Raw genomic sequence first — 72,089 nt, 5'->3', positions numbered from 1 at the left:
GTGCAGCTCAGTGAGGTGTGCTCAGACTTCTGGATAGAAGAAACCACTTTCTGAAGGTCTTTCAAAGTTTTTCTTTGGATATTGGTTGTTTTTTCCTTGTACTTGACCCTTTTCAAATTTCCTTTTTTGTTTGTTAACCCACTTAAAGGCTAATCTACAATCAGGTCTGCAGTGGAACAGAAAAAAACCAGCCCTTGCATTTTTGTAGTGGTTGGTTTATTTCTTAGTTGCTATTTAAAGAAATCACAAGAAGCTTCCTTAAGAGAGTTCAGGCTGTGCTGAAGAATAAAGGTGGTCATAAAAAATACTGACTGTTTTTGCTATTTCGATGTGTATTTGCATGTTTCAATAAATCTCTGCATGTGTTTTCTATTTTCGCAGCAAAATATAAAGAAATGAAGGATGGCTCAAGACTTTTGCCCAGTATTAAATATAAATAAATCACTTGGAGTCAACTTTTTACCTGACACTTGTTAATCCTCACATTTCTTTAAGTAATCCAGTTATAGAAGGGTTTCGATGTGAATATTATGCATATTTAAAATTATTAATCTACTCAGTGGACATTAAAGAAATAGGCTGGGATGAATAGTGATTGTTTTTCTTCTGTTTGGGATAACAATCATATCCCCAGTTTTCTGTGTTATTTGCATGCCTGCAGAGCACTGAGCCAAGAAAAGAAAATAGTGGAAAGATGCTATCTGCACAATGTGGTCACATTCAGAAATAAACAGTATTTAAGAGCAACTGATAAAACGTATTTGTGACAATAACAGGATTTAGTGTAAAACCCTTACATTAAGCCAGTTTAGCTCAGGTCTGTCTCACAGATTGAACCCCGATAACAACATCTGATAAGCTGTGGTGCCAAGGAAATGTAGTGTGTTGTGTAAAAATGCAGACCACATGCTTGCGGTGGCCACAAAGCGGATAGGGACCTTCTTTGCTATAAACTGCACGGTTAATGGTGCCAGCGTATAGCTCGTGCGGTATCCGGGTTGCACCAAATCTCCGTTCCCAGGGGTAAACGTAATCACGTGGGCAATCATTAAAATTCAGGCTCTGTTGTGATCAAAACTGCAGCGTACACACAAAAAGCTCTCCCTGCACTTATAAAGCATATTTAGACCATTAGACTCGCCACAACTGACAATTAGGCTGTTGGCTGGCTCTACCACATAGATTTTCCCTGAGCCTTTGCTCGAATTTTAAACGCAATCTTTGCACGGAGCAAGGAAGGAGCTACCTTATCAAACACTGTTAAAAAAAAATGTTGATTTGTTGAGGGAAAATAGGCCTCTTCACACACTAAATGTTCTTTATTTTCTTTGTGGGCTGAGATTTGAATGTGCTTGTGAAGTACATCTTATCTGAGCCAGATGTTTCCAGGTTGAGGCCACTTTAGCGCATGTGAGTTAAGGGGTGTTAAATGTAGGAAATTACATCAGCTGTCTTGAGTTTCACAGACAGACTACTGTCACATGTATCCTCATTTTCCGCCTGTAAACAGGAAATGATAGGAGAGGAACGCTTAAAGTTGATCCACGAGCTGCCGAAAAGCACACGAAAGCGTGTTGTTTTTATGTATCAGTGTGCGTGTTTTTAATCAATCTACCAATACTACGTTTTTAAAAATGAAGATCTTAAGAATACCCCTGCAAAAATGTTTTTGAGTATTAACACACTGCATTTTTGACTCTAGTGTTTGTTTTACCTTGCTTTGAAATAGTACAAAGCCTCTTGCCAGAGCTCTCCTCTTCAGGAAGCTGTGGTCTACCTGCTGTCCGGCAGCCACCTGCTCTTTCGTGCAGAGCAGCAAAAAACATCTGCAGCTCGGAGAGAGTTGGCTGCCTCCTGTAAGCCCAGTGAGTAGACACCATATCATCGAGGGGAGAAGAAGAAAAAGTACGGGGGAATAAAGATCAGCTCACAGATGTTGAATTGCAGATGAATGCTAATAATCCTAGAGCACGAACAAATTAAAGAAAAAGATCAGGGATCCAGATGTGTAGAGGAAGTGACTCCCTAGAGTGAAAATCCTGGCAGCAGAGCAGCGTCTCCTCCAGACGGGACAGAAAGGAATAACTCATCCTGGCATAAGGGCTGCAGACTCCTGCTTGTGTTGTGTTTGGGCCAAAGGGTCGCTGTGGATGTTCGCTGACTAGCCTCAGATGAACCTAGCCGTGCTCTCCATCCTTCCACTATCACCTCATTTAATAAGAGTAAGAACAAATGAAAGGAAATGATCCGCATCACAACTTCCAATTTTGTGTTTTTTTTTTCTTTTCCAAATTGAAAATCAGAATAGTAAAACTGCAGAAATAGATTAAACAGTGTATTTATACTATCTAACACAAATATTAGCATTTATAACTAAAAAGCTAATTACCCAGCATATTGAAAATATGATACTTCAAATTAATTATTAAGCGTTAAAATGTTATACCCAAAAAACTCTTTTCATATCTAGCACATTAACTGTGTCTTATTTCCTTGATGTATCCAAGAGCCTAGAGGGTATCAGGCTATTTTTATTAGCTTTGGAGAGGTTTACTCTCCTGCAGCCCTAGTCAGCATTACCTTAGATACTTCTGCATTTGCCAAACACAACAGTTAGTTCTCAATCCCCAAACCTTTTATGCTGTAATAATAAAGACAATGTTTTTTGGTTATTCTTGCAACAGTTACTACACCGATTCTATCTGCACAATGCAAAACAGCCTGTTTATTAATGTTTTACACATGGATTCGCTGGTGAGGATTAACTTTTAGCCTCTGCCTTTCAGCATATTATATTCACAATTTGCTTAATTAAGCAGTAAACTTTTCAGTAAATAGTGACTTTAATTGGCAAAAAGAAAGAAAGAAAAAGATCTAGAAAGCATGAGTGCACTTTACCTAACAAAAGCACACTTGCATCCTAAGGCGTGCTGGGAGATGTAGTCCTGGCTTAGCAGTATCATTTCCATCCATCAAGTGTGCTTGGTTCACCTACAAAAAAGAAAATAAACCTCAACAACAACAAAGGAGTGTCATCATTCAGCACCTCAAAAGGTCCAATATTTTTTAATAAAACTACAGTTGGCAGTCAGGATTCAGCAGCATACAAAGGGTTCAGGGAGGAGCATGGCTGGAGTGCCAGCAAAAACAAATGTAAGTTTCTTTTATTGATCATTTAAATCTGTTCATTAAAAGGCAGCAGTGAAGCCATTGCATGTTCTTGCTCTTGCTCAAAGAAACTTCCCCGCAGGATTACAGGGATGGCATAAATTGTAGTTTCTGCTGCTGCCCAAGATGTGTTCATTGGCACAGCAGAGGGCCGTGGTAACACTCTGGAGGCAGAAAACATTTGTGTTGGATAAGAACCAGGAGAGTGGATTGCGCAACGTTAATATGAGCTCTGTGCAGTATCTGCCATGGGGAGGGAAAGAGGCAAACCATCAGACTAAAGAAGCTGTCCCAAAGGACGACTGGCCTCTCTAATAAAAGGTGATGAGTGGAATTTTACTCAGACTTTGTCACAGAGGCTCAGCCAGGCTGCAGCTGTGTGACCACGTATCTTAGTGCGCAAGAAAAAGAGCGACTGCCAGGAGCTCACTTTTAGCTTTTCAGTCAATACAAGCTGTGAGATAACACACAAAACATCATATGTCAATTTGAGGTCGAAGTGCTGAGGTCATTGAAGGCACACTGTGCAGCAGTGTCCTCGCTACAAAATTCAGATGTCTGCACACCCACTGGCAGAAACTCAGTTCTTTGCAGACTGACACACATGCTTACCAGATGAATAAAGTGGACCATAAAGCATACATTTGCAGACGATATGAAAGGGCATGCAAGCACGCACATAAAATTCAGATGAATCCCTGCATGTTCTTAAATGCCTTTAAAAAAAATAAATAAATAAAAAATCTACGTTTCAGTCTGTTTATTCATAGTTAACATATGAATCTTATGTTTTATGTCCAAGTTTATCTAATAAATTATGGGATGTCTTCCTTTTATAATCTAAAGACCACAGTCATACTTTTAGTTTAATAAATAAATACATCCATCAACAACATGCCACAATTTGTTTCTTCAGGCTACCTGGCTGTCTCACGTAAACATGAAATGGAAAGTTAGCAAAATGAAGCCACTAACATTTGCTCATCTGCAGCGCCCTCTGGTGGAAATAAAATGCCATGAGCTGGACAACAAAATGTTTCCTAGATCCTGGCAGGATCAGAAATATTTCTTTCTTTCTTTCTTTCTTTCTTTCTTTTAAAGTAGTATATTGTTAATACATTGACATAAAATTAAATATTAAGACATTGTTTGGGTGAGTATCAGTGTGAATGTGGGAGTGTGTGCATACAATGGTTAAAATAATCATTTTCACTGAATTAAAGTTTTTATAACTGGTTGAGGTCACCGCTTAGAACTTTGCTAATCTAAACTGAGTAACATAATTACATTTGTGCGTGCAGTTATCAAAGCTTCTTAGTGAGGCCCTCTGACCCTCTTCCTCTTTCTCTCTGTTGTGTTTTCAAAACCTCAAACACATCAGAAGATTGATCAACAGGCTGTAAGAACTTTTATGTATTTTTAGGCTGATTAATTTACCTAAAAGCCAAACTGCCACCGGACACACACAGAGATCCTGCACTGCTTTCATACAACCTTCTGCTGTGTTTACCAATAAATAGTTCAGTTGCATCTTTAGTTTTAAACACAATTCATAGATTTCACTTTCAAATCTGAAATTGAAATATGTGTATTAAAAAGAAATCTACCAAAACAGGATGGTAGCTATTATTATTTATTTATTTTTATTTAGGTAAAGACAAAGTGGGAAAAAAATCCGACAGAATTAAGCTTTAGTTTTGATTTCTGAGCAGATGGATTTTACTTGATATAATGCTTCAGCTCTGTAGTTAGCTGCCACTCTGAAACAGAGTGAAGTGAATGCGGCCTGGGGAAATCCCATATTTCCATGATCTGTACTTACTTGTATAATAAAACAGAAGTTAGAAAGTAAGATATATGATCATATACTGTAGAACTATATGTTAAAAAGTATGTGACAACTCATTTATAAATGAGGGTTACTTTAAAACTCTCAACTATGCCAGTCATAATCACCATAAAGCTTTAATTTCAGGTATGTGGATGTACTAGACCCACTGTTGTTTTGTGCTATTTTGACCTAGCCATTTTTTTTTTGACTACATCATACTCAAAGGAGCTTGGAAAGAAAAGCGTCTGGACTTCTTTAAGTTGCTTGAAGACGTTTCACCTCTCATCCGAGAAGCTTTTTCAGTTCTAAGGTCAAATGGTGGAGAGTCCCAGATATAAATCTAGTGGGAGTGACCCCCCACAGAGGGACAAAAGGACCCCCTGATGATCCTCTAATCGCCTGAGCCAAGGTGTGAAACTGGGCGTGGGTCCCAATCAGCCAGAGAAACTCAATCAGCCAGAGAAACTCAGGAGAGTTTTCTCCAAGCATGACATCAAAGTGTATTTCAGACCCAGCAACACGCTAAGACAGAAACTGGTTCACCCGAAAGACAAAACGCCAAAACACAAACTTAACAATGTGGTGTATGCTGTACAGTGCAGCGAGGAATGCTCAGACCTCTACATTGGAGAGACCAAACAGCCACTTCACAAGTGCATGGCACAACACAGAAGAGCCACCTCCACAGGACAAGACTCAGCAGTCCATCTGCATCTTAAGGATAAAGGACACTCTTTCGAGGATGCCAATGTTCACATTTTGGACAGAGAGGACAGATGGTTCGAAAGAGGAGTGAAAGAAGCCATCTATGTCCACTGTGAGCGACCATCTTTGAACAGAGGCGGGGGTTTACGACACCAACTCTCTGCCATCTATAATCCAGTTTTGAGATCCCATCCCAGACGCCTTAACGCCCACTCACATCCTGGGCCATCTGATCTCAGGAATTCGCATGATAAGGTGGGGCCAGGTTTCACAATGAACACACCCGAAACTCTGGCTGATTGGGACCCACGCCCAGTTTCCCACCTTGGCTCAGGCGATTAGAGGATCATCAGGGGGTCCTTTTGTCCCTCTGTGGGGGGTCACTCCCACTAGGTTTATATCTGGGACTCTCCACCATTTGACCTTAGAACTGAAGAAGCTTCTCGGATGAGAGGTGAAACGTCTTCAAGCAACTTAAAGAAGTCCAGACGCTTTTCTTTCCAAGCTCCTTTGACTACGATGACCTGGATGACTGAGAACCTTCACAGACAGACTACATCATACATTCAGAATAACATGGACCAATGTGAGAAGAAAAGATTGTTGGGTTAGAGAAAAGAACAAATCTATAAATTCATACATCCACTTTCTTACTTTTAGATGATTCATAAGAAAAAATAATAATTCTAGGTATGGCACATCTTAGGTAATTGTATTTTCTGGTGCAAATTTAAGCCGAAAATAATTAAAACGTCATCAAAAAGAGCCAGTAACATGCAGTATTTATTATTAAGGACAGACAGACTCATGACTGGAGCTAGTTCCTCCTGTATCCGTACCCAGTGGTAGTACTATCCTTCGAATTCATGCACAAAGTACACTTAGCCCTCTCTGACTGAAATGAAAAAATAGTGCAGTATACTTTGAGATGCATCTGAACCTGACTGAACCCCTCCAGCACAGACAGACACTTCTGCAGTGAGAGAGATGAGTATGTGGAGGAGTGCAGACTGCAACCCTGAGCCAAAGTCTGCATTCCACAGCAGTACAGTACAGACCAGCATACTGTAGCACATTTAATACAGCAGCCGGATGTGCAGGAAGCTGCTTGGCTCGTTGCGTGCGCTCATCGTGCCAAAGTTTGGGGGAATAACTGGCCGAGGCCTCAGAGCAGAAAAAGTACATGGTATGCTGCCACACTCCCACTAAAAACAAGCGAAACTCCTGCACCACTACTGTCTGGAAAACAAAAGAATTCATTTGTGATATTGAAACTGACACAGAGTTGCCAGCGTCACATGCTGAATACATTTCCAACTGGGATGGGACTTCACAGCATAGATGATCACTATCAACAATAAAAATCACTATAGTGTACAGTCATTGCGAGATCAGAGTGCAGAGAGACTCAGTTGACTGTGGATCTAACTTTTCTGGAGGGGGAATCATTAAAACAGTCCCATCGCTTGATACCCCCCATGGCAGCGTTGCCCTTATACCCAATTGTTTCTCAATTAAATTGAAAGAGTTTGCAGCATGCAAGTGCAACAGTAAATAATACAGCTGCATGAAAGCTCAAAGACTGTCAATCAATTATCCCATTAGTGGAAAACTTTACAGAAGAGTGCTGTTTGTCTTGTGTGATTAATAACTGAAGCATGTTCCAGAGGGCCACACTCTGCTGCGGACTCATCGAGTCCATTTGAGGCCGATAACAAGGCAGATGGGGAGGAGGGGGGTCCTGCCGTAACCTCACTGTTATCCAAACCAGCATCTCTTATTCCTTTGTGCAAAAACATTAACTTAACAACAGAACCGAGGTCATCCACTATTCTCTTTATGGAGCAATCACAGGAGGCAAAATGGGCTTTATTGAAATAATGAGCATGCACATACAATATCTGACACAGACTCACAAGATTTCTCTGTGCTTTGAAGAGAACAAACACATCGGTGAAACTTTAAGCATTCTCTTTATTTCTCTTCCTCAGATATCTTGTGAAAAGAAAACAAATATCATCGCAGACTCCAAAGCACTTCTCGTCTCCCGTGTACAGAACTAATCAGCCTGTGTTACTCGCCCAAGGTCTTCCCATTTTTTATTAGCAACATTCAGCCCCCAGAGTGAGGCAACATGAAAGAGAAAGAAGAGCGCTCAAAAGATGGCTTCGTCTGTGCAATTTATGTCAATCTCACTTGCTTTAGCGTGTTTACAGAGAGATCAATTCCCAAACTCCGAGGGCCAACATTGTCAGAAATGAATAATTTACTAATGATAACCTTAAACTTTCTGTTTTTGCCATAATTGCCTCTGTAATACTCTTCCTGATTTTTTCTGCGCCAAACAGACATGACGAGAATCAAAGCAGCGCTGCTTGTTTTTTTCACAGCGGTGACAAAAAAAATAATCACTTTGACCTTCTGCTGTTAACAGACTTGGAAAAGTAGCTTTCAAAGCGCTAACTGTGAAGTTATGATGTCTTCTAATTTCTTCGAATGTCTACACATGTTCCAAATAACTTATCTGGATTTTTTAAAGCATTTTTGATAAATACAAAGCTCGCACTGATCAGTTTTCCTCGCCCTCTACTTAGCCCTTTAAACTAGTCTGAGGCCAACAGCTCAGTGCTCTGTTATATCCATTCCACAACTGAGAACTGTTTAAGATCTTGCATAAACATTAGGGCGTGAATATCTGTGCTCCACGCATGGCTCATCAATGAATTATGGCCCACTGCTTTCTAAAAGATACCGCTGTGTGAGATCTGCTTAGCAGATGAAAAATTACATCTACATCAAAGTGCTACTCTTAAAAGTCCAAGTTTAGAAAAATTAATATTTGATAATGCTCAAAGTCTGCATAAGCACACAGGCAACGAGCGCCTGATAATCTCTTAAGAATACTAAAAGCCCTAATATGCCATATTTACTGATATTACGGATTAAAACAGCATATAATATGCATTTAAAAATCGTTTTGCATATCAAACTACAATTTGTGAGCAGTGATTTAATGGTAGTTAATAAGACTCATTTCAAAAGGCACCGTACAGATGGACACACTAAGTTTCTCTCTGCCACCTTGTGGTCATTTTCTCCAACTGCAGGGTTGAAGTGGAAATGAAAAGGGTGTGCAAAACATTTTTTTATTACTATCTTACAATATACCTGACATTTTAGAACCTGATACGGACACATGTGAGGTGCGCATAATATACAGCTGTTATTAAAGCCACAAATATCATGAATTCAGCTTTGAGCCACTTGGACTCTTCCACATTATGATGATAAAACCTGATTTATTGCTATCATTTAAAAATGATCAAATAATATAATGTATATTCATACACAGACAAAGCTAACATGCAACACAGACTGATTCAGTACAAAGCGATGCACAGGCTGCATTACTCAAAAGCTGAACTGCACCTTCAGAGTGTGTCTGAGTGTGATAAGTGGTGCTCAGCCGACGGCTTAACAGCACTCCTTCTTTCTTTCTGCCCTACATTATGAGACTTCTGGTCTGTAATTTTCAAATGTCATTCAGAGAAACGAGGCTCAGCCATGACCTGGCCATCTTTGGGTGCTCCGAAGATACTTTTAAACTTTCATTTGATGTGCAGCTCTCAGCAGTGAGGTCTAAAAAGTTATTCTTCCTCCTTTTTCCCCAGTATATAAACAGCAAAATGTAAATTTCTTGTATTAATATATTGACATTTCTCCCATTGAAACAAGTAAATAAGACACTGAATAATGGTTACTGTTTATAATGTCAGGCTGCGGTGCTGTAGTTGCTGTTTGCTTTTCATTTTAAAATCTGTTTTATGATGCTCCTGCTCTTTCACCTGCAATATTTGCAGCTTGTGTGCAGAACTGGGAAAAGTTTCTATACTCTGGCTTTATCTGCGTCACCGTGTCCACTTTAAATCACTAATAAATCATAATTTTCTCGAAAATACTGCCTTTAACGATGTGTCGCAGCAATAACAGCGCAGGTGTAAATAACGTATTAATAAATGTCTGGGAAAAAGGTCATCGCTGGTTCTGAGCTGACGCAGACGTGTGACTCACGTTTCAACTCGAGCTTGATTTATAATTGAAAAAAATAGAATTTAAAATGCCGCAGAGTGGTCAGGTGCTGACCTTGAATTCAGACTGAGGTGTGAAGCAGTTGTCATTAGCGAGCCAGTTCACCTGCGCTGCTGGAGAGAGAATATATGAATTTGCTGCATCTGACGTGGTGAACTTGGTAATTCGCATACTGTCTTGTGCCCCGTGATTTAAACTGGTTGTCTGCCTCTCTTTGTTAACCAGCTTCAGCATAATGATGTAGTTTTCTGTGATGTTCCAACACCATGGCTGGAGGCAGGAGTTTAGTCAGCAGCGTGCAGGATCAAGAAAAAAAAAAAAAGAGCCACTGAAAATGGAGAAAAATGGCTCGCAGTACCCCAAGGTAGGAAATAAATTGCAGACGATAACTAGCGAAGCGAGGCACAAACAGCATAATAAATTGTTCGAGATTTTTGCTCTCATTTTGCAGAGCAAAATCAAACTTTGGAGTGCGCAGTTGGCAGGCCATTAAAAGAATTACTTCATGCTCTGAAAACAGAGGGATTGTGTCAATCCCTATATCTCACACAAAAAGACAACACGCTCCTCGGAATTGCTTTGTGTTTTCTGCCATCTAGGTGGGTGCAATGACGAGCTCAGATCACAGCGAGGCAAGCACAAATACAGTAAGTGACTTGGAAATATCTCTGAAAGAAACATATCTCTGTTGAATAAGGCGCTAAACCAAAAGTTAATACACACTGGCATGGAGTAGATAAATATTTATGCACAAATATTTATGTCTTACAGTTTCGCAATATATCAATATTAATGATTAATGATCTGCATTCCACACTTTTAATAATTTAGCAAAGATAAATAAGTCATATTTCGCCCACTCTATAAATATGCAACAGATCTGGAGAAATTTCTGTTGTCTGCAGACTATCTCTTGTTGATAATAGCAATCACTGGAGCAATGTACACTGAAAGATTTGTTAGTTGTTTGCTTAATCCAATTAATATTTCATAAGTTTGTGAACATGAGAATTACCACTCCAGCAGTGATGCAGGCACCACACGCAGGCTGGGTTTCCCCAAATGCAATGGTCAAAGACATTACTTCACACAATAAAAACAGTAAGTTTTAAAATCCACTATTAAGTCTGAGCTTTTGCTATGAAGCAAAATCATAATATTCAGACTGAGGTGTTTTTTAGACTCTAGAGTTAAGTTAAGTGAAATTTATGCAGTAAGATTGCACCAGTCTTTTGGATATGTTTGCTAAAATCTTCTGCACGCCACCCAGAGATCTTCTTCAGCGTCTGAGGTTCGTTAATCACACGCCCTGTCCCGGATTGTCTAAAAGGAACCATGTGGAGTAAAGCAACATTAACAAAAATGTTAATAAATACCACCACACTTCTCTGAAGCACGTGATGACACGCTTTTCTTCCCCCTGACTCATGAAGTTTGATAAGCTTCGTGGTTTTCCAGTGGAAACATGGAAATAACACTTGAGAAAACATGAGACGGTATTAATAATGCATTCTGCATCATTATGCTACAATTTAAATGAGGGTTAAAGCTCACTGCTTTACTTGTACAAGACCAATTGGACATTAAATATACAACAGAAGCATTTTTCCTCCACCATATTCACTCATTCATTGGATGCATTTTCAAATGCAGTTCAAGGTCACATACACTATGAGACATTTAACCCCTTCTGTCCTGTCCTGCTTGCACTTCAAGTTTTTATTTCAGCTTGGGGAAGCACAGTGTATCAAAGGATACGTGCATCTCGATTAAAAATGTAATGCAAAATCTAATCTAATGCGACTAAAACGTTTTGAGCTTATTACTATTATTATTATTATAAAGTGCGTGTTTCTGTAAGAGCAGGTAAGCTCAAAAATATTCATAATCAGGTCAAGGTCATTTATGCCATTCACTAATTGTTACAATGTCAAATTCGAGGACGTTTGATAATCTAACAGTGCAAATGCGCCGTTTTCTTTGGACTAAGGTGGACACAAGGTGTAGGTGTGCAGTTCGGATGACGCTCGTTTCTCTACCTCCTACCGTGAACACCCCTCTCCTGCAGTCCAGAGTGCAACCTGCGTGCTTTTACAGCAAAATGGCGACAGTCTAATAGAGGGAGAGAAGACGGTGTCAGGCGCAGTGACAAACTTGAAGACATGAGCGCTCGTCCTGAGGTAGGTGTTACAGATGCGCGCAGGGATACGTCGTAGCAGGTGCGGTCATTAGTCGGTGATGTGTCACTTATGTCGTAGGTCGCTGTGAAGGCAAAACACCGCAGTGAGTGATAACAGGCGGCAGCTTTGTAGTCTTACCTTAAGTTGCTTCACTATTGCGACACTCACTCTTTGTCCAAGATATCGCTGCTGGAGTTTCTCCGTCTGTGGGAAGAGCAGCAAGCTCGCTGTCGCATAGCCAGTCAAAGTAAAGTCACGGCTCTTAGCTAGGGAGCTTTTTGCTGAAAAGAACAAGACATATCAAACTGAGTGATGCAGGACACTAAGAAAGTTTTAAGCTGCCAGAATTGCCAGTGGCTAAAATAGAATTTAATTCAAAGAGCATGCAGGGTTTAGACCCTAAGTTGGGCTTTTAGTGGCTGAGCTGGCAATACAGTGGAAAAACACTAGGGGAGAGCGGGGTAAGTTGTCACACTGTTCATAACTCCAACACTAGAGGCTCTATCTCAAAAATGAAATAGCCACTTTGTGTGACTTCTTCTTCTATAGTCAACCTCCTGTTCACATGTGGTCAAGACTGCTCTAATCTGAGGTGAGCACATCTTTTTTATTTTTTTGACCTAAAAGGAAAAATAAATCACTTTAAATTTTCTTCAGTACAACTTTGTTAGGTATAGATGTTACAAATTATTATTTTACACAAAATAGAGGAGACATTAACGTGTCTTTTGATACTTCAGCTGATGTGCTATGTTGAGCTAACCCTGACATTTAGCCAAAATTAGCATAAATGTCAGTTTGGGGCAAGTTGTCTCATTAACTTTGGGGCAAGTCGTCACATGTGACAACTTGCCCCAATACAAATAAATGCTCCAAAAAATTGTGATATTGTAATTCATTTGTATTTGCAATAAGGTTTTTGAAGAAAGGAAGGAGAGGCAGGAATTAAGGAAGGAAGGAAGAAAGTAAGATGGTTCGAAATTATCAACGAAAGACAGAGCGTGGCAGAACACCACCTGACATTTTGTTAAAGGCAGTCAGGCAGGTAAAGATGCAGAACAAATCAATCAGAAGTACAGCAAAGGATTTTGACATAAATTACCGTACTCTAACTCGGTATTGTCAAAAGATTACCAGAGAAGAAATTGAAAGTCAGACAGCCATGCCAACAACAATGGTTGGTTATACAACGCCAAGGAAGATTTTTTCCCCTGATTTGGAAAAGCAGCTTGTTGAGTATATTACTAGGTCAGCTGACATTTATTTTGGTCTGTCACCAAGTGAGGTCAGAAAGCTTGCCTACCAGTTTGCTGTGGCACACGAACTGAAGTTTGTGCCTTTGTGGGCAGAAAAAGAAAAGGCCAGCAAAGAGTGGTTTACAGGCTTTTTAAAGCGGCATACAACATTGTCACTGAGAAAGCCAGAAGCAACTAGCCTTGCCAGGGCAAGTAGCTTCAACAGAGAGAATGTCAATGCTTTCTTTGACAACTTGGAGAAAGTGTTATGCAAATATGAGTTTGGACCAGGAGACATTTGGAATGTTGATGAAACTGGGGTCACCACTGTACATAAACCAGACAAAGTGTTGGCCAGACGTGGATTCAAACAAGTAGGGTCATTGACCTCTGCTGAAAGGGGAACCCTTGTCACACTGGCCTGTGCTGTCTCAGCCATAGGGAATAGTTTACCTCCATACTTTATTTTCCCGCGTGTCCACTTCCGTAACCATTTCCTGATCAACGGGCCACCCGGCAGCAAAGGAGGGGCAAATTCCTCTGGATGGATGAAAGACACACACTTTGTTGACTTCCTGCAACATTTCAATGAACATACAAAGTGTTCAAAGGAGAAGCCCTGTTTACTCCTTTTGGACAACCACGAGTCTCATCTGTCCATTGATGGACTCAATTATGCCAAAGAAAATGGCATAATCATGCTGTCATTCCCACCCCACTGCTCACATCGGCTCCAACCATTAGACAGGTCTGTCTACGGGCCACTAAAGAGGCACATCAACAGCACGTGTGATGCCTGGATGAGGAACAACCCTGGGAAGACAATGTCTATTTATGACATTCCTGGGATTGTGGCAATTGCATATCCTCTGGCTGCAACCCCATTGAACATTCAGGCTGGTTTTAGGGTGGCTGGGATTCAACCTTACAACAGAAATGTATTTCTGGAAGCCGAGTTTGCACCATCCTACGTCACAGATCGCCCTATTCCGGACCCTGCCCTGCCAGGCCCCAGCACTACCTCTGCACTGCCAGGCCCCAGCACCAACTCTGCACTGCTAGGCCCCAGCACCAACTCTGAACTGCCAAGCTCCAGCACCATCTCTATCACGAGCTCACCCTTACCCAGCACTGCAATTACTGACAGCAGACTACCAACTCCAGAGGACATCCGGCCATATCCAAAAGCTGGCCGCCGAAAACCAAACAGCAAAGGAAGAAAACGACGCAAATCAGCAATTCTAACCGACACGCCAGTGAAGCAGCAACTAGAAAAAGAAAAGAATAAGGCTGAATCTAGCAAAAAGCTGTTTCAAAAGAGAGGGACGCGAGGGGGGAAAACATCTGGACCTATGAAGAACAACGCAGCTAAAAGAAGAAAAATAATTCAAGAGTCATCATCAGATGATGAAGAGTGCTTCTGCCTTGTCTGTGTGGAGCCATTTTCAAACAGTCGTCCAAAAGAGACCTGGGTAAAATGCATAAAATGCAACAAATGGGCCCATGATGCTTGCACCTCAGGCCAGGCAATTTATGTGTGCCAGAATTGTGACTCTGAAGTTGAGTCTGATTAATCAGAAATAGGGCATCTGTTTTGTTCAGAGGATTAACATGTTAAGTAAAGCAAGTTATTTGCAGCATTCCATTCAGTTATGATGGATTTATGTGCAAGCCAGAGAACATTTGAGTTTAAAGTTCAAACTAAAGTTTTCTTTTTACTTAATGTTTTGATTAAAATGTGTATTGGATTGAAATAATTGTTTTTTTCCAAATTCTCTTGGCATAATTATTCAAATTTCCAGTTTTGGTTTGAATTTAACAATTAAAATCAATAATCACAATTAAGTATTTGTGTTCTTATTTTAAGATAATCTAGTGTGACAACTTACCTGCCGATGGGGCAAATTGTCACAAGTGCACATTCTCCATTCAACAGTCTACAACTCCGTAATGAGATAAGATATGAAAATGTAATGAATACATCATATGTGCCCGAGACTTCCTTCTTTCATTTGGTGAAACATTTATTACGTTGTGATGTATGGTGCTCAGTAAAAGTTAGTCAGTGTGAAAAGTGTGACAACTTACCCCGCTCTCCCCTACTGGAGAAGCATTCGTTAAGGGAATGGATGCATGAGTGAGGTTGCATTTGACCTTGAGTCATAGCAGTGGCTATGAACTAAATGCATGTAGTGTACTGGGAACGATACAGCATCCTGTAGCAGAAGCCTGTACTAGCTGTCACTGGGTGAGAGGTGAGGAAGTTCTGTTAATCAGTTAACCCACAACACCCAGTCAAGATGAGCATACAGTAAGAAAACTCTTTCCTGAAAAGCAACAATGAACTTATCAAGAGGGCGCCTCATGTGGCGTTTGGAGAAACATTGCTTTATTATAATTTTGTTTAGTTATGAGCTCAGATTTATATTTATAATGAGTGTTTCCTGTGATTTTTAGGGTTTTACAATTTTTTTTGCTGTGAGTGTGCATCACATTCCTGTTATCACCTTTATGCTGGAGGTTTAGTCAAATCAAAGTGTAGACCTACATAAGTGAGTCCATCACTCCCTGCAGGTGTCTAAGGAGGAGCTTAAACAGCTATAGAAAGAAGGCAGCTGCAGCTTAACAGCCTAGTGTTGGTTTTACCGCATTAGTATACCGCAGAGAGTAAAGGAGTCAACTGCTCGACTAAATAAATCAGATGGTTGAGGCATGTTATCCACGAATTGATTATATGTCACTTGACAAGGTCAAATATTTTAACCAAGATGCCTGAAGTCCCTGAATGCACAGCATAGCAAACAGTTACGTGTTCTCTGTTGGCCTGGCTGGCTGCTTACACAGCTATAAATGAAGACACGTGGGACTTCTTAAATGGGAGTACACTGGCCTGAATTAGCAACTCAGCTGAGGAACAGCTGCAGAGATGAGATATTTTAGTAATCAGATGCTCCGACCAAGAATTTGCAGGAATATATCAGACGGGAGGTTTTCATAGAACCACATTGACTGGACCACTGTAGTGTTTCTCTTGGTGGTGAACATTTCAAGCCCAGTTCAGTTTCCACTGGGCCTGAAACCAGATATTGTTTCATTATTCTAAACCACATAAAATGGTGAAAATGTCCAACCCAGTTTTTCAGAGTCCAAGATGACGTCAGTGAGGGCTTGTTTTAGCCACTCAGCAGTGCAAATGCTCAACTACTGCATAAAACAGTGAAAAGCAGGAAATCATTACATTTAAAGCTTGAGACAAAATATTTTTTTTTTTAGCATTTTTGTCCAATATTTTATGTAATGTGGTGCAAAACATTTTGTTAAACTAGTAACTGCTTAACTGACTAAAGACATTTTAGCTCCAGTTGACATATTTCTTAAATTTTAATCCTCTTTGACAAAGCTTTTCCTGATTTTTGGTAAATGGTGAAAGGACTGATTCTTATATAGCACTTTTCTACTCTCCCGGAGTACTCAAAGCACTCTATACAACATGCCTCATTCACCCATTCATACAAGCACTTCTAAACACAAGTGCAAAGTAATCTACATTCACACGCATTCACACTCCGATGAAGGGCAGCTTGGGGTTAGTATCTTGCCCAAGGATATTTGACATGTAGACTGGGGAAGCCAAGGATCGAACCACCGACCTTCCAATCAGTAGCTGATCTGCTCTACCATTTTTGTGTTCAATTTAAAAATAATGAGGGAATGCGTGGATATCGCCTGTTCCTGATAACTGTGGTGATGCTTAAGTGTGATTTCTACCCGCAAGGAAGTCTAGCGAATTATACCAAAGCTATACAGCCATGCCTTGACAATATATCGGGGTTGTGACTAATTATTTTCATCACTGATTAGTGTAAAAATTATGTTTTTTTTCTTGCCTACAAATTTTCCGAAACCAGTAAATAATGAACTTGATTTGTGCTTGATATTGTAAATATTGCTCTATCATTTTCTGTTGGGGCCCCAGAGAGTCAAAACCCTCTTTAACAGGTTAAAACAAATACTTGATTTTTTACTTACTATTGATGTATTACCTCGATAGTCATGCCTTGTCACATTTTTATAATGAGGATTACGAATCTGATTTTAAACTGATGCTCTGTTTTGAGAGTCACATAAAATGACACGTGATCTGTTTGTCAACAAGAAAATCAGCTCTAAAATATGCTGACAATACTTTTTAGCTTCAGAAAATAATAATTAGCTTCTTTAATATATTTCATAAAACAAGTTTCATAGACTATTTTTTATAGTCTAAAAGGGCGGACAACCCTAATATGGAACATGGGTAGGGCTTTAGCCAAACAGAAGCTCCACCCACCTGCTCTTTAAATCTTTTTGTTTGGGAGAGAGAGCCAATCAGAAAAAGGTGGTTCAATGAGAGGAAGCTGAAACAGCTTGTTTCTCACAATCTGCAGGATTATTTCAAACAAAAAGGCTCCTGTGATATTCATCAAATATGCAATGTCAGTTTATGACAAAGTGAGGTGATCAGACCACTTCACTCAGTTAAATTGCAAAAATAAATTTTTACGCTTGCGTTCTCATTACTCTCCCAGTGATTTGATTTTAATATAAATAAATAAGTTAGCTAACCTGGTCTTATTGGTGGATCCCAGGTTAAGAAAAGTGCTGCTTGTACAGTGTGTGTTAGCAGAAAGAGATGGAATTAGATGATATTTCATTCTGCGTGGTCATTTTTTTTCCTTACATCTGTGTGGATTGCATTTACTGATGACCGAGTGTGGTCAAGTTGGCCCAGTGACATTTGCAGCCTTAATCATTTTTGGTTGCTTGGCTATTGCATTTTTCCAGTAATACTCGATCATAGCAAGTAAAACAGGCAAAAGAGCTGAAACACCAAAGGCAAAAAAATTCTTACAGAAATAAAGTTGGTTAACTTGAAAATTATTATTGCTTAAGTTCGCACAAACAGTGAAGATTTTAACGGCTCCAAAACAATAAGAAAGCAGCTGAGAATGGAGACATATCCCCTCCGGCAGTGTGTGTCAGATGGACTCACAAAATCTTACCAAGGCTTCTCCCCTCATGTGATCCGTTTAGTGTGCAGCTTGTCAGCATAATAATTCTAAAGATTCTGAACATTTACCTGCTTTTGGCTCTGTTAGAGGTGTTTTATGAGAACAGTGTGGAGTAATTATTGCTTCAACATACACTGATAAGTTAGGGCGTTCTGATTTGTTCTTTTGTTTTATTTACTGCATGATTATCCATATCAAGCTTTTTTCCATATGACAAAAGACAGGAGCATTAATAGGATATTGTCTCTCTTTAGAAGTCATAATGATCCATTCATGGTTTAGTATTCAGACAAGAATCACAACAAGGTGACATGCAGTGAAGCATACATGTCCATAATTCGTTTCAAAGAGCCGCTGAACTGAAATAAATGTATTTGAGCAGTAAAGGCGCGCTTAAAATGTGTGTTGATTGTTGATTGTGTGTGTCTAACTTTCTTCTGCTATCATTATTCTAATCATAATCTCAGAGCATAAACCTAAAATGTGACCCTCTCTGAGAAGGTGTTATCATGCAGAGGCACAGTCGCGTGTCTCCTTACCAGCTTAACACCTGAAACTGTAGCTCAGATGTGTGAAATGCTCTGAAACTATAGCTGGGTGTGATTACCAGTCAAATTAAATCTGAGATGTCAGTTACATGTGTCAGTGCTTCCACTCCTACTCTTGGCAGGTTGCGGGGAGTGACAAGCTGGCTGTTGATTATTTTCCAGTGTGAAACAGAATCACTGACACACAGTTAGTGTTTACAATCCCCGAGTCTTTGTTTAATTTCCTTAAAATATAAGTGACTTTTGTGATTTCTGATGTTGGAATTGCCATGACACTGGCATCGTACCGTCAGTAAATACTCAGCTGACTGCTGGATGCTATGTGCTTCTTCTCTGTTTGTATTAGCGAAATGTCAGTAACCGAGAGTAGGATTTGTAACAAATCGATTTTATTTTTTCTGTGGTTTTGCATTTGTTTCTGCAATTTAAACTCTTGTTTTTTGTTTGTCTTTGTCCTGCTTCATTCACTGCTGCCACTTCTGCTGCAAACAGTATGAAGATAATGTGAGAGCTTTTCATTTCCTTGATTTGTGACGGCAGCTCTACTGTGAAGGATTCTTAGAAATGTATTGTAGATGAATACCTGGGGTTAAAGGTGCATGCTCGCATTCTGATTCTTTGACACGTGATACGTTCGGATTATATAAAATGCCTCAAATAAGTCGCTTTTGAACACAGTTAATGTTGACAACTTCCAAACTACTAATTTACTTTCTTTTTTAGCTTCAAGTTTGTAATACTTTTGGTCTTCCTAAATCTAAATTTACATATAAATTGAGTGGTACCCCCCTTTTAAATAGTCATGGGAGTGACTTCTTCTTGGAGAGGAATTTCTTTTAAAGAAGAGAAGGACTTGAGCTACTTGAATCTTAATTCACTGGCAGGTGAGATTATTGCAGTCCATCAAAGGCTGATTGAAGCACTGAGCTGTCCACAATCCAGTCTGCTGTTCAGCCTTTGCAGATCAAGCCCTCTCTTATCCTGTTTCACTCGGGCTGTGGACCATTTCCTCCACTAAGGGGCAGAATATGATTACTGATACTCTCAGCCCTCACTCTAAGAAATGAGACACTGAAGAGCATCATCAGTTAACGGGGGTCTATGTAGTCAGTGATTAATATAAATAGGAAAACTATAACGAGTTGATGTTGGTACATGTTTTTTTTTTTCTTTTTTTTGTATGAAACCTTAAGATAAATAACCTAAAGGAAAATCCTTATAAAATTCTAATTATATACAGTTATGACTTACATGTAAGAACATGTACAGAAATTAAATCAGCACAGATCATTAAGTGCACAATCATTCTGTCTTAGTAGGTTGGTTTTAGTATATTTGCATGACTACATCCGAACTACCACAACCTAAAATATACTTATCGCTTATATTCCAAGTTTGATCCAATGCATACAAGTCTGCAAAAATGTCAAATCAGTATGGTCTTGCATTTATCCCTCTGAACATTTCACAAGTCCAAACAACCTCTATCTTTGAGGGTTGGGATTAGCGAGCTTCCATTGTACATGAGCTGCGAGGCAGCTAACCCTTTCTGTGATACCTATCTGAGGTTGAGCTCAGCACTTCCCTCATTAATTTCCCATTTATTCTCTGAGTTGGATGTGATATTTTACAGATTTGAGCATGCGGGGCACAGGTTAGGTGCAATTATGCTGACGGAGGGCTTTTACAGACATGCTCAATGAAATCTGGAGTGTAGGATAATACATGTAGGAAGTTATATAGTGATTAACCTTCATTTCAGTCTCCTCGGCGATCTCTAGGAGGCAAATCCTCCTCCAATCAGCTGTTGCCAGGTATATTATCCAGCCTTTTAAATGACCTTCAAAATAAAAGATAGTGGCAGGCCTGCTTCTTCTAGAGCTTTTGAAGCATTTATTTGCCCTTTTATGTTGTTCAGCAGCATCTTTAAACTACAGCTCACTCCCAAAATCTTTATTGGTAAGGCTATACGACTTTACTGGACAATTTCATGTGGAATCTTTGACCAGTAGCAGTGCAGTGGAGAAATGTTCTGTTTCAGTGTTTGTAGCAGAAATACTGAAATAAGCATAGCAACTCCTCAGGTTGTCATTAGAAGCTTTAACATTGTAGCATCACAATCAATATTTGACAGAAGTAAAATGTTGTATATTAGTTTATGCTTGTTTTTTTTATGTTTTCAGCAAGTTTCAGTAGCTGCAGGTGCAATGGTGATGTTGTTAGAGTGGTTTTGGTAATAACTCAAGTAGACCTAAACATGTATATAGTATTGATTTTTGAGTTTTATACCAGATTCAGAGAAAACTATAACCAACCTCTAAAAGTGACCTTACTCCAGTTGTTATCTTTAATCTATTTATTTTTAGTATGGTGTCAGCAGCTACAGTAAAACGCCACCTTTCTAACAACGCACAGAAAAAATCCTGTTAATCTGCTAATGATATAGAAAATTATGAAAGCTCCAAAGTCACAGTTATTAAGCACCATTAAACTGATTAAATACATGAATGTCATAATTTTCGAGTTATTATGCAAAGATATTTAACACAATTAAGATTTAAACTTCTTATCTGATATCATGACATTATAATAACGTGTAATCGTTTTTCACAAAAGCAGCATGATTGATGAAGACACTTTTAGCTAGCTTGTATTTTTCTGCAATTTTTTTTAACACTGATGTCACAGAAAGCCGCCTTTCACAACAATGGCTGTTACCTCCCTCGCCCCTCAAAGAAAGGACATTTTTGAGCCCCTTTGATTTGGTCCGATTTGTTTTGATGTGAGGAGTGAGTGGTTTTTAAAATCTCTTTAACTCCCCAGGCCTGGCCCAGCCTCCCACAGGGCTAATGACCGTAGCTTGGCCTGTGTTGAATAATACAGATGCTTGTGAGGTGCGAGCGGGGAGGAGGGCAAGGGGTTAGACACGGGCCCTCCTCCTACAGTACACTTCCATTGATAAGATTGTATTAATTGGTATGAATAGAGAGGGTTTTCTCCCTCTCCATGTATACATTTACTATTATACTCATTAGCTTCCTGTTGCCTCCCAGCGAGTTTCTCCTTCACATCCCCCGGGGTCTCCTGGGAGGCAATTTGCATCTCTCCATGGTGTCTCTCTGGGGTTATTGAGGAAATATTAGCCTCTTTTCTTCTGTGGCCGACCCTTTGATTTATTTGGAGCTGGGGCTGATAGAGTGGCACTCACATGTTAATGACTGGCGTTGATATAGGGTCTCGGTGCAAGACGACTCATTGATCCGAGTTGAAAAGGTACAATTGACAAGCAGTACTGAATAATCATCTTACACGCATCTGTGCGTGTGTGTCTGTGTATGTGTGTGTGTGGACCTTGAGAAATGACAAGGGATTCCCTCTGCTGTCAAGGCTACTGTGCTCTAGCTGTCCACTTTCCCTGATAGTTAGATAAACAGGCTTCTGTGGGCTTCTGAATTTCTTGCGACTTTTCGACAGGCACAGTTTTGGCTTCTTTGCAGCTCGTGTCATCTCTTTGACCTCACGTGATCACAGTGGCACTTATCTTAGCCGCTTCTAGGACTCTACAACCAATCAAAGGCTGCACGACGCACTTGATCCAGTTTCTGTTTGGAGTCTTGGTCTAATAATAGAATTCAAGGTGACTACTGAGGGATCACTTTGGCTGCCATTAATGAGTGCTGAGCCCCTGCTACCTGCCCCACCCACTCACCCCCTCAGTTTCTGCCATGGAACGCTCATATTATGTGTTAAAGAAAGATAATGAGAGATTTCGTCCTAATACCTGCGATGCTTGACATGCCTCCGAATTTAAGCTCACTGATGTCTGCTCGGCAATGTGGAGCCCGTCCTCAATTGGGAGAGCAGTTTGACACTGACTCGCTTTCATCTGGATGGTCACATGTCTACAGTGAAGCAGCAGCAACAAAGTTTGATATATATGTATATTTCATGTTTTTTTCTCGTCTCAGCCAGAGTGGAACGCATCGGCCTAATCATAGCAACATCTTCTGTCTTGCTTAGTATTTATATACTTTCAGTCATATGGTAATAATAACATTTAATAAAAGCCAACATCCTAACTGCCACTAAATAAAAATACACACCACCGCCATCGCTGCATCTTCTCTGCATACTTATAACAGATTAGAGGTTATGTATATCAATTGTGCAGCTCATGCATATTGTTATGAAGGAGAAATGCAGGAAATGGAAATGTGCCATTTCAACGCGCCAGCACAGCTTGCCAAAAGCAGGCAAGTGGGTTGTGCTTGCGGTGATGGTCGGGTTTGTTTTCCTCTCAGTGTTGGGAGATGAGAAGTCATGTATCTAAACAGAGCAGATATGATGTTTATGAGAGCCATCTGCTTGGCAGCCCTCCTGTGCCCACTGCCCTCTTCAACGTGAGAGGAGCCTCATTAAAAAAGTCACATGCCTGAGAAATTTCTAAGCGCTGTGTTTTTTTTCCCCCCCTTTTAAAAGGAGTGGAGTTTAAAACTAACAAAGCCTTGGGAAATCCCCATCAGACATCCCTCCCTTAATCCATTTAATTTTGAAAGGTATTGTTTAAAGCTTTAAAGTTTATATCGTTTAATCCCTCTCCAACACTACGGGCACCAAATGAGGCCGTGTCAGCAGCTTGAACAGATATAATCTACTCCACACAACAGAAAATCCTCCTTCAAGACAAGGTTGCATGGGTTTCCTGTGAACTCACTGTTTGATGTTTCTACCTGCTATTGAACATGACTTCTGTCTTAACCCAACTGTCACTCGCTCCCTGTCCCCTTTTATCACTCCGAATGTTCTCGCTTCACCTTTCTTCATCAGTAAATCTACCATCACAACCATTTCACTCATTCCCGTTTTTCAGGAGAGGGGGCCGAGGAGAAGTTTGTTGTGGACAGGTTCAAGAGGGTTTTCTGCCTTCTGTTGTTCATATTTTTTTCAGACAGACTCTCGGTTTCTTTTCTTTGAGTCCCATTGTCTCAAAATGAAAACTTTAAATTCTCCACTTATTATTTCTTTGTTTAGGCCTCCCACAAATTTATTTCATTCTATTTAATTACAATAATTTACACAAGAAGAGTGATGCATTTCCGTTTGCTAAGCATAGAGTTCCTGCCGGCTAGTTGAAAAGGTTAGCATAGCACAAAGTAAACATTGCTAAAAAACTGTAAGAAATTACACCTGATGTTGCTTTTACAGTGAACTTTTCTGAGCATTAAACAAATTAGATTTATGATGTGTATTAGTGAGCTGTAAACCTGCTGATCGATATTATTAAAAGGCTAGAGCTAGGCTAGCAGTCATGCTTCTAGCCCTTATGCTAAGCTACATGTTAACTTTTGTCATTATCATATATGGCCACATCACATGTCACATGATCTAGCTGTAAGTACAATCACAATTACAAACATAAAGGTTGGCACTAAATTGAATCTGCTGGGAAGACATCAAGGATGCTCTAGACTTTCAATAAAACGTGAACATATTAGTCTAAACTGGAAATACTGGGAGCCAGTTAGAGTTTTAGTTGGTGCACAGTGCACTCAGAAGGTTTTGTCTTATTACACTGAAACTTACATGGGCTGAGAATATAAAATTGTGCATGTAGAGGGGAAGACATTGTTTTCAAGTCTTGTCTTCGGGTCTGGCTTTAAAAGTCAGATACAGTTAATAAATCCTACCAATTAATTGTTCATTTTTATAGTGTCATTATGTCATCATAGTGCTGTACTGACTAGAGAGGATGCAATAAAATAATCGATTTAAGTTTAGTAAACCAAACTTTTATTTTAAATTAATTTGAAAATAAAAAGGAAAAACAGTGGGGACCAGTGATTACTTATTTAGGCACAACCACAGCTTACGTGCCCATCTGTCTGGCTGCTTATTGGTTGACGTAACAGGCTGCTGTCTTCTGTCAAATACTGAACACAGGCAGGCCAAAGAGCCATAGTCACTGTAGATGGCTGCCGCTTAACTAAAATGTTGTTTTTAGATCTTAAAAACCATAATCCTTATTTTTTATCAACTCTTCATAGTGAAGTTGTGTTCCAAGACTGGATGTATCCCATATATGCTAACAGTTTTTTTTGTTTATACTTTGCGGGACTAAGAGACAAGCCTCATCTTTAGTTCATAGATGTTAGAGTCCCATCTAACGCCTTGAAAAGAATAAAACTCATTCCTTTGAGTGACGTCTTGCTGTAATACTTACCTGTGAGCTTTTATTCTTGTTTTCAAAGCATGCATTACCATTTAATGTGTTCATACTATAAAGAACGTGATATTCTTTGGAACATACCTTCTGTGGTACTCGTATAACATGTTTTCCTTTAGTTTATAATTTGAGTCGTATAACTCCAATATATATTTTCACTCAAGCAGTAAATTACATTGTTTAGTTATCAAAGGCTTTGTGTAATTACATTTGTGCAATTCAGGATGACAGAGCTGATAGTGTCTGCACAAGACGCTGGCATACATAATCACAGGCGAAATCCCATTAGGGAGGATGGAGACCATTATTATGGAAATGACCTTTGGGTGACAAGAATTCAGGGGGATAAAAGAATACTATGTAATCCTGACAAAGAGGCTGTGTGAAGCCACTTGCTCTTTATTTTCTCTTGTGCAAATTTAAGAAATTTATGGTGTTTTATGAATGTGCAATTGTGTTTTGTAGTGTCACATTCCTTTTTTTTGTGTGCAAGAAGCCAGTTAGTCTGCTTGAGAAGTGAGATTTGGCAGTGCATTGCTAATTTCATCCTGCCTTTCTGGTGTGTGGTACTGTGGGTAACTGCAGGGCCAAGATAGCAGAAGAAAAACTTTACGATGTGTTTGTTTCTCCCTTTTTTTTCCCCCACCGTGGCACCTTCGTTGAGAACTTGCTCACCTTGGGATTACTGGATTGTCAAGCTGAATCTCCGTCTGTTTGTTTTGAGCCACGCTTTGATACTCTCACACTAAAGAGGCAGCTTCATAAATTCACATTGTGTCAAATAAATCAATAGATCCTATTAACTGAGGAAGTTGTGTAGTGCAGTACTTGAGGGACTGTGCCCCCCCTCGTTCAGGCATTTCTCCAGCAAAGGCAATGGCAGAGGAATGTAAGGTTGGCTCTTGATCCATACAGACAGCTCCAGCAACAGAAATGGTTTGGCTGACTGGTCTCAGTTGGTCTTTAGTGTTGTCTCCACTGTGCTGCCAGCCTGGGTCTTCAGCTGAACAAGAGGAATGAATTTGCTTGGACATTTCCAGCCTTACAGTGCCAACCTCCTGGTCAATCAGTTTGTAGTCCTCATGTGACTTAAAGTTTAGTGTTGCAGTATTTTTATTTTATATTTTATTTAATAAATGTCTGCTTTCACAAAAATGGTACAACAAATATTCTACACCTATAGCCAGAATTTAATTCTTTACTTCACTGGCATGAGATGAATAACATGGCAATGTCAATTCTAGATGTAGTTTCAGGCAAAAATATGTTAGAACACCAAAACAAATGTCCAAAAATGCACAATGGAAAATACACCAATATTTTTACTGATATTTTCACCACACAGAATCGATCTTCCTGAATACAACTTTAAAAAGAAATAACATGAAAGCTTGCCTGAGAGAGTTCAGGCTGTGCTGAAGAATAAAAGTAGTCAAATATTGACTTCCAAGCTCATTAGAATTGTACAAATGCTGTTTGTGCCTTAAACTGTATATTATATTTCTGTTTGTTTGCACATTTCAATAAATTACTGCACCCACTGTATTTCCCACTGTATTGTACCTGTCTCATCTCAAAGTACAGTCCCTTACTTAAACCATATCTGTTGTGTTATATATTATTAGGCAGCATAAACAAATACATCAACCGTATATAAAAGGCTGCATTCACATGTAGGATAAAGATAAAACTCCCCAATTACTCGTATTGATTTTAGCACGGCTTTTTCCATCACAGCCGGGATAAGTGCACTCTCCTACACCTCCAACACCTACTGTCATCAGCTAGGCACATTCTTTTTGATTTCGCTGGTGTAAAATAAACTCCGTGAAAGACATTATGTAACATACTTTTGCACATAGCCTCTCTCCTGTATTTACCATTTTTAGAAATGATATAAGCTCGGGTTTCTTCATCCGTTGTATGTCTTCCTCCATATTTTCTGTCTTATTAGCCTTTGATTTTCACACTTCACTTGACCTTTTGTTCTAATGATTGTCCAAAACAGCAGAAATGACTGGAAACCTAGACCGTCATCGCACTGCTCCAAGTTCCAGCCTTATAACATAGATGGCTCATGAGATCTAGAGAAAATAATGACAGAATTTAGCTAACAACGTGTGACCTTTGCACTCTGTCATTATAATAGAGGCAGGTTTTTGACTCTAGGAATATCTGTCTGCTCTCACAGGAATATTGGAACATGTCTAAAAGAACATGTAAAATTACTCCTTACCTTGTGTACTAGAACAAGTAATTTACAGTCGAATGTTATGCTATTTTCACGAATTCGGATTGTTCACAGTAGAGAATGACAGGAGGATGAAAGGGAATAGAGCATGACACGTGCTGTAGTTGAGAGCCAGACTCAAAGCTATACCAACGTGAGTACATGGCATGCTTCCCAGCCCACCAAATATCAGAGCGTGCTTCAGGAGATCAAATTAACCGCATAGCTTGAGTTAGCTTGAGTCATTTTTACTGTTAGTGAAGTGAAAATCAGTACTTTTATTTTCTAAATGTGTAGTTTCTGGATGAATGCAATGCAACAGTTTTGTAAATAGCAATCATTAATCAATCAGCAATAAAAATAGTTGAATATGGTGCATATAGTATATGAAGTGTTAGTACCAATAATGCTGCATTTATTGTAGTTCTTGGAGGTTTAGCTGTAGTATATAGAGAATTGCATTTGCTAGACATCATTTTGTTCACGAGATGAGATGCACGATCGAAGCTGTAGGTGCTGGAAGAACAAAAAAAATGTTAAAGACTTCACAATAAAAGAGAGGTGTTATATTGTTTTCTATTGTGTAACAGAACACAATGATGAACACAAAAGGGATCATGATATTGCTTCTAAATCTCATTTACCAAACTGAAAATACAAAGTGAGAGTCTTGGGGAAAATAGCAGACAGGGTTAGTAAAAGCTCACAGCAGACTGATCTGTGCATACAGCTTAACTGTATTAAAGCTCATAATCCCTGTAAATATCTTCAGGCAAGGCAAAGTCAGCCTTTTAACATTGACTAAATGAAGTAAATAGAAGCAAATACATTTTTAAAATTTGCTTTTCTGTTGAGCCCCTGTTCTTTATATATAGAAGCGAGTTGTGTGAGTTGGCTGCTAATGAGGCTTGCACATTTTCAACCAAGATATTTTGATGGTTTTGCCACCCTGCCGTTTGGGGGTAACAGTGAAGCTCGCTTTAAATGTAGAGCGTCTGTTCCCCTTTCGAACCTTTAACACCACAACAGATGGGGAGAATATGGAGCTCGGAAGGTTTTACCTCTGAGGTGGTAACAGTGAAGCCACTCATTAACACTGAATTTACCACTTCGTTAGCAATGCAGCTTCCTGTAGAGAGCGACCAGCCCTGGATGTCAAATCCACTGAGCATATGTTTCAGACTAAATCTGCTCTGGACAGCAAAATATAATCTGTTATAAGATCCAAAATGCACATTTTTAGTTGTAGTTATTTTTAATAGCTCAGAGCTATTTGGTTTCATACTGTCCAAATAAATATGGAGTAACTGTGCTTTCAAATCAGCCACTCTTAAACGAATTTGTATGCCTGTCCACGTGTATGCGCCAAAGTGTATGTTTTCTTTGTGTGAGTCTGTGTTTGTATTTCAGACAGATTGTGTGCCTGCCAATTTGTCAGGATTCAAGTAACAACAGTCTCATGCTGGGATCTGTGTTGGCACCATCACAGAGTGATAAGACGCAATATGATCTCATTGGAGGTGTACTTTGTTCCCATGGAAATTGGTCAATTTTAGCAGGCGACTGAGAACTTTAGGTGGAGAAGCAGGAAGGTTGTATCCCAGAGGTACGCTCACATAATTAAGCATCCTCACCAGGGTATTCAAGGCTAACAGCAGGGTTTGTTGTGAATAGAGGTGGCGAAAGAGGGTGTTGGAAAATCATAATGCGGCACAGAATAATACCACTCTCATTTTACAGAGCAGTGGGAATAGCCCAAAAGGAAAAAAAAAAGATTTTTTCAACAACACCACATTGTCAGTGAGAATGAGAGAAAAAGAATTAAATTTTACTATATTATGTGCAAGAGTTATCTTTTTCTATTTATACTGTGTATACGTGTAGATATGTATAAGATGTTGCACGCTTTATTTGACTTGCTCAAAGTTTGCAGAATAATTTTCTTCTTCATATTTCAGAAAGTATCGCTGCTATGTCTGATCTGAAGCTGAATGCGCAAGAGGACAAAGACGTGGAATCGGTGTCTGACAGCCCAGGTCGTACTCGGGAGCCATTACAGACTCACACATTCTCCCCGAAGAACAATGCTGCAGGTCTGTCCTCAGATGAACACGAAAACCCTTTAAATGGAACCCAGCCGAATCCATTTGTATACAGCAGTGTCCCTGCTGTTCCCCATGCAGACAATTCATTGCCTTCAGGAGCACTTGTTAATGGACCTGGTTCACACCCCAACTCAGAGGTACACTGTGTCCTGAACAAAGGCACTGTTTTATCCAACAGTGTCCTGGATGCCGTGTGGCAAGCGGAGAAGGACACGAGCCCCGAGGTGTTACCACCACCTAGTGAGCTTCAATCAGACGCTTGGAAGAACACAGTGGGACCCGACGTAAAAACACCGGCCACACAGCCAGGTGTCAACACGCCACTGTCTCACTTGGAGGAGAATGAGTCTAAACTGGCCTATTCCACGCTGTCAGGTGACAGTGCAGAGCAAATGCACATTAGCCAACCTTTGACAAAACAGACAATAAAAACAAGATCTCCACGGGACATGGAACGGTCTGGAGTCTCCTTGGATGATTATGATAATACTGAAGTAATCAGGTGGGATTCAACAAGAAAATGCTTTTTGCACAACGACAGAAGGCTGGAGACCAAAGTGATGCCCCAAAGAGACAAGAAGCACAATACACACACGAAAAGCATGTTAGGCTGTCTTGAAAAGGTTAACAACAGCTACAGACATTTCTGCAGTGGTAATGATGTTGAAAGTGTTGACACTGGCAACAAAGATGAATTTTTGGGTACACAATCTGACATTGAATATTCAGTTATGCCATTCAAAGACCTTTCTCGGAACATAGCTTTAGACTCTGAGAGCCATATTTATAGCACAGCGCAGGGAGGCAGTAATGAGGAAAATGACCCTGAAGATGAAAACTGTGTTAGTCCAAAAGTGGAACAGTTGAAGGCAGAGCAACTTGAACGAGATTCACTTTTCTTTTCATGCACAACATGCAATGTTAATTTCAAGGAAAAAAGACATTTCCATAGACATATGATGTATCATTTAGGCAAGCATAATCAGGTGAACAGTGAGAATGATTCACAGCCCTTTATATGCGGAGAGTGTGGGCTTTTGTTCTGTGATAGCAACTCCCTCATGAGGCACATCATTATTCACCAAGATAGGCTGGAAAAACTTATGGAGGAAATTGAAGGTCTCAAAAAGACTGAATTTGAAGATGGGGCCACCACAGTGCCGTGCTCTCGGTGCACGTTTGGTTGTAACTGCCAAAAAGTCTTTGTCCAGGGTACCAAAACACATGATAATTTGAAGCACTACTACTTTTGTGAGGAGTGTAATTACATTTCCTTGACACGGCAGACACTTGTAGCACACTTACATGTTGCACACCTCAACACACACCAGCCTCAAAACAGGAAAATGAGTCATACTAATGATGCAGAGGGAGCACAACATGTTCCGTTTCAGTGTAAAATGAGTTTTTTCCCAAGGAGAGACAAAGTAGTGTTAGGAAAACATTCTGAAATGCCATATGTTGGCAAATATAAAACAATGGCCCGATGTAAACCAAATCTATTTAAATCTACTTTAAAGGAAAAACTCGACCGTTCCACTGAAAAGGGGGATATTCACATTCAAAAAACTGTTGACAACACTGTAAATTGTCATCAGTTTAAACCCAATGCCAGCTGCACTAAAAGCATGCTGTCGCCATATTTGTGGAGAATCGACAAGCATGGAAAGTTACTCTTACAACCAGCAGAAAAATTGGATGTGGAAACCGATCTCACCTGTGTACAAGAAGATGCTGAAAACAATGACCGCAGGGCTTTTGGCAGCTTAAAGCTGGCAAACCGTCCTACAGCCGCTGCTTTTACAGCCAGGAAGCTTAAATTGGACCAGATGTTCTGTCAGGGAAGCAAAAATGACCCCGTAAACGGGAGTTTACAAGTACAAGTAAGCCAAAATTCTCCATCAATGGGAAAAATGACTACACCTTTGCATAACACTACTGAAAGAATGAATGGTAATATATTGCCTGGGCTTAGCCAGAGGCTTAAGAAACAGTGTGCAGTTAGGGAGTTAAAGAAAGGCTGTGAGGGTGATGATAACTTCAGTGATGACACCAGCGAAGCTACAGGCAGCTTCTTGGAAAGCAGCGAGAATGAAAGGAACTCATATGCTCGGAGGTATTTGAAAAAGAGGCAGAGCTTTACAGCCAAACACCAAAGCCCCCACGCACTCAAGGTTGAAGATGATGGAGATGAAGACTGCAGTGACATAGAACAGCTCATAATCAAAGAGGAGCACATTGAAACGACAGTGAGTGATGATTCCACAGAATTGCCTAATACATCTCCAAGTGATAGTTTTGATATGTCCCCCACACCATCAGTAAAACATAAGCCCTGTCCTTACTGTCCCGCCACGTTTGAGTCCGGAGTGGGTCTGTCCAATCACGTGCGAGGACATCTTCACAGAGCTGGGGTGAGCTACAATGCCCGGCACATGGTTTCACCGGAGCAAGTGGCGTTGTGGGACTATCAGCCAAGAATCCGCAGAAAGATTTCTACTGGCATGAGAAAAAAAGGTACGATTATTTTAACAAATAATAAATACAAACCGAGTCTGAATGGACTGTGTGCCAAAACTAATATCCCTAACACCGATTGGCTCATTATAGCCTAGCTTGTGCAATATTAGGTGCCTGCACATACTGTAGAATTTTAGTGTAAGCGTGCCACCTATCAGATGTGTTCTGTATGTCCTTAAATGCTATCAAAAGATGAATAACATTATATTTTGTAATTTAGTAAGAAAATCATTTTGCATTTTTGATAGGAGAAAGAAATGGAGCCAGGGATGTGTTGGAGCAAGCATCTATAATCTTAATCAGTGGGATTGCATATTGCGCACCTCTCTATAGAAGCTTTGGTTAATTACTCCATGACAGAAGTCAAAGTTCTTCAAAGCTCCACAACCATTTCAAAGTGGCACTTCAGGATATGGTATAGGGTTTACGATTTAGTATTTCTGTGATCGGCAGTAGGGTCTATTATATGACTTGCATATAAAAGCAGCTATAGAAAATCTATATCTATAAAGTTTCACATTCCAAAATGTACACTAAAAATAGCTTTTTTCTTTCCTTAAATTGTGACACACTGTTCTTATATTACAGCTGTTAAGCCAGAAACTCGAGGACAACACACGTGTCCTGTGTGTTTGGAATGTTTTGATAGCAAAACTGGCATCTCTAACCATGTGAGGGGACACCTGAAACGAATAGGTACAAAGGTTACCAGCAGCAGTAAGTCTCCGCTGTGCGCACTAAATGAATTGCTACAGAACAAAACGGAACATTGGAACAACCTTCTGACTAAGAGTCAGTTCTCCTCTCAACCTTTAGCCCCTCAGAAGTTCATCTGCAGCAATGGCCTCTTTCTGATGCAGACAAGCATCCCAGGGAAACTCCAACATGTCAAAAGGAGTCTGCATCCCATAAAGAAAAGCCTTGTGTGTAAACACATGGTAGATAACCTCTCAGAAAGGAAGAAGCTACATGGGGAAGCAGAAAGAGGCACTACAGCCACATCAAGCACTTTAGTTGAACTCCTCAAAGCCAAACAGGAAAGTGTGGAGCTTGCAGTGAGCCAAGAAGCCTATGCAACCAGGGTGATCTGTGAGATGACCAACGATTATATGGCCAAAACAGAGATGACCAGTCGGGAACCAAACTGGTCTGCTGGTATGGAATCTTTAACTCTAGATTTGGACAGCCATCATACTGTATGTAAAATACATCATTTTTAAATGTTATGCAAAACCAGCCAAAGCAGAAAAACAAAAGTTGAGGTATCATTATCATGCATTTAATAGATCATATGTAAGACAAGCTACTGTATGTCAGTTATTATATCATTAAGTGTAGTTTATTGTTGCGTTTTAATAGTTTTTTATTTAATTGTCTTTTTATTTCTCATTTAATTGTTAGTAGAGGAATAGCATGTTGACCCAGGCAAACGCTAGGCTTGCATAAAACATAACCGCATCCATATCAACAACAACTTTATATCTTTTAAATTCAGAGTGTGTCCTGTTTTTGAGCTGCCTTCACTTGCGTCAAAGCCAACTAATTCTCAGATTTTAATTCATATTTTATTACAAATTTACCATGTCTCATCCCAGATAACGTGTTTATTGTCGACAGAATACAGTTAAACAGTGTGAGAATTGTTCACAGTCATTTGATTTGTGGGAAAAACACATTCTCTGCATAGAATGCCACCAAAGTGCTTTTGAAGTTCATATTAAAAAAACATGAAATCCTCTTGATGTTGTGTCACAAGTCCATCATCCACGAATCCACAATTTTGTTTAATGTCTGTCCAAATCAAATTTTCAGTGAGGTACTAAGGAGGACAAAGCTGCAGTGTACTTCCCAAAGACGTTTTATCCCATGTCTTCTGTCCTAAAGACTGATTTAATGGCAATTTGTAGAATAACATTTGGGTATTAACGTAAATGCACCACCGAGTTCATTTCTTCTCACCTCAAGGTCAAGATGACTCTCAAATCATGTGTTACTCACATTTTTGGGATATTTTTCTTTGACATACAAATACACTGAAAAGTAAAATCAGGTTCTTTAATTTTTGAAAGATCGTTTGGGATATCTACTGAACTATGCCAGATATCATTAATCATTAACATGCAGTCTAGTGTACAGCATCATTGTTGCCAGTTTTCCTGGAAAATGAATATATCTGTGATTTTGTGTGTGTGTCTCTGCGTGTGTAGTTTAGGAATCCTTTGTGACTCCCTCGAGGTGGTGAATTGTATGTGAAAAAAGTCCCCCTGAAGACACAAGATTGTGTTAAACTTTACCAGTAACACTTTCCAAACAGGAGAGTGCAAATAAGATGCTTAGAATGCAGCCAGGTGGAAGAAGACTTTAGCGCACACTGGGACTAACAGTTTATCTGATAATAAAATTACTGCATGAACTCAAATATATTCTATATTTCTTCGTAAATATTCAACTTCTAATGTTTGTAAACTTGGATTTGTCACATATGGTATCATGCGCAGGCTAAACTGTATAAAATGAATATATAACCTAAATATTAGGGAAATGTAAAATACACTCACATCATTTATTTTATTTTTCAGGGGAATGTGACTCAAAAAAGATTTATATTCAGTGTGACAGCACCTTCCCCACTGTTTCCCAGCTTCCTGGTCATATTCAAGCAAATGCACACAGGAAGAGGATTGCAATTTTTGAAGAAGAAGGTAATTTCTGTTGAAGTAAAATGAAAAGCAGATGATATTTGCTGTATTTAGAGACAAAATGTTGCAAAATGTGCATTTAGAAGTTCATGTCAAGGATAAACGGATGTATTTCTTGAGATAAAGAATTCTGGTGCTTTTTTTTCTAGACTATGATTTTAGGAAGAAGAAACCAAGACAAAGGCCGGAGCTTAAAAATAATAATTTACCTTCACTGAATACTGAGATGTGCACACTGACCTGCAGGTAAAAGGAATGAAAGGCTACATACACAGTATTTCAACAAAACAACGCTTAAACTGGCACATGTATAAAGGACAAGCTGGAATATTGACATTTGCATGTTTGATGGTTGCAAGCAATTTGTCTGCACCCAGTTTTATGACTGTTTATTTGCACACCATGATGTCACCCAGTGGTTTGTAAAGTCCTGGACAGCTCAACTTTTCTTAATAGTAATTACCACATTGCTCTTTTGGGCCAGAAGGAGCCACTCAGAGAAGCTGTTTGGCTTTGAGAATGCATTTAGCTCAAACTTGCTGCATATACCTGGTAGTTCAACTAGATCTAACTTAGATTCTAACTATAAACAAATCACTGAGGAGTTTTTTTGGAACCGAACTACCACCTGCTGCAAAGGGTTAAAAGTCCAGAAACTATCAACGAATACTCTAGGAACTTAAATTACGGTTTGAATATCTATGGAGAAAGGACTGAATGTAATAGTTAAGATATCTGTGGAGCTTGGGGGAAAGCAAATAAAATAACGTCCGTTTTGCTTTAGGAAATGTATTGCTGTCCAGGAACGTGAGATCATCCAGTCAAAGAGGTTCTTAAAATATAGTGACTATCAAGTGTAACAGGTAGATAAGACTGAGTGTCATCAGCATAACAGTGATAGTGAACTTATGCTCCAAAAGTCAAGTTACAAACACAGCCATGGTTTAGTAACTTCTATTAGTTAAAGTGCCCATGTCTCTAACAATGCCATTTTGAAGCCTCAATGAATTTTATATAGTTATGGAAAAGACTGGAAAACTTGAGAATCTTTGATTACAATGTATAGAATGAATAAAACTACATCTTAGTTAGAAGGCGTTAGAAGAAATGCATGAAGTCCAGAAACACTGACAGTTTCTTTTGGTGTATCTCTGCAGATTCTGCGACCTAGTTTTTCATGGTCCCTTTTCCATTCAGGAGGACTGGATCAGGCATTTACAGAGGCACCTTCTACACACCAGCGTACCCCACTCAGGGAGAGGGATGGTAGAGGTTTTAGCCCTTCATCAGAAAATACAACTAAGCATGTCTCACGAGGACCCAGAAACTGGGTAGTTTTACTTCCAGATCCCTCCAGATCTATGTATTTCTCTCTCTCGCTCTTATTCTCCCTCTAGATATATAGATATATCTATATATATCTATACCAGCATGTTTCTGGAAAGAAGTATTTTAGTTATCCAGGCTACTATATAGTATAAATTTTCTGTATATTTGCAAAAACTTAATTATAGCATATTTTAATGCAACACTTTGCCTCAGCTAATACGACTAATAGGATTCCTGTTTTTTGACTGCAGTATAAATTATGCGCAACAATATGTATGATCCAAAAAATGTTTTTGTCATTATATAAGTGCCTTGTTAATTCAACAAAACAACTGCTCAAAAATCAGATTTTTGTAAGGAGGTTTTCATTATAATACAAAAACTTAGAAGGAGAACTGCACTTTAAAAATAGACAAGAATTTGAATGTGTTTCATGTTTCATTTTCTTTTAGAGATAATATTCAGTGAAACTGTTGCTCTACTTGTACGCACAGTACAGAGTGTCATTAGTTTGTGGATGCTTTGTACAATTTCACCTCTGTGTACCTGCATCAGAGACAGAATTCTTCTTAATCCAAATGACATTCAAGACATTGGGACAGCTTGTTCTGTCATCATTTGTTCTTTGCTTTAACCTTCAACATTCAGCTTAATTTCTGAAAACTGATTCTCATTGTTAGGCACAACAATAGCTTTTTATGAAAAACCCTCTTTAGTTGTAACAAAAGTTATATTATTTTCTATGATTAGCTCTGTGTTTCCAAAGGTGCTGTCTTTGGTTCAGTGGAAATGTGTTGTAATTAGAGACATCACGCTTAAAATTCATACTTAACAGTTTAAAGACGGAAATACTATGAACATTACCTATTATCCAAATTCACTTGCACTTAAATTTGTCACAAATTTTGCATGACAGGACTTCTGGCTATGCGCTAAGATAAATTTAGGTATTTCAGCATGTGAATAAGTACTTTTGCCAGGTCCTTTCAGTAAAATGTAGTAGTTTACCTTTTTCTTAGTACATTTTCATAATTGTATTCTCTACATTGTATATTTTAAGAACAGCTAAGGCTTTGACGTGTGTGATCTAGTCTGGCTGAACCTATTGCCAAAGCACTTACCTCAATTGTAACACTTTTGATTTATACTATATTAAAAGCCAACAAATAGTATATTTAAAATTCAGAAATTTAGATTTAGCTAAATCAAACAAATGCTTGCTCTGGTTTTACAACCAAATGCCATGAAAGGATAACTATTTTATGCATTTACTTGCCTATTTTGAATATGGAAAACTGCAGATATAGCATCTCCTAACATGTTGTACAGTTTAGCTTTGTATTAATACATGTTGTTGAATCAATTTAAGAATTCCAGTTTGATTTGGATTATATCTTCTGCAATCAAATATTCATACAATTCTGATGAAACTTGCATGCAAATATTTGTATAGAAATCAGCTCCATTGATATTCAGCATGTGTGATATGAAAGAAGTGTTGTAAATTTAAGGAATTAAACACGTGTTTATTTGTTGATGCTGTGCCAAATTACATTAGTGACGTTTTTCAAGATGTTTTTAATCTGATAAAAAGATCTTATATGATGTGATACCATGCTTAGAGGAGCATCTGACTCCTCTTGGCTGCACTGGCATTATTTACAGCAGCAGTTATGAGGGACTGAGCAAAAGGTTTAACGAACATGCGGATAATTGAGCAAGGTGAGATTAGGTTAAACAAGAGACGTCATTTACAATAAAATGGTGTTTATCACACAATATGCTGTTGAAAAGACATGTTAATTACTAAACCTTAGCTGAATCACAGATCAACAGGCAGGTGCACATTTGCACACTGAAACAAACATTGCTGGCTGGAAGAAGTCCTAAGGCAATTTGAGTGTGGGTGATTGAAATCCATACTCGACTTCCAATGTAAAAATATATTCCAAAGTTTTTCTGAAAATAACACGATGTCTGTTTTGTGTTTCTTTTCCTCTGCTGTGCCTCAGCAGGGAAACATAATCCAGGGCAAAGAGAGAGAGAAAGGAAATTTCTTGGTGTAAAACTGTAAGCTTGAAGGATAACCACTTGGGTTGTTGAAAACAGACTCCAGAAAGAAGGTTCATAACATAGCAGGCCTTGGTGACAGCATTCTGTCACTCAGTCATTGGTCACTGTTCCTTTAATATTTTTCACCTTTGTTCAGCTGCAATTTTTCACTATACATGGAGAAGTCTTTTTTTGTACTTGTGCCAATGAGTATTGTCAGCATTGGCTCTAGTGAAGTGCAAACACACCTTTGAACGTTTACTTCTCTCTGCCATTGTCAATAAAAGCAATGTCTTCCTATGTGTCACCTCTTGCAGCAGCTGCTCCACCCTCCAACCCCTTAGAAATCTCTCTCTCCTGTACTGGGAATAGTAAAAGATGCATGTTAAATGAATATCGCCATCTTATTGTAAATCAGAAACGGAGTTGATTAGACACAAGAGACGTGTGCAGCATAAAAAAGTGAGATCAAGCCAACATGTTCAGATTCATATTTTAAACAGACTTTTGCACATGGCTGAAGACGTCTTTATTTGCCTTTATTTAAATGTATTATGTTAAATCAAGCCACAACCTTGGCAAATGCCAGTTGAAATAACTTGACAAATGAGAATTCACAAACGGTTAAATTGATTGGCCAGTTTGTTTGTAACCAAAAAGCAGAACCAGTGCCTGTAAGACCCAAACATTGGTGTCATTAGCCTATTAAATGGCAGTTTTCAGATATTATCACTCCAGTAGATTTGGCTAGTGTCTCCTAGCTCACTAGCAGGCTGTTTCAACCTCGTTAAATTACGATGTTGGCACAGATAACAAATAAAAGCAAGGTAGAAGTGACAAAGTTGGTATTCAGTGGTAGTGGAGTCAGTGGTGGCATGAGACATTTGTTGCACTGGGGTTTGTGTCGCAGCTGCAACTGGTTTTTAGACTTTATTTTACAACTAATATGTGCTGCTTAATGGGCCACAAACATCCAAAGTTAGTGAGTAAACGTTAAAGCTCTTCATAGAAACTCAAAAAAACACAGTTGTCCTGCTGTTTATCCCCATTTTCCCCATTAATGTTCTGCTACATCTATTTTAAAGTCAATTATATATTTGTGGAAGTAAATGAATATTTTGCTAGCTTCAACCATGCATGAATATAACAACAGTGAAGCCAGATGTGAGTTTAAATGACTTTCTCTTGCTGCTTCAAACCTGCAGTGCCTTTGAAATCTGTGAGTGGAAATATTTCACAGTATATAGTAAGTGATGTCTTTTACATTCAGACAGCAGAAAATTCATTGTTTGTGTTAGTGCAGGATGGCCATTGCCTTACAGATCTTCAGCTGCAACAAGATTCACATTCAGACAAAAGAAAATCTGAGTGCTGGTGTCACTTTGTTTGGAAGATGTGGAGGAAAAATAATAAAGATATGATCTAAATAAAGGCAAAATATGAATTTGTAGTGGATTTAATGGAGTAGAGTTTAAGGTTGATTGGTGTTTATCATGTATTAATCTGTTTAATCTGCCCTGAAAGTGGTGGCGTAAACAACCTCAAACACCACAGCAATTTTTTTTTGACAAAAACGTCATCATTCTAATTTCAAAGAAACGTCTCTTTGATTACAGAGCACAGATGCAACTTTTAGCAGCAGCAGCTGGAGTTGCCGCTTTCAGCTGTCTAAAGGTGTCTTATGTGATAATGAATCAGCCCCTTCCCCACAACACACAACCTGATTTTATTTGTTATGTTTAACAAAATTTGTTGCAATTCAGTTGGGTGAAAGATGCACATTTCAGTGTCATTTTGCACCATTATTCCCAACAGAAAGTAATATTAGGGCTATGTGCTATTTTAAACTCCAGTGTTTTGCAGCAGAACTGGCTGGGTATTTGATGTTTCTAATGCTTGAGAGCCACTTCTGGGTTTTCTACTTACCAGTGGCAAAGGGGGCTAACCCTGCAGTTTATCTTGGGCAGTATTTAAAGCAGCGATCAAAGCTGTACAAACCAATTGTCATCATGCTTCTCTGGAGGGAATTTTGAAGTACATTAATACTCCTTCTTTGGGAAATAATTGTGCCACTCTGTGACTTCATTAGGTCTCCTGGCTGTTTCAAAAGATGTTCTCTCTGGAGGTTGAAAGCCACATCGCTGGCAGACAGCATCCCAAGGGGCTGAATGAATAAAAAAAAAGGAGAGATTATAATGAGATTGAGTTAGCCATGACCAGAATTGGGCTTTTCATTATCCCACTGGCTGGAGAGAGAAAGAGAGAGAGAGCAAGAGAGGGGGACAAGGCTGACAAAAAGAAATGTGTTGTTGCAGGACCTGCTCGCCATCTGCCAACTGGGTCCAATGGTAGGCAGCCAATGCATGCTTATCATTTCCATGGGTATCAAAGGGGCCTCCTCTCTGGAGATTTCACCATTAAAACCGCAAGCGCTAACCCCGTACAAAGAGCGAAACACGCATTTAATTCAGAGGTAACAGTTTCTGTCAATTTAGCAAATCAAAATCAGGGGCAGCATAAAAAAAACCTTCAATTACTTCAATTTTTATGATGCGTACGGCAGTATCCCAAAAGAGTATGCATCAACCAGAAGGACTTTTTTATTAGCTATGCTTTTATAAATAAATATATATATTTTTTCAATGTCTGTGGCAGCAGTGAATCAAAGGTCAGGAGCATTGATCGTGACCTGTTCCTTTGGCCAGTTATTTAGAAGTGCCACATATTGTCTGTGTAAAAAAAAGAAAAAAGGAAAAAAAGGAGAAGAAAAATCAATAGGTTTCCATTATCTGGTTGGGCAGTGTCACTGGCCTGTCAATGATCCTGTTACAGCGGCGGTACAAGGGTGACACGGGCCCACACTCAATCGCTGCTGACAAGAGGAAAACATGCTGACAGGCACCGGGAACAAGTTGGAACACAGATTTGCACTTCAAGCAGCCGTCCGAGGAGGTATCGTGCAAGGCCACCACGTGGCAGAGGGGGTGAGCTGGGTTTGGGTGGATGTGTAGGGGTTGATATGTGGGGGTGGGGGTGCTGGGGAGGAAGGCGGGTGATTCCCAGCCAGCCTCCTTCTACTGTCTGACTGTCTAGCTCTCAACCACAAATGCTTTTATCCTCCTATAAATTATTCACCCCTGGATACACCAAAGGAAACTCGCTTGCACTGATTGTGGCTGAGGGGAGATTCATCAAACCTATGCCCCAGTCTGCATCCACTGCAGCTGCCTGGACACTCCTGCAAACTTCTCCAAATCTCACCTACTCTATGCAATATAAATATGGGTTATGTTAAGCATGAGCATTGGAATACCCATGTTTTTTGGGCTTTGTGAATGGCCTCAAAAGGAAATTTGCCAAGTCTTTGTATTTACAGGTATTAATCATTTTCCATAGTTATTGACTTTCTGACACATTAGCTCTTCACCTACAAAGAAAACAAGAGTCAGCTTTCATCAGTCAGTCCAGATGGCCAGTCAGAAATTAAGGAAGACATCAACTGTCTCTTGAAAGAACATGAATCAATATATTTTGACAAGGATCAAATGTGCTTCAGATGAACCTTTTTGCCCTCCCAAAGCAGTCTTTCTCCTCTTGTCAAACCTCTTTATTTTTGTTTGTCTACATATAATGATCACATTTCCAATGACTCTTGATTTTAGCGACTACTTTTACCAGCATAATGAAACTGAATGCAATTCACCGGATAATCATCTGCGGTCTAAAGTCGACATATAGCTAACAAAATACTATACGATATACTTTGATTCTGTGTGCCCAAGTCGTAGCCAGCGTGCGCTACTTTTCATTCTTTTTATTTTCATAAAACAGGCCTTGGGACACTCGTGACGTCACGTCCCTGGTTAGAGAAAAATACCGCCCTTCTTTTGTTTTCTTTTTCAATTACACATACATATGTGTACATTTTTTTCTTCATATGTAGCCAATTCTGTTCATAATGACTGGGGAATTCAGGTTAATATGTTGACAAGGTTTAACAACAGCGGGTCATGTTGCACAACACGCATGGCTGGCTCCGTTCACTCCAGCAGCTGACAGGTCCTAATCATGCGCTGCCCTAAAGGCACTGAAGCAAAAGAGGGTTTTAATCACTGAATTATAGACCAGCAGCGAGGCTTCAAATTGAGACGTAATTAAAGTCAAAGTTGCAGTAATTGTTTCAGCTAATTGGGCAGACAAGTGCATTATGGCGCGATTACAATATCTGCAGTAGTTCCCAGGGTTTGAGTTTTTTTGTTTTGTTTTTTTAAATATTATTATGGAGAAATGAGGCATAACCTTGGTTTCTGATATGAAACATGTCAATAATAGGTTACGATTTATACTTTATAATTTAACATTTTAAAACAGAGGAAAAAACTCACAATTAAAATAAAAAGCTTACAAGCAAGAGCTCACCCCTTTTGTGGTATTTTAATTAATTAAGTTGTGTAATTTTTCTTCTATGGCTTCACCTATTAGTTCAGTTGAGCACCTCTCTCACATGAATTTAAATAAGTATCAGCATCAATGTGTCATTTACAGTAAGGAGATTAATAATGCAGTCAACACGTCGTCCTCGGAGGTGATGGGCACCTAAGGCAACATCATTATTTCCTATTAATTACTCCGCCAACCAAATGCCTTTAGAACTGGAGCTGCAGTAGGTGTGATGGGGGGAAACTGGTCTGGGAGCAGCTGCCCTGTATCCCGCCGGGCTCAGCCTGACCTCCTTTTTTTTCTCCCCCTCTTCTTCTTCTCCTTTTACATCACTAAACTGGAGGCTTGACAAGCCCTATAGGAGCGCAGAGATTTTGATTTGGATGAGGGGAGAAATGTAGAATATGAGCCAGAAATGACGATTCAGACAGCAGTTCGGGTGAAGCCAAAGAATCAATTGTCGAAAAAAAAAAAATCTGATCTTTAGCGTGTCTGTTTTGGGGCGGAAGTGTCTGTAGTGATCCATCATATTACACCCGGGCTGCTGGAACCGCTTTCCTCTTAAACATGCACTTTCACCCACGCTGATTCAATCTTTTTTTATTTCATTATTTATTTTTAAATTATATTTTATTTCTGAGACTTTTACCACAAAAATAGTAATAATAATAAAATAATAGCAGCTAATAAACGTTTGGCAACCATTAACACAGGAAGTAAATCTATTTACGGGTGTGACTGTATCCTTGTAATCACGTAGAGGGGTGTGAAACGGCTCTATGGGATTAAAAACTGTTTACTAACCACTGGGCCTATGAGCTTTTATGTGTTGACTCCAATGTGTACCTTCACCATTGAACAGTAGGGGGCGCTGTTCGTTTCGTCCTGAAAGCCAGGAGGAGAAACACATCAGCCGTTTTGCACAAAGTGGCTCCACTGAAACCGATAATCAACAATAATAAGCAGCCAGATAAAAATAAAATAATAGTAGGGAATTGAGAAAAATCACAAACTCGGTATAGTCTCCTTTTTTAAAATTTCTGCATCAATTCAAGCTGTCAGAAGCGCTACTGTTCAATGTATTGTGATATCTTTAGATATACATATCGCAGGATTATCTGTCAGGTCTAGGTACACGGGCCTTTTACAGTTTGACGGACTCTTTTTTTCTTTCCTCTGAAAGATAAAGAACAGTAGCAAAAGCCAACTTGACTTCCAGACCCCCTTATAAGGCCTTCTTTTTTGGTTGATTCATTTAATTATTTTTCGATACTATTTTATGTGTTATTTATGAATCTATTGTGGCTACTGAAAGATCACATCCCCACCTTGCTCTCAGGACGCACACGTCTCCAAAAGCTACACAGACTGTCTCATCATCACGCCAGTAATCAAACGTATCTCAGAACAAAAAAAGAAAAGAAGAAAAAGAAAAAAATCCTTCTTTTTTTCTTTTGTCGCACTGAGGGAGAAATTTAATTACAACCTCGGGTGTATGCTGGCATTGAGGAGAAAAAAAAATCCAGGCGACAAATGAATATACAGAGCAAATGACAAAACATGAGGGGGAATAACTGACAGATGAAAAGACAGAGGATGTGCAGCTAACAGGCAAAACGCGCCGGTACAAAGCCGCGCACACCTTTGAGAGCAAGAGTTTGTTTTATTGCACTTCTCCCGGGTTGCATCTCCTGTCGATTTGCAGAAAAAGAAGGGGGGATAAGCGAACATGCCCTGTTTAAGAAACAAACATGCAGATTAGATGGGATTCTGACAACACACAGCTCAGACTTCGTGTCCCACAGCTCATCTCTCAACAATGAGAAAAAAAAGAGAGAGAGGTTTGAAAAATCCACTCAGCGCGCGCTTGACAACACTTACCGTCATTCTGCAAACAGTAAATGTAAATAATGAGGTGGCATCTGGAAATAAATAGGGGAAGTCAAGACAGACTGATAACAAGTCTCGTCCGCTTAAGACCCAATGGGTGTCACTGAAAAGCTTTATATAGATGCCTCTGAATAATAATATTAATAAAAAAAAAACAATAATATGATAAACGTGAATTTGATGGATTTGGCAACCAAATATATATATATATTATTTCTAAAAAAAAATCTAAATTTAAATCACATTCAGTATAAGTGGATCAGGGCGTAGCCAGCAGGAAGCCTTTCTTACAAAGAAAGAGAGAGAGAGGGAGAAAAAGAAAGACCTCACAAGGCTTGTGTAACATTTACTTCAAGTGCGGGGAGTTGTCACCTGTGATGTGGTACCAGGCTACATGTCAGCAGAAGCAGCACTCACTCACCTTCAGGGATGCTCCACTGTGGACTGCCACGACCAACAGCTGCACCACTGACTGAACACAGCTACACAAACGCGCACGCACCTTCTGCACACCTTCTTATTCCAGCTGGACGGGTGTGACTCACACGTGACCACGAACATCTCCTAGAAGTAAGCGGTGTCTCAGCAGCAATGAAGGAAGTTCCAAGAATATTTACTTGAGCACTTCGTCTGCGTGCTATAGGCTGTGTTTCTGCTCTTGTGTATTTCAGAGAGAAAAGTTGCGCTTCGGCTGCTTCAGTTTGAATAACTTACAGAAGCGAGAAAAAAACAAGCAAAATACACTTAAGTGCACCACTAACAATCCCCAATGCTGGCTGAAGATGCGTTTACATTTCTAAATAAATAAATTATGTATACTTTGTTGTTTTTGTGGTTTACTTTTTATATTTTTGGATTTTGTATTGCTGTTTTAAATGTTGTTTATGGTTATGGTTTATGGTGTTTTAAACCACCAAACAGCAATCTATGAAATAATACTAATCAATAATAAGAATTAAACAAACTTCACTTTCATACTTTTGACTTCGCGATGGGTTATTTGCTAATTTTAATTTTTTTTCCCCTTTCAAAAAGCGATAAATACAGCCTAGTGCCGTTTTAAAATCTGAGTGATGTTTCTGTAATCTTGTTTAATGTATTTAGTTTTCAGCTGACACACAACAGGTTATTTAATGTGGCACTATCAACTTGCATTCATTCAACTAAAATCTAACGTACATCAATTTTTTATATGCAGACAATTTCTGCGTGGATATGTGATCTTGAGATTCAAATTTCAAATTTGCAGTAAATCTCACCGCAAAGTTTATTTTATTGTGAGAAATGAGAGTCAAAAAACGTAAAATATAAATGGTTCATTAAATAAACACATAAGCAAAAATAAAATTATTGTTATTCATTTTTCCTCAACATCCTTCCTCAACCGCCAGGCAGGTTTGAATAACGGTCACGTGACACACTATTTGGTCACGAGGTCATTCCGGAAATTTGGGTTAATTACGCGGTGTTCTAATTTTACTCTAATTCTTCACCATGAAAGCTCTGTTTTAAATGAATATTTAAAATAGAGAAATATAGATTTTTTTTTTTTTTTTTTTTTTTTGCGGATTTATTCCTGCATGCAGTATACGAGCTTCAGTCTGAAGGATGCCATCAGATCATCGCGAGGTACATAAAGTTTATGCTGTTGGTGCCAGATACAAGCTGTTTTCTGAATGCCATTAGCTCATTCCAAGGTTTGGTAGAAGTATCACAGTAACTCAGCAGTGGGCTGTACCTGACATTGCATAGCCCTCTGGCCAAGTCGAGGGGTTTTCAACCTGCAGGTGGACGTCACCAACATGGTCTCTAACAAAGTCAGATGCGTCACAAACAGGAAAGAAAGAAATGAACAAGATCTGCTTCTTAACTTGAATTTCCATTTGAATGTCCATAAATTAGCTTATTGGTGCGAAGAGTGATTTCTGAACTTTAATGTAGCAAGGACAAGAAAATGATAGTCACTACAATAATAATGCGTTTTTGTTTGTTTGTTTTAGACATATAGCAATTATTTCTGGGGATTGTGAAAACCTACAAATATTTAGAAAGTGCATTTGCAGCTGTATGGACATGAAAGCATGACTGATAAATACAGAGTGGTGTCAGATTAAAATAAAAACTAAGATAAACCGGCTCACAACCTGCTGGAAAGGTTTCAGTGCATCTTAGTGATAAATCTTCAAGTGTCTGGAATTTTACTGGACGAATGAACACCAAAAGATCTCTCAGTTGGTGTTTTGATCATCATGTCAGTCCACAAACTGAAAAAGATGATCGGCTTGGTTGAGAGCTGTTGACTGCAAAGGCCGTAGTGCATCATTTTCACACTCTATTCAATGATCCTCACCCATGGGGACCTTGTTTACCATGAATGGACCAAAAGTGGACTCTAGCCATGCCAATCAAGCACTAAGAATGGCCTAAAAAAGATCCACAATACCACAGATTCAAATATTTTAGTGGAACAGGACAAAGATCACTGGCATAACTCAATAAAAAAGTATACAGTAAAATCACTGAAGGCTAAACTGATGTTCTCTATAAGGAGTTTGGGATGTTGCCTTCAAGAGTGCTCTTTAAAGCCCAAGCTTGCAGAGTATCCAAAGAAAACTAGACTTTATTTCAAAGGCAATCTGATGATTTTATAATGTCCATAGGCGTGACTGGACATGCTTTGAACACTTTATACATGCAGGGTTTTGTCCAGTTTAATATACAGTAATTGTTGTAATTAATTACTTAACTCATTTTTGTGGACTAAACATAGCAGACAAAATAATCCTAATTCCTCAGTTCATGTGGGTGTATGTAAGGTCGCAAGCCAAAAAAACAAAACAAGGTAATGAACCCCTGATTTTTACTGTGTGACACTGAATTAAAAACACACGTGACCTTCTCTAAATTTAGAATTTTTCTGCACCCCGCTAATTTGAGTATTCATTATTTCCTCATAATTCGTAGGCTAGTGTGAACAAATCATTATTCTGCTTTTTAAATGTCTTTCATTTTTCTTGGCCAATTTCCCGCTCTGTGAAGTGTAACAGTATGTAGTGACAGCAGCCCCACAGGTCTGAACATTACAGGCAGCTGTGCATCGAATCTCCCCAGCAGCCTCATTATTCTATTCTCCTCCAATATCCAAGGTTGATCTAATCACCAGATCAACAACGGGAAGTGCAAGAGAACAAATAATGGAGACAAAATGAACAAATGATTAGTATGCTGTGAAAAGTACTATACATTACTTATTTAGCATTTAGATAACTATCTATCCTGAGGAGCAAGCTTCAAAGTTGAACTCAGTTTAGGCGAGGGGGATTAATTCTCTCTGCTGCATGCTTCATTGAATCTCTCATTACCAAACTTTGTCTGTATTGATGTTAGATTTGATTGAAGATTAGAGCATTTAGCAAATCTTGCTTTTCCGCATGTATCAGGCTTTTTCAAGCGCGGCGCACCGCTCGCTGGTCAATACCCTCACTTTTATCCAGTGTCTGCTTCATTTAAACTTAATCAACTCCATCAATGAACTGGAACAGCGAAATGTCCCCTGGAACAATAGCTTTTGTTGGATAATGCTTTGGTCTTATTCCCAACCGGGTGGCGATAAACCTAAAATTACACTATGATGAACTATTTCAATCAATATGATAATGGAAATTGGCTTGGGTGACTCTTTGCAGGGCTTAAGGAGGCAAGCTAAAGCCTATGTGACATTAATACATCTCCATGCTCTCTCCCTGCTGTTGCAACCCCCCTATCTCACTTTATTGTCCCATCTTTTCAGTGACATTGACTACACCATATTGCAAAGCGCCTGGTTGTTTAATGATCTATCTGCACAAGGGAATGCTTGTGCTGAAATGGATGCGCAAGCCGACGGTCTCACGCATTGTTTTCCAACTAAATTATAGGCTCTATACTTTGTTTCCTGTAGTGGCTCAGCGGGGTGTAGATCAATCATTGATGGCACCGTTGTAAAGCAGCTACAACGTGACTTTTGCTGCTCATTTGGACGTTTTGTCCTTGTGCGGCATCCAGTGCCTGTTATAGGCTACAGTTCATCATATTTATACTGCCACCAAAAGACCAATTTCACGAGCCTAAGCAAGGAAAACGCATGCCCCACATCTGTTGCATACTAATAAATATGCCACCTTCTGGGACAATCCAGGAGTGATCATAATGATCGACTGCCAAGTGATATGACTTACTATAAACCTGTTTATTTGAAAAGTTTCCTCTAAGCCAATAATAGTCAAATTTATTTTGGCATCTATTATTATTTTTGAAAAAAATGATTTACCCAATGTGCACAGCTGTTTTTCGTCTCATCGTTTCAGATACCAGCGTTGGCACATGGAAAGAGATGGATGCCTTTGTTGTTTTGCTAGAAGAGCGCAGTTATTACTGGAGCTTAAAGTCACAGCTGTCCTTTTGCAGGGAGTCACTGATCTGCTCCATCTCCCATTAATTACATGTACTGATTAAGTTATGGTTCGGTTTTTGAATTAGAGGCATGTATTTGTCATTTAATTTGGATTTTGAGAGAAGTTATATAGTTCTGCCGCAGAGCCAAACACCATATTTATACAGACAGGTGACAAATCAAAAGTGGTGGGTTTGGAGTCTCTGTTGTGCTGCACAAGCTTTTTGCTCCCATTATTTGGGAAAATTTATTCCCTGAAAAACTGTCTCTTATTAATCCAAATATCAACCAAACTGAAGACCTATGGTAGGTGATGGACTGACGTGTCAGATAACACTCTTGACCACCATCATCAAAACAACAAACAGTATATATAGGGATATTTTTTGAGAAAAATGGTTTTCCCATCCATCCATAGACTCGTAGAAGGTGAATCTGTTATGGTGGCATGTGACGGATCAACACTTTAATAAACACTTACTTTACCTACATAACTGTTTGTAGATAGACAGCATGATAGCGCTCCAGAAGCGAATCTCCCTCTGTTTACTCATACCAGTATAAACCTCCCTATTAACCTCAGTTAATGTTAATAGTATTGCAAATAAGCTAAACGCATCAGTTTGACCCACAGAAAACACAGCGAACTAAGACAGACCAATGATATTGTCTGTATTGATATTCATCAGTATTGTGAGTCTTGATGTCTGTGCAAAATATATTCTTTCAAAAAACAAACAAACTCCTTTTTATTTATAATTTTAACGAGATTTACTCGTTGTAATATGCAAGGAGTTGCACATAACCACTGTGGTGTTATTGTAACAGTATTATCCAATAGGAGGCAAGGTGCGGGAGTGAGGGGCATCTTGGGATACGTGAGTTGTGCTGTGTTTAGATTTTCACTGGAAGGTCATAAAAGAAAGTTCTACACAAGAGTGCAGTTAGTCTCACGCTTGTTTTCTGATAGAAAACGCAACAACCACAACACTACGATTGTTGCTCACAGTCGCAGTCGTCTACCTGTGCAATTCTCCTCGTTAAGGGGTGTTTATGCACCTTTCATCGTATTGTTTTGTCTTATACGGTCTGCAAATCTTTGTCTCTCTGCTCTCATAACCTTACTTACATGTATCCAGTGCAGCTGACAAGACAAATAAAAATACAGTATACCACGCGCTCACTGCTGAGCATCATAAAAATGTCCGTAACAGAGAAAACAGGAGAACTCTGTAGCTCCTACTGATCAACAGATAAATTAATAACGTCCAAAAAATAATGCAGGTGTAACAATATTTTAATCTGATTTCTAATCTTGATGGAAGAGTACTGATTGGCTGAAAACAAACTGCCGGTCAGAGAGGTTGTAGTCAGGCTGCGTAAGGCTGGTTATCAGTGTTAAAATTGATGCTAAGTTTGCTGAAACTTGTTAAGATATGAATTGGTTATCACATATATACAAGAAAAAAGCCAAAAAGAGTTTATCAGATTAGTAGTAGTTTCTCTGCAGACTACCTTTAAAAGGTTTAAAACTTGAATCTGACGATAAAGATGTCACATACCAGAATGTGTTTTATTCTCCATTTTAGTGCATTTAAAGCCTAAATGCTTATCTGCATTGTAATGGATAAACATGGATCAAGTTGAAGCACGGTTCGTGAAAGAGTTGGCCATTCCCCTGCCTCGCTAACCTTCTGCCTTCTTCAGCAGCCAGTGTCAATTAGCCTGTCCTGTATCTTAACCGTGTGAAGTTGCTGCCATGTCACCATCATCCAGCAAACATGAAACACCAGATGTGTCGTTTGACACTTTTGAATATGTTGTTTGCCTTTGTTTCCGTGTTTTACTCCCGGTGCTGAAAATGATTTGAGAGGACAGACATGCACAACAGATACAGCACCTTGAACATCAAAGACCGGCGCTGCAGTATTAGTAACGGTGTGTCTGTGTTTCTGCTGTAACTCTGCACGCGCTCACATACACACACACACACACACACGGATAAAGGCTTGTGTGAGTCTGCGTGCACGTCTGCTTGCCTTCCAAAGGAAAGCATCCGAGACAGCCCAGAATATAAAAATTTACAGGCCTCTTTCCTGCTTTGTCTGTCTCCTTTCCCATTCTCTTAGGTGAATGGGGGCCTGAGTGATAGACCGAGAACCTTTCATCTCACCCAGTGAGTGTAAATAGCTGTCATGTTTGATTGGCGGTTTGACGTGCACGTGATGCCCTGGAAGAGGGGAAGAAATTCAGTGAGGACGCGGTGCATGACGGTTTCTCTGTCTGCAAACTAAAGAGGTAATGAATGAGTAATTGCACAAAAATCTGTGTTCTACATTTTGTCAAATGTGATTTCTCAGAGTTCATGTGGAAGAATCTGCAGCTTGTACTGTACAAGATTGAGTCTGGGCTGACTCACAATGGCTTTTAATCTCGTCATATTTCAGAGTTACTAAACAGAATTTTAAAAAGTGAAATACTTTTATTTGAATCTGCTCAGCATATTACAGCCTGTAGAGCCCCTGGAGCACAATTATACTTAAAGTTACTTATCATAATTGCCAACTTTGTTATGTACCCAGGAATATTAAGCATGTTTACATCGCTAAATTGTGTTTTACTTGTTTAAAGTGAAAGCGGTGATCTTTCAGTATATAATTCAATCTACTGGTTCTAGCAATAGAGAGGAAAGGTTTACAATAATGCTGAATTATGTGCTGTGTTTCATGCTACAATCAGTGATGTTACTGATTGACTGCTTCACATTGGGGAGGTATGAGAGGTGGGGGGGTTTAGCTGAGTAGATCTGACGTAGAACTGGATCCAAAGTAATCTGCCAGTGCCTTTTGTTTTAAATGTTTTGTTATTATGTTCAATGGGAATAAAATTTTTTTTAAATGCAAGTTATGTTAAAGTGAATCCTTAGTGTTAATTCAAATGTGTTTAAGTATGCAAACAGATTATTTTGAAAGGGCTTGGGTTAGTTGGTTTTCCATTTGGTTCACACAGAAAATATCTTCTCGCTGGCTGACATTTTAATGCAGACGTTCATGGTCCTCAGAGGATGCACGTCACCCGACTTTAGGAGACAAATATAGCAACACCAGCACAGTGGTGCAGGTGGCAGCACTGTCACGTCACAATAACAAGCTTTTTGTTGTGGAGTGGGAATGGTTGTTTGTCTGCATGTGTTGACCCTTGACAGACTGGCAGCCTATGCAGGCGGTACTCTTTCACCCACTGAGGGTGGGATAGGCTCTAGCCCCCATAACTATGGCTGGATAAAAAGTTATGAAAGGGGATGTGTTTAATCTTAATATTTGTGCATTTGGTATATTTATGGTCCATATCTTTTAAACTAGAATACATATATTTTATCTCCATAAACTATTCCATGAACTGCCTTTAAAATCTCTTGCTGTTGGTGTTTTTATGTCGATGTACATGAAAAAAAAATAGAAAATTCAATTCCAGGAATAAAAAGCAATGCATTAAATTCCATGACTGTGCTGTGTGAACAGTCCTCTGTATATTGCAGTTACCCTAGTTTTGATCAAAAAGAGTTAATGTATCACTTTAGCATACACTGCCCACCGAGAAGCATGATGGCTCTGTGGTTTGACATATATTTCATTGTTTGGCCTCAGAATGATAACGCTGATGTATTTTACAATGGACTTTTGCTTTGATTTAAAACACCAAAAAAGCATACCACTCTCATCTGCACTCCAATGGCCTGGAATTGGCAAGAAAAAAGCTATTTAACTAAAGAGAATATATGCATCAAATGAAAAGCAGATGAAAAAATATGCAATTATGTTCCTGATTGGGTTAAGTATTTCTCTGCCAGCACATGCCAGCTACCACTAGAACCTTTCCCAAATGGTCTGCTTCCAGGCTTGGGCGAAGCCCCAGAAAACATCACATCAGAATGGTGCCATCTCGCTGTTTCCTCTGATCCATGGCCAGTGTGTCTCCCCATTCCTCTCTCCTCTTTGCTACGCTCAGCCCCTCTCTGCGTCCCAGATAATGGAGCTCAGCTTCTGTCTGCCAAAGGGTCCGTAGCTGCCCGGGAGTAATGACCTGAGGGGGTACTTTGTGACAACCAGGGTATAATAATGCCTGCAGCTACGGACAAAGCAGACCCCGGGGGTCAATTTTTAAATACTTTTATGTTTTTCATCGAGGATAAGAGTCATCTATTTTTATTGCAGGCTATATACAATATGTACACAGCAGAAACAACACATTTATTCCAACCAAGGGAAGCACAGTGTGTTTAATGTTGTTCATTTCAACAAAATGTAGTTAAGTTTTGATAGAACGACATAGTTGTGAGCTAGCTTTATTGACAAAACATCATCCACTATTCAAGAGTTTATCTTGTCTGTAGGCCACAGTGCTTCAGATCAAAATAGTGTTATTGAGGTGCGCAAGGGAATATGGAATCACCTGCGAATGAAAGGCTTCTCCTAATGGGTTAATTGTAACAAAAGCTCGGGGTCTTGCCCCATTGAACAGAAGAGGATTGTGGAGCACAGACCTGTGGAAATGATGTCAAGCAATGTGTTGCCTGCTTTGCCCTGAAGGGCCAGAGTTTGTCTGTCAGCAGTTAAATGCTTACCTCCTACCCCTCCCCTAACACTCAACAATCAATTTACCTCCTCGGGGTCTATGAACCCAAAGATTTGACCTTGCAGACTCAAGCTTTGTTTCCTCCCTCATCTCTCACACCTCAAAGAGTTCTTATTATAAAATAAAGAAAGGGGAGTTTGAAGTTAGGCCTCATTCAGTAGGCTAGTAGGTGAATTTTCTGTTGCCAAAACCACAGGAGGAAACTTGATAAAGGTAATTTTCAATTGATCTCTAGTTTCATGCCAGCCTTTATTCCTAGAATTGAACTCTGAGTTGTTTTATTTCAGTTATTAAAATTAAGTGCTTAAAGGAAAGCCAGGTAGGGTGGGAAATACTGTTTTTGTATTCTATAAATATTTAACTTGTTTGCTTACAAAGGAGAGCCACACTACATGTTTCCAGCTAGAAGCAGGTAGAAACCTATAATGTGGCTCTCTTAATGTGGAATTATCTGGTGTTAATGTAGTGTAGCAGCTCTAAAAGTAACTAGTTTTTAAAATGTATAAATCTACAACTTGCAATAAAAAACGGGTAAATCATTATTACTTGAACTTTGAGATGCTTTTACACTGTCTCTGTTTCCAGTCTTTATGCTAAGCCAAGCTAACTGGATGATAGCTGTGTGTTCATTGACTGTGTGAAAAAGATGGACAAAGTTTTTGGTCAAGCGCCTTAAACACGCATTCTCTCTAATGGCCAGCAGGAGGCGACACCTCAGATGGCAAAGATGTCCAGCTGTATAGAAATCTATTGGAAGGTGTCCATGGGCTCCCTTCATCTGTGGCCACAGCAGACACTTTCCTGATCAGTTTATAATCTAAAACAGTAGTTTCTCATTTTACTGAATACAAAATGATCTGCATTTTGTTAATTATGATCCCAATTTGAGTCCAAAACAACGTTAAAGGAACCTTTACTTTTAGGGCTGACCTGAAGCTATGCTAAGCCAAGCTGCATACCTCACGGAAAAGATTGGAAACCATATCAATTCTTAAACCTCAGCAATAAAATTCAAACGTGTATTCTCCAAATGTCAAAGTATTTATGACTGTTACATAAAAAAGTTAATTCAGTAGAATTTGATTAAGAGTCAGCAGTGGCATTGTTGGTTTTGTTAATTTGTTTACTTTTAATCATCAGCAGAACATGCGCGCCAATGCCTCTGCATGCTTCTGCAGTAACAGATTATACGTCTTCATTTTGGATAGTTTTCCATGTGTCTTACGGCCAGTATTCATTTCAGTAAAGTAAACCGTAGTTTTAGTTTTAAGTTTAGTTTATAGTTAATTATAACAACTTTGATTCACACTTTTGTTTTGGCAGGTTGTGCGTGCCAGCAGAAACCATTCATGAAAGATGCACCCCTGAGGCTTACAGAGGTACACTCCATCATCTGCTAAGCAGGTAACTACTGTATATTTTATAGAAGAACAAAGCCAGCTCCTGATGAATGACTGTGCTATAGGTAATGAGCTTTTTACCTAGAAACAAATGTTTCGCGCTCAAAAATGTATCAAAACTGAAAATCAGGTTTTAGTGTTTATATGTTGTACAGTTGATTTACTTTTATGTTTATGGGTGCACAGCCTGGAGATGCCTCTGTGTCAATCAAAGACTTCAAGTCCCAAGATTTATTCAGTCCCCCTCCCATTTGTACAGTAACCAATGGAGGGAGTACACACCCAGCAAGGTGCTAGCTAATTGGGCATACTGAGAATAGAAAAAAAAGAGGAAAATAAGCACCTTCTACTGTTATGTGACATTTATTGAAAGTGTTGATGGATCAGCACAAAGCTTTCTTCAGGGTGTTCGAGAAGAGCTTTGTAGTGAAGCATCATCTGTTTCATGAGATAATTTTTATGTCTTTTTTTTGTTTTGTTTTTTGCTTTTCAGCTTAATGCGTTTTAGTTCTGCAGCATAGAGGTACAAAATAGCGAGCAAGGAGATATGATTCACTATGCCAAACTCATGGGATCATTAGTACAAAACCTGACTCCAAATTAAGCTCCCACTTAGACCGACAAAAATGCTGCTTTCTAAGAACCCAGTTATGCATAAAATTACATCCAGGAAAACATTTAGTAGGAGACAGTTAAACTTTCTGGAGTGCCGGCATTAAAATGCTCAAAGTTTGCCATGTAATACCCCTTAGCTGAACACTAGAGAATAGCTAGTCTGGTTCTGATTTGTTCTTTACTTTCCTATTTTTGTTCCCTTTAGGGCCATTATAACTAAAATAATAAATGTCTAATAATGGCATTAAAATTCAATGAGATGAAGACTTATTCTGTTCAAACAACAATCTATATAAGCCTATGTAATTTTAGACACTTAATACAATAAAAGGCAGTGAATTTAAAGCTAACAAATATCATACATGACTGATAATTATGGAAAAATGCATCAGAACTTCCACCCTGTTTGAATGCAGCATTTGGTGCATGCACTAGTGAATTTGTGATCTGCGGATAATCTCTATGCTAAGCTAGAGAAGCATCAGTCTGTCTTGATAAGATTATTTTTTAAAACATTAAACTGTTTCATTAACATGACTTACTTTATGACTGTATGCTGATTTCGGTTATTGGCTGCAATACCGCAGAATGAAATCAATAGCTAATAGTCAAAACATATAAACTCTTCTCTCTGACTCACTGAAGGATATCATACAGTACAACGATTTCACATTTTATTTTGGTCTTTTAAGGATGGTTCTCTGGCACTTGTGTCAAAGCTCGTCTTGTTTTTCACGGCTGCGCTAACCATCAAGAATAAAACTGTATAGTTTGTGCTGGTGGAGTTTTCTTTTGCTGAGGGGGAGACAGAGCGGTTGAGGATGTATACACGTGGGGGAAGAGCTGCAGTAATAGAACTCAGCTGGAGTAGGTTACTTGAGGGAATGCTTCAGGAGCGGGAACAGAGCCAAAAGAGCGAGGAAACATACTTCACTTTATTGATTTTGTCGATCGTCTTAAATGAGGGGCACTCCAGGCCAAGGGCTCACCTCTGCATTTTCTGTGTGTGTGCCTGCTGTGTGGTGGACAACGTGCAGAGGTTATGGGAGATGGGAATTATGTATGTTTTTATGTTAATGTATGGGGAAAGGCTTTTTGTGCACGAGGGAGACGGAGAGAGCTCCAGCATCACGTATACAATGTGAACCTTTTGTTGTTACCTCATAAATTTCCATGTTGTTGTATCAGCCATTGAGGCTGTTGTTTCAGTCACGTGCATCTGGAAGTCCTCAATGAGCTAGCTTGTCTGTGAAAAACCCTGCACCGCCCCTCCACAGATCATGACCTTTTGCTTTACACTAGAGATACACGCTACTATTGTGACTTATTCATCAACTGTGACTTGGTTATAAATGGCTTTTTAAGGCAAATATTGATTAAGTCAAGTGTAACATCACTTGGCTTAAAGCAAATGTCCATAAGCAATTATAGCTGATAGTCTCTTTTCCATTTTTGCCTTGGCTGACATGCTCATCTGTTTTATATTCCCATATGTCCTGTCAGGTGGGACAGGATTCATTTCCTGTACAGTCGGTGTCAATTGTTATTCAATAACCAGAACCCTGAAGTTTTACCACAGACCTCAAAGGCACATTCCCTGTAATAGAGTCACTCAAGTTTCAACAGTGCGTACTTTCTACAGAGTTTTCTTGCAATAATCATGAACATCTAGTATTAGTTGTGTTATTCTGTATTTTATGTATGTTTTCTGTTGACTATGAATTTAGATTTTGGTTTAGGATATTTTTTTTCTCTAAGTGCACCTTAAAAATGAGAGAAAATAACGAAATGAGAAAAGATGTACTCCTCCTCCCAAAAAATGTGTTTATTTTTTAATAGAATCAATTGCAGACCTTGATGTCAGGAGACTGTTTTTAGCTGATATTGGTTTGTATTCAAGAGGAATCCTGAAATTTCCAGCACATAAAAAACTTTTCAGTAAAGTTTTGTGTGTAACATTAACACCTTTGTAATGCAAACCAAATGCACATTTATATTTATATCGGGCACAAAGTATCATTTAAAGGTAAGCATTTGTTATTATTTTGTATTCTTTGAGTAAGAAACCTAAAACAATAAATAGATTCCTTAGTTCAGTACTGGCCTAAAACAGTTCTGAAACAATCATAACAGTCATCTTCCATTACACTTGAAACACTGCTACTCTGACAGTGATTTAATCATCGTTTATCAAAGTTTTACGGCATTAGATGTTAAAAAACTGTCGGATTTTTTTAATGGCTAATCACGTGAATCTTTAGTTTCTGCCTTTAAACACACTGCAGTGGTTTCCATTAGCTAGTGTAGTTTATTTTAGCACATCACAGTTTTTTTTTTTTTTTTTTTTTAAATCTCAACACAATTAAACAACTCTGCTGACAACCCTTTCTTTTTGTGGGTTGCCTACAATTACTCTTTCTGTTGAGTCGTGCTTTGTAGTTACACTTTGGTGCTACGCAGACACCTTTACACTGTTGTTTGTTGCCACTGTTGTAGATCTTGACATATTTTATAGGGTGGATGTTTGGTGTGTTTTTTCCTAACAGCTCAGTTTGCCTGAAGTGTCTTTGTGTGATCTGAATGTTATTTCTGAATGTCTAACAGTTTAGCTACACTCGGGGAATTTATATGATTTTACAAGGTGCATCCTCTTGTTCTTATCCCCCAAATCATCTTCATCTGCGCATCTGTTATAAACTACCTAAGCATGCTTATCTTTTCTCCCTCTCATTTCATTACACAAAATCCCAAAGAAACCACTGGGCGGGATCAGTTAGTCCCAGCCAGCTCTGTGGTTTTCTTGTTCTTTATTAAAGTGTAATCAAACATCGGTTTAAGTGGAAAATAAATATCCAGATCTAATAAGCTGCTCAGCCGGATCATGTAAATGCAAATTTTCAAGCTGGTTCCTATCCGTCCCACTGAGGGGAGAACAAGCCACAGCAATCGCCTCCTCCACCCTCGATTGTAAATCAAGGAAAATAATGGCTGGATAATGACCGGTTTGCGGTCCCAAGCAGATTGAATGATAACAAACCTCGCATGTTGCACGCAGCTTTTCATTTAACATCCTATCATGGGGAAAGCCGGCGAACAGCTTGGTGTGGCTCATTAAAGGGGTTGTTGATGCCTTGTAAATTTTGTGGAGCAAGGGGTTGAAAATTCACAGGACAAACTTCCTGATAGGGTAAGACAGGGTTTATTCCCCACCCATAGGGGCCTCCTGCGCCGTCGCAGGGAGCCGGATGATCTGAGAGGACCGGTGAGCCGCCGACTGCATTGCAGTTGTCTGTTTTCTAATGTGAAGGAGTAAGAGTGTGAATGAAAAGAGACGAATACCCACTTAGACAAGCACTAAATAATAGACATATAAATTGCTTCGCTTTCCTGTTTGGGGAGATGCTGATTTAGCTGCTAATTGGTGACAGAAACTGTCAAATGGGTGGCAGATAGTGATTGTGGTGGCTTCTGTCAGGATTAGGTGAGAGGGAAGAAAAAGCGTGCTTTCTTCTGGTGAAGGCAAAGACAATATGACGGCAGTCCCCTCCCTTCTCTTGTCTGATATTTACCCAAAACACATTAAACAGATAAAGAAGAGAAAAGAAACAATAAGCTCGGGATTATGGACCCTGTCTCTTGCCTTCGTCTTGTGCTCTCATGTCTTCCCTTTTTTCTCTCCTCTAAGCTGTCTCTGTGATTGATTAACGTGTTTGTTTGAAGAAATTTTGAATGTTTGCTTGCACAGTGAAACACACAGACATACAAATACGCGCCGAATTTGCTCAGACGCTCACACGCACAGAGACAATGAACTGGCTGTAAGCAGAGAGACGGCGAAAGAGACGGATAAAGACTGACTGACTGATCTCTCGAGGGCATCTTCTTCTAACCCTGCCTTGACTCTCCTCCCTTTTCTCTGGAGCATTAAAATGAACAGTAATTAGGCTTTGATACTCTGGCAAATGAACAGTAATTAGAGTGTGCTACTGTGGAGCCTCTGCCTGAGCTGCTCATTGAATATTCACACCATTATTGAACGTTAAGATTAGCTTGCCGCTGTCCTGCACAAACAGTGTGGCATGGCAACGGCCCTTTGCAGATGGTGTTAGGGGGATGGTGGAGGCAGTGTGTGTGCGTAGACAGGTCGCCCAAGCCTGGCGGACCCTCAGAGGGGATTTTCTGGTTATTAGATCCTTGCCAGATCATGGGCCAATTATAAAGAAAACTGTCAGTCAAGGCAAAGTGGCTATGTGATTAGCGGAAAAGGACAAAATCAGGTGAGGAGTGTGAATCTTTCTGGAGGCAGCTTTGATTTGCTAATAAGAGGGAGAGGGAAAGGACCGGGGCAGGGTCCCCAGCTGTAGTCCTGCTTTGCTCTCTTCATTTTCACTGTGACCTTCTTAGCACTGCTGGTCTAATCTGCGCTGCAGAGAAGACATAAAGAATGGCTCTCGAGGGGGTTTTCTGGGTCCAGGCTCTGAATGAGGCACAAGGGGGTTAGCCACCAAAAATGAGAGCAGTACCCCCTACTCCCAACCACAGGGACATGAGTAATCAAATAGTTCCTTTAGGATGACAAGGGACAAATACTTCCTAATTACCCTAATAGTTTTAAAGACTTTTTACTCTTGATAAAAAAAAAAAAACCGAAAAAAAACCCCACTTAAAGCTATGTCACTGAGAGAAGGAGGAGTGAAGGGATAAGAGGAGGGAGGGAGAATCGCTTGCCTCTGAGAGCATCCTCAGCAGGCAGGAGCTCTGTCCGTTCCTCTTCCTAATTTCTAAAAGCACGACAGTGTATCCTAATTTAGCGGCTGGTGACCAGGGCTGACATTGAGGGGCGTGGTAGCCCCCCCCCCCGCCCCCCCCTCCCCCCCTCCCGGCCATGGTTTCTGGCTGGGGAGAAGCAAACGCAGAGGGGAGACAGGCAGCACAGTGCCAGGGCTATAATGAAGCGCGGGAGACAGCAGGCCTGACAGCTCTGGCAGGTGATGCATGGGGCCCATGCTAATTCTTCAGCAAGCCAGTGATGGATCCTGAAATCTTGACCACACATCCCATTAGCCCCTGTCTGTGACAGGAGAATAAAGATATTAAAAAATCCAGGAGAAGTTGAGAGAAAGGGGTGCAGGGGGATTTGGAGTGGGATGTGGACAGCCAGTCAAAGGACCTTACGCAAACCTCCAAGTCCTCTGCAATATTTTCAGCAGCAAAGTTATTGATGACTTAACCTCTGGGGTGCAGGTTATGGGTGATGGATACTGTGCATCCTCAGCATGGAACAGCAGAGGATAACAAGGTAGACAGTGAATCACCTGCCCACAGCTGATAAAAATAGAATATGACATGTTCTACAGCGTATACACTGCATTATTCCACTGTAAATTCTAAAGAGATGAGTGAACTGGGCTTTCCTGTAAATAGATTAGTTCATTGAATTGGTTTTCTATGGGCTCAGCTGTTCTGCACATCCCTACTGCTCTGGCTTTTGCATCTTAGCACTATGAATGCATGGACTGTTTATTAGGCTGTCCCTGCCAACTCCTCTGCGACCTCCCATCCCCTCAAGAGTAAAAAAGACTAAGGAATAAAAAGCAAAGGAGGGCGTAGAACTCCTCAGCTATCAAGCGCTCAGGTGTGTTTACCATATATCTTTTATGTTCCTGTGCCAGAAAGGGCTAATATTTGTGACAAGTTTTATATGAAATATAAATGACTCAGTCTTGATACAAATAGGAAAACTGGTAGCGAGGCGAGCCGAGTCGCAGCCAGGCCACGAGAATCCTTCCCATTTCTCGGGGTTGACAAATAGCACAGAGGAAGTTCCAGGGGAAACTGAGAGGTTACTGTGACAGACAAGGAGCACAATTATCACACCATGATGAAAGAGCCATGGCGAGCGCGCGTCGCACCGTTAATTACCGTCCTTTTTCCACCAGCCTCTAATGTGAGGAAAAACACGCGATGACAAGTGTGTAAAAGAGCAAGCACTAAATTACTGTCAGGAAAAATAAACGGAGGATCGCGCGGCCCGCACAGTGATTTACGGGGGCAATTAGTCACCGCCCCACGGAGATGCTGAGGACAGCAGTGCGGCGGGAGTGTGTCAGGGAGAGAGAGTGTGAGAGACACCCCTACGCTCCACCCACACTTCTAAAAAATAGGATGAGAACTAGGAGAATGTTCTCTGTGCTCTTGGCTGAGTGACCTTTGTCTGGCGGAGGGCCGTTATCCAACTTTTTGCTGGTTATAAAGAAGTTCCGAAATAAATGATCAAGCAAACAACGGCGCTGTGAACATCATCCTACTTCAAATCAGTGCCATGTTGTCATATGTATATGTATCATAATAGAATAAAAGAAGTAACATGAGTGGGTGATATGGAGCCAATTTAGGTCACCGTTACTTGTTTTATGCTGAAGTAGGTTGATTATGACACAGGTGTAAGACAAGCTAAAGCGGTGTCTGTCATTACACTATCAGTAGAATACAGGCTTTTGTCTATGTCGAATGTGTCAGCGTACTTGAAATGCTAAACGTCTGAAATGAGCTAACCCCCCCACACGCTCTACCATCAAACATCAAATGGGCTCTAATTGTTTCTAAACGTGACACAAGTTAAGATACTTCAGTTTAAAGCCCGCCATCGCGTCTCAAAAGTGACGCTTGATTCCTTGTCTCGTCTCTTCGAGCAGCTTCTAAGACAGGAGGTCGCATCCCAGTCGTCACATGTCCCTCATATTTCATGCTCAGCTATGAAGCGAGCCTTTCATCGCGTATTAAAATACCTGCTGTACTTTTAAGGAAGTAAGACCACTGGGAATATGCCCGACTGAGCGGAGAGCCCATTGATTAGTAATGGCTGATGACAGATAGTGTCACGTCATCTTTGTTAATTTCACTCATTCGGAGGCATTGAACAAACATGGCGTGCTGTTTTTTTTTCCCCCTCTTTCTTTCTCTGAGAGAAATTTCTAAAATGATAGCCTATTGTTGAATAATTTTGAAGCCCCTATTAGAAAATTGTCACACTGTGTGATATCTTACAGACGTGTGATGAAATAAAGTAAAGATGGAGCGGGGGTGGGATGATGCAGTGGAAGTTTGTCTTAATATATCCATCACAGCCAGCTAAAGACAATTATAGTTGAGCACTTTAAAGAAAACCCTCAGACGCAGGCTCTTGACTTGCTAAGCTTCTGAACCTTTCTCTTCGCGTAATGCTAACGCTTGATGCTAACATGACAAAGTGTGTTGGAGGATATTGGCAGTTTAATCTGCCTTGTCATGCTCGTATACATATTTAGACTGAGCATTTGCACGTGTATTGTAGGACAATAATAACACTGCCAGTAAGCTGAGTGTTATGAGCAGCGTGATAGGAAGTATGTGTATAGAGAGGGGGGGAGCAGGGGGATGCATTCTCCCGGCCATACAAATCCAGTAGAGGCTAGTGAGTGGGCTTGCTAGGTTGAGCCACATTTCCAGGTCAGTGGCCTTAAGCATGCTTGGTTACAGCTGCCTTGCCCATTCCTATTGGCAAAGGTGCCATAAGACAAGGTTGTGAGGGGCCATAAGTGGTGAGGAGGAAGCAGTGGAGAAGCTAACCAGGAGAGGACCATATGCATGTCCAGTGGACTGCTTCCCTCAGGCTTTCTTTCTCCATCTCTCTCTCTCTCTCCCCCCACATCCCTCACTTGACTGCACTATCCACTTCTTTGCCAGGGCTATATAAGTGCCAGGACATCAGACTTCCTCAAGCTGTCAGCCTTGCTTTTCCCCAGAACAACACAATTTGAGACTGGAGGAGAGTAAGAAAAAAATCACTGGAGAAGCTAGAGAGGAATAAGATTGGAAAAATGCTCCATTCTGTTTTTGCTTCAGCCAGTTCCACGGCCAATTAAAGGCCATCACGATCAGCCATCATTGGCGTGGACCTTTATGTTTGACTCAGGATATTTTCACTTTGGAAACTACTGTCTTATAATTTTAAAGATAATTTTAATCTCATTTTATTATTTTATTTTATTATAGTTACTTAATAAATTCACACTTGTAGATTTAATTGGACAGGACAGAACTTTCTGTACCTTTCAATTTAGTTTAAGTATATTTGAAAATAAAATTCGGAAAATTCTTAATTGCTCCGTTGTCTCTAAACTGTAGACATATAGCTCAACTTAACAGCTGGTTAGCTCAGCTTAGCATTAATAAATGGCTTTCCTCTGCGTGACAGTAAGAAATAATGTGTCAGTTACTGAGCTTTAGTAGCGCTGGTAGAGGGATTTCAACTTAGTGTTTTCGGTTTCAAGTGTTTGAGCAAAGCTAAGCTAAGCTAACTGTCAAGAAACCTAGCAAAAGAGTGAAATGCTTTCCTTAGACAAGCTTTTTTTTTTTAGTTATTCATGGTAGCAATTTGCAGCCATAATGTTGTACACGTATACATGTTGCTAAATACAACATTTTTACAACATGTTTAAAATACTGCATACATGTAAAGCAGAGCGTATTTGCATCATAAAAGGGAATTAACCTTTTTTTCTCTCACTGCACAAACCTCTGTACACTCTCAAATAAAACCCACATGAGGAATTTATTAATGTTAATTATCAACAAATTAATTTACCGCCGCTTCTGCAGTCTTTGTATTATGTTTTTCTTGTTTATCATAAGAAGCTATTTGAAAATGTATTGGTGATTTTTGTTATTATTCATAAAAGAGATGCAAGTGTGAAAACAGACTTTTTTCATCTTTATGGCTTCCAGTGTTCTGTGAAAGCAGGCTTTGAAATTAGACTCACTAACTGGCAATGAAATAACAGACAGCCAAGAAGAAGAGGAGTTAAAAAAATAGGGCTTATGAATCAATATGGGCAATGGGGGAAGGCCAAATGTAATAAATAATACAATAACAAGCCTAACTAATGAGCTGTTGTGAGGGTGCAGTTCACAGAGTAGTCCCTTTGTATGAATCCCTGCTAATAATCTTGGGGAGCCAGCAGATGATGAAGTGTTGCCATAAGGCAACACCTGTGCAATTAAAGCAGCGGATTCTTTTGCACGTAACATTAATTTCAGCCCTTTATAAAGGCCCGATGAGCACACTAATAATCTAGTCTACTTGACTCCATGTCTAGCTGAAACAGAGCATCTAATTAGGTAAAGGTAATTAATTAGAGATAAACGGAGCTAATCAGAGCCCGTTAGCACTCCCACTTTCTTGGCATTAAGACACAGAGCCTCCTGCTCTCTCATTGGCTGCCCTGTCATGTGCTCAGTGAACATGAAAAAGATATGTTTTTAATAGAGGCTCTCTGATCTTACGGTGAACTAGTCTGCTCCCTTAAGATCAAGACTATGTTGCTTCTCAGATGATCTTTTTATTCCCAAAAGTTAGTGATAGATTATCGTTTTGTCAAATGTAACGCTGTTGTTCTGAATGAACTATTTGGATAGTTAGAAAGTGTCCAGCTGGGTTTGGTTTCATTGTATTAGTTAAAGTCAAAGAACGGCGTGATTAGCATAAATTCAATCGTCAGCATCAGCATCATGTAAGCATGCATGCATGACTTTTAATGGGGCAAACATACACACATACATACACAGATTCACATACTTTGTAAAATAGCACTATTTTAACATATAAAAAGAATGGCTTCTTTAAAAATATCAATGGCATGGTAGAATTTCAGACCTAAAACGAGAATCCCCCTTGTGGCTTAGCCTACAACCTCTAACAAGAAATCATATTACAGATACATGAATATGATCTTGTTGGCTTTACGCCAATGTTTCATAAGGAAACATTAAGCCCCAGACAGCAAACATCCAACTTCCCATGATTTCTGTTCTAATTTTCATATGAAAGGTGAAGCGGGGAACCCTGGATGGAACAGATCCTTCCGTGTTGCACTGATGCAACAGCAGCATGAAGAGCCTGCGCTTCCACTCGTGTACCTATCATGTCCAATTTTTTTCCAATAGATATTCCAGTCTTTGCATATGTGCAAGTACTGTTTGAAAATGGAAATTTAATGGTTATTGTAATGAATGTTGACTTAACAGATCAGAAAGGCAGGAGGGAAGGAAATGCGAGCGAACCTGAGAGGAGAGGTTTGTTTAGATGCTCGAGTGTCGTTGGGTTTCATGAGGAGGAATGATTTGGGGGAAACATGATTATTTTTTCCCTCTGCTTTTCCTTGTACACAGGGGAGTCGTCTGCTACAAGAAGGCAGGGCGCTCCCTCGACACGCATCATTAGAAGGTTTTTTACAAGCGACAAGCAGGCTATTTGGCTGTCATTGGGATTGTTTGAAGAGAATATGTTTCTGCACCGTACTCCAGGGAGCCCCACATCAGGAAAAAAGTAGATCACCCTTGAGCACTTGACATTGCTGTTATGCATTTGTCAATATTAAGGCTAAGAGGTTGGGCCAGTGTGTGTAAATTGGGAGTTTGGTGCATTTGCTTGCCTCAAATGTGAGCTGACCTTTAACCTAGCGTGTCACTCATTCGCTAACCTTGTTTCTACTAATTGCTACATTCAGCCTCTGCGGTTATACTCAATTATTCAGTTATTCAAAATATACTAGGCAGTTTTAACGAGGTTCCTTATCCGCTAACACGAGTGCAACATGGATATTTGTTCATGTTTTTAGCTTATTAGTAATTACTGAACACAATATGACTTCATTACGTTGTCTCAAACTTTCTGGACCCACTGTAGCCAAAGCAACAACAGAAAAAGAGGCGTGTTAAAAGATGACCTGCAAAGAACAGCAGCGAAAAGTAAAGCAGCACATTGTGATGAACTGTCATATTCTGATCGTGGCCCATAATGCAACCATCACTGGTCCAAAGTGCAGGGTGTGTGTAGCGTTTCCAATTGAAATGAGTCAGAGTGTAGGCATAGAGATCCTCATTATATCGTTTCCCCAAGGGCTGAGGCCAGCGCTTCTGCTGGAAAAGAGGGAGACGAGTGCATCCTCGCTGCTCTCCAAAGACAGGGACAAGTAACAGTTTGGTTTCAGCACCAATCTCTAAATGGCTTTTCAAAAGCAAAGAGAGGCTAACACAGTGGGGAGATATTTGTGTCGGTTTCTGCGATTCTGGTTCATTTGTCTGCTCTTCACCACGGGCGAAACAGGCGAACATGGCACGCGGGGTCACATCTGATTCCCTATCGGAGACGAGATGGTGAGAGGACGGCAGGAGTGCGAGGCGGCGTTGCAGCACTCCGCTGTGTCCAAAACTATCTGCATCAGTGGTGCTGATTGTGAGGCACCCGCTGGCGCTGTTTAGATAGTTTGACTACATCAAGCTCCCTTCCAGACGGCTCTTACTGGTGCGATTAGAGGAGGGTGAAGATGAAAGGTGTTCGGTGTATTTTTAAAATTGTTGATTTTCCGTGTAATGATAGCTCGTGCAATTAAGCACTGGCTCCGGGCTCTGCGTGTCCTTGTGAAAAAAAATCTCAATTATTTGTGTGGGTGTACGTGTGTGTGTAAGTGAGAATGAATGTGTGCGGGCATGTGTGCGCCTATGCTTCAGACAGATTTTCTACATTGATGTTAGATTTTTAATGTTATGCACCAAACAGATTTTTCCATTAGTACGCCGAAGATGTGACTACTTGCTCGATAAGTGATGTGGATTGATTTAGTGTGTTAATGTATTTGATTAAATTTGCGCTTATAATCTTGGGATGTTCTTATAAGTGCGCGAAAAGCCTTTTGAAATTTAGATTAACAGAAAAAATGCGCACATTGTAACATCTATAAATTAAGTTGTTGTTCAGTTTTTCCTCATGTTATTCAGATCCCAAAAGTGTGAACATGTTGTAAACATGCAGAAACAGAGCCGACAGCGGGGTTCTCATATTATTTATTGAAATGAACCCGCCTGACAGCAAATGTTTCCTCTTGGATTGAGACATAAGCCAGCATTTTCTTTGTCTTGTTGTGCATAGGTTTTCACGGTATAGATGACAGAACATTTTGTGTTTGTGGGTGTGTACGCATGCAGCGATGAGGGGCTGGGGTGGAGCTAACCTGTAGGGGAGATTGTCAAAAGGGCTAAATTTGCCATGAGAGTAATTGTGCTGTTCCATGACATTCACTTCTGCTAAATGTAATCACTTTAAATAATGTCAGTGACATCTTGTGAAGTATTTGGTGGAAGAAAAGGCACTATGTAGGGCAGGCATCTAAGTGTGTGATCCCGACTGTCTGTGCGTTATCTTCTCTTTCATTAGAGATGAACAGCCGCGGGTCGGATGGGTGGTGGGCGGGAGGGGGTCAGGGAGTGTGTGTGTGTGTGTGTGTGGATTCAGAGGGTGGGCAGTGGGCACAGGAGGGGGTGGCTTCACTGGAGATGGTAAATAGGATTATAAAGAGGACCCTAGTGTTGCCTAGAAGACAAAAGTGACTGATGATTAGCTTAATATTTGTTACACAATGCAACACTGGCTGAACATTGTGAACATTTATTGCTAGTGCCAGGCACTTTCAGCAAGCATTTCATCACACCCAACTCTGGCCCTGTGAAATCTCTTGTAATTTTACAAACAGTCAGCGTGTTCGAGAAGTAGAAAAAAGGGAGAGAACATGTTATAGGCGGCTGCCTGATGTGCCTTCTATACCTTGAGGCATGGTGCTGGAAAATTCAGCGTGAACTTTCGACACTTAAATGCTAAAATGCGACTGATTTGAGATGATAATAGGCGCCCTAATAGAAGCTGATCCTTTGCAATGGCTTGGAGTCTTATAGCACACAGCTGTAATGCAATGTGAGTCGACAGTTAGGGGAAAAAAATGGAGAAAGGCACAGATAGTGAAAGATAACACAACGCATAACCCTCCTTGCTGGCTGAGAGGGAAACATGTCTTGTGGTGACCTGCTATGTATCAGGGTCGGTCGGAGGTAGCAGCAGATTGGAGAGGGAGCAGGAGACGGGGCAGGAGACAGTAAGTGGAGTTGGCAGAGTGAGGATCCAGGCAAGAGGGCTTGACGGTGTAAGAACGGAGCTGACCCCTCAGCCCTCCAAGATCCACAAATGGATGGAGGCGTTGGACGGGACAGGCCTGGAGTCAGAGACCTGCTCAAGGTTGACAAGAGTCAGGGTCAACCTTCAGCGAGCCCGGCTGTAAACAAGTTGCTGGAAGAAACCTAAAGGGCTCAAAGCATGAGTACTTCCATGGTAATATTTCACTTATTGCCAGGCTGAATTGGCCTTAAATATTTGAGGACTGCCTCAAACGAAAAACTCCTCTAAGTGCACCACGCCAGTGTTTGCTTCAGCTATAGCCACAGAAATTATGTTGTGTATGCACTTTAGTTCCACTTCACTGCAAGGGATCTTAAATGTTTGGTTCACCTAAAAATAGGAACATATTTTCAACATTCACAATATCTCCCATACCCAGGCTTCAAAAAAGAAAAAAAGGCCCTACTCCATCCTAAATGGAATAAAAGTGCAAATTTCTTTCTAGAAATTTCTTGACATTTTGTGAAACATATGTCTTCCTAATAAATTCAACTTTTAGTTTTTAATACTGATATAAACATAAACAAATGTCTTTAACTCTGCATTGATGTGGAGGCAGACAGCCTGCCCAAAAAACCTCTAAATTTCCTCTGACATTATTTCCTAAACTATTATCCTTATCCTAACGTATCCTAAATCTATTAGTCTAAAGTTTATTTACAGCTAAACACAATAAACTTTTTTCTTGCAATCAGAATTGACTCCTAGGGCACTTCAACTCACAGTAGTCAAAAGAGCAATGCAAGTATTGATTTTCTTGATTTCCCACTTAAAATAAGCATCTGCTTGCCTATAAATTGTGATTTTTCCCTCTTTCATGCACTCCAGCTTAGTGGTGACTACTGAAATAGCTTTATTTAAAGCTGTAATATTGTGAGAATTCAAACAGCAGTACAGAGTCCCATTTGTTAAGGATTGGTTAAAGTATTCAAAGTGTCTGCTGCTTGTATGCAATATTGTAGGGTCTACCTTACAATACAAAGTATCTTGAGGTGAAGGTTGTTATGATTTGGCGCTGTATAAATAAAATAAAGTTGAATTGAATTGTTGCCTTCTGCAGCTCAGTGATGATTTTTTTTTAATTTATTACACAAGTTATAGAAGTAACAGAATATATATAGCTTTAAATGCAGATTACTTTGTGGTTTGATGAATTTTAAATTAGAGTACCTATATCATTGAGTAAAACTGGTGAACTGAGCTGAAACACTCTGAGTAAGGAGGAACAAGAAAAGTACAACCGAGAGAGAGAGACAAAGCTAGATTGTGTTAGTTGACTTAGCAGCAGGAAAGCTTCTCCATGTGAGCACATTTACATGAGACTGACCATCCTGACCAGCAATAAACTGACAGAAGGTCATGGGACCAGGCTCAGTTATTGTGGAGATAAATGGGGTTGTCTTCTGACCATAGAATAATGTGTTTAAAAAAATAAACTTCTGCTGTGCATTCTTCATCTTCTCATCAGCGCACAGGGGTGACCACGTCCCAGGCAGACAGACAGTTTGTCAAGAGTTTTAATTAGTAATGGGGGATCTCCAGGGTATGAGGAGGTGTATATATAAAAATATGCATATATGAAAATCTTCTTCCTTTTAATGAAAACTGCTGTTTGCTGATTGTGAACAATACAGTATTTCAGAAGTTTAAAGGCATCCTTCCCGCACTGTGGATATTAACGCACAGACATACAGTATCTTGCCTACTCAAAGACACAGAAGCCGGCAGCAGCGACACGCGTGCTTGCATTATTATTATTTCTGATGCATTTAATATCCTCGGTTTAAGCTTTGAAGACAATCTTTGGGGAATATTGAATCTAACCATTCTCTTTTGCCCTGGATTCCTCTCTCAGACAAAACTTTGTTAATTAGCCCCATACCTATAGGCATAGTTTTCCTATTCTGACTTTCCCTCATATTATTAAAGATGCTGCTGACTCTTCCCACCATGCGTCTTCCTCCTCCTCCTCTGTTGTCTTGTTATCTGAAAGTGCCATTGGCATTTCTTTTCTTTTTTCTTTTTTCTTTTTTTTTGCATGCAAATTTGGGCCAAGCAGTTTTCCAGCACCCTCCCATACCATTAATGGTTGTGGCCCACGGTTGGCTCTTCGTGCCAGTTAAAGCATTCAGCTGCTGTCTCCTTAAGGCCCTCTTAGCCCAGTCCACACTTGTGATATCTTGTTAGGAGTTATCTAGCAGCCTTGTTCTGGAATAGTTCAAAGACTTCACAAATCCAGCTGTCAAACCAGAGTTAGGCATGGGACCTTTTAGAATGTATTTTAGAAATCGATAGGGCTTCCTGAGTCTGCCACCGCCTCATTTTTCTTAACTCCTTATTTTATAAAGTTGCCACTAATTCCTTTACAATCTGAATTCATTTTGCTGATACCTTTTTGTCCTAAAAGATTAAAAAAGTTCAGTTTTCCACTCGGATAATATGCATTAAGATTGTATTAGAATATATAATCCAGATTACAGGAACTAAATGATATTATCAATAACTTTTAGCTCTTAACTTCAGATTAAAAAAATATACATTTAATGTATCATCATTCACTCTAAAAATTGGAACTCGACAAAGTCTTTCTTTGAAATAGATTATAAAGCAATGGATTTTGGGGAATTTTTGGGACTTCAAGCACGATGTGAGAAACAGTGGCTCTGTTTAGGTGGATGTAAGAGTACATTAAAGTTTCCTGAGCACTTCCCACTAACAGTAAGAGAATAAAAGTAATCTAATTGGTATCTTTTCAGACAATATATGTTAGTGTTTTCAAACTTTAATCAACTATAGAAACTGGTTGGACCACATAAAGCCACATTTGAAATCAAATCTACAGGTATTAAACCACCATGTTGACACCAAACTATTGTCTTTGGCCAAAAATGGCAACAGTTTGGATGCAAAAAGGTCCCATCTGGATATGAGTTATTGTATCCATTTCTGGTCCAGTCATCCTGTCTCTTAAAAACCAGGAAACATTGATTGGAATGAAAAAAGAAATTGTTTAATACACGAAAATACAAGAAAGAGGAAAGACACCAAGCAGATGGCAAGACCACGTCACAGTACATGCAAGCTGTAACATGTGGAATGGACATCTAACCATTCATCTAACCTTATTTAACACAGATTATTTGAATATCACTCAAAACTTTATTTAGAACCCATTATTATGGTTATTAGCCACCAAACAACAATGGCAGACCAACTAAGGCTGAGTATTGAGTTAAAGTACAGTCCACCCAAAATTAATGCTAATATAGTCACATAAATTACACCGTAGAACTGCATTGTCATATTGGAGCGGTAAGCTAACAGTATGTGAAGGAAAAATTCGGCAGCCTTATTGTTATAAATAATTTTCTATCTTCAGTTTCAAGTACAAAATGCATTCGATGTTTCTAAAGCATAAGACCACAGCTTTATGTGAAGCCGAATAAGAAGCCCAAATAAACAGATGATTATTAAGTAACAGGCGCAGCAATGTGACAGATAACAAATTAATTTGTTCGTGAATTTATCACCGCTAATATAGGAGCCAAACATTTATTTTTCTTAGAACAGCAAAGGCAACTTTGCAGACTCATGAGGACGATTTTAATGAAGGAAATCCATCCTGTTTGCAGAGTACACTTGCACAGCATTTCTTGCTTGCATAGTA

At 39.6% G+C, this 72,089-nt stretch overlaps 1 protein-coding gene across 6 annotated transcripts; it reads left to right on the top strand.

Annotated features, from left to right (window-relative positions):
• The first annotated feature begins 11,871 nt into the window (after positions 1-11,871).
• znf644b (zinc finger protein 644b) lies at positions 11,872-39,360 on the top strand. Of its 6 annotated transcripts, none has more exons than XM_085265507.1 (8): positions 11,998-12,434; positions 12,523-12,565; positions 29,219-31,614; positions 31,729-31,882; positions 32,474-33,040; positions 34,465-34,587; positions 34,734-34,830; positions 35,742-39,360. In XM_085265507.1, exons 3-8 carry the CDS (start codon positions 29,233-29,235, stop codon positions 35,917-35,919), a joined length of 3,501 nt encoding a protein of 1,166 aa, XP_085121633.1. In that variant the 5' UTR covers positions 11,998-12,434; positions 12,523-12,565; positions 29,219-29,232; the 3' UTR covers positions 35,920-39,360. The 6 variants fall into 6 exon arrangements, with proteins under 6 accessions (XP_085121630.1, XP_085121633.1, XP_085121632.1 ...); XM_085265506.1 differs by having other exon boundaries at positions 29,219-31,882; positions 32,474-32,602; positions 32,702-33,040; XM_085265502.1 differs by having other exon boundaries at positions 29,219-31,882.
• The last annotated feature ends 32,729 nt before the right edge of the window (positions 39,361-72,089 follow it).

This window comes from Mchenga conophoros, linkage group LG23 (assembly GCF_057382185.1).
Source record: "Mchenga conophoros isolate Kocher_MC1m ecotype Shallow Benthic linkage group LG23, M_conophoros_male_GT1.1, whole genome shotgun sequence".
NCBI lineage: Eukaryota > Metazoa > Chordata > Actinopteri > Cichliformes > Cichlidae > Mchenga > Mchenga conophoros.
This window is presented reverse-complemented; position numbering and strand designations above follow the sequence as displayed.

What these genes read in the sequence shown, in the direction of transcription:
- znf644b (XM_085265504.1), top strand. Translation starts at nt 29,233, where the DNA reads ATGTCTGATCTGAAGCTGAATGCGCAAGAGGACAAAGACGTGGAATCG. An exon ending in TACTGGCATGAGAAAAAAAG is followed by an intron (nt 31,883 to 32,473) that starts GTACGATTATTT and finishes CTTATATTACAG; the next exon opens with CTGTTAAGCCAGAAACTCGA. An exon ending in ATGTGCACACTGACCTGCAG is followed by an intron (nt 34,831 to 35,741) that starts GTAAAAGGAATG and finishes GTATCTCTGCAG; the next exon opens with ATTCTGCGACCTAGTTTTTC.